A 72,089-nucleotide genomic window follows, 5' to 3' on the forward strand; every position below is an offset into this window, starting at 1 on the left:
TGGGGCAGATTCATAACGTGTATGAGGTCTCCATGATCCCTAACACATCTAGGACAGTCAGGTGAAGTAAGCAGGTCAATAGAATGCATACGCTTAAAGAGGAACTCCAGTGAAAATAATGTAATAAAAAAGTGCTTTTTTTACAATAATTATGTATAAATGATTTAGTCCGTGTTTGCTCATTGTAAAATCTTTTTTGAATCCCTGATTTATATTCTGACAATTATCACATGGTAACATTTTAACTGCTGGCAAGTGATGTAGCTGCTGCTTGCTGTTTTGGCAGTTGGAAACCGCTGTATACGGCTATTTCCCACAATGCAACAGGGTTCACAGACAGGAAACTGCCAAGAGTACATACGCAGAATTTCTTTGTGGGAGACGTTTCACCACAATATCAGCCATACAGCGCCCCCTGATGGTCTGGTTGTGAAAAGGAATAGATTTCTCATGTAAAAAGGGGGTATCAGCTACTGATTGGGATAAAGTTCAGTTCTTGGTCGGAGTTTCTTTTTAAGGTAGCCAGACATCTAACGATGATGGGCAGATTTGACCAAGAGACAAATTGCTCTCTAATCTTATTACAGAGAGCTCCATCAGCTGCCCCTACATCACAGGCCGACTCCATATCCATTTCATGCTGAAATCGATCTGGAATTGGCCTTGTGAAACCACATCTGCCACCTCGACGCTGTCCCCCAAATGTGCAATGTGCTCCCGCCCCCCAGGTGCCCAGTGCACTACACGTTACCTGTCCGTGGTCGCCGCTTGTCCTCCATTGGCTCGGGGCGCAGTCCTTGGTTCATACAGGCACCCCACATGGTTGCACCACGGGGCACATTAGGTGGGGGGGGGGTGTTGGGGGTTTTGTTGCTTGTCCCGATATTGCTCACGGTTACAACAACGCCCCCGATCGAGCAAGTCTGCCCTACATCTTGCAGCATGTCTGACTGAAATTGGTTGCAGCATTTATCAGGCATGCACTTGGCAGCACTGATTTTCATCTGATTCAATAATCAAATCAGATGGTCGATCGGCCGATTGAATTCGCCTGATGTATGGCCACCTTTTAGGTGTATAATGAGTCCTATGGATTATCTGCAGCTGTGATCATTTTTGAGTGATGTTTACTGACATGAGGGTGCTGTCTGAAGAGCTTCCATCCAGTCTTTCTCCGGTGTACTTAGAACTACAGTACGTATTTGCATAGAGTATACACTTGTCTTCATCCCAGAAGGTCAATTGTGAGAGTTTCACCTTATTTGGTATTGTTTGGTGTATATGTTACGGCCAGAAGCCGAAGTCTGGCCACTTCGGAATCTGGCCGGCCAAAACGCGACGTGGCCGCGCCCCTGCGGCCAATGTTAGAAATGAAATGATTCCCGTAAGATTCATGTATTTTCTGTCCGTCTCGCTACGGCCAAATGTATCAAAAGTGAGTTCATTTAATTAAATTCAGTGTTCTCCCCAGAATTTTTTTTCCAGCTGGGTGGTGTGCGAGGGGGGGGGGGGTTGGGGTGCTGATGCAGGGCCAGTGCAACTCTGCTTACAGAATAAAAGGAGGATGAGGAGGCAAGCCGATGTAGCTAAGTACACACAATGCAATTTTCTGACAGATTTACTGTCCGATTGACAATTTCAAACATGTCCAATCTGATTTCCGATTTTCTGTTCACTTCTATAGGAAATAGTGCGGAAATCAGATCGGACATGTTGGGAATAAGCGATCTGCCAGTAAATCTGTCAGAAAATTGCATTGTGTGTGTACCTAGCATTAGCATTGTTTCAGATTAAGGTGCCCAGGTACCTTTTTAAGCGGACTGGAACTCAGAACCTCCTCTCTGCTCTAAAAGACACAGCATAGAGCAACCTTTAAATAAAAGCATTTCTTTGTCACAGCTGATACAAATCCTAAAATAAATCTGCAGTTTCTACTTTCTGCTTTCTTGGCACTGTACACATGCTTCATTCTCAGCATGGCTCTGAGCGAGTATAGAGAGGGCATACATATGGCCAGTGCATGCGCTCCGTGAGACTAGATTAATACTAGGCAACTCATGTGCCACCTAAGTGTGTGATATAAAAGCCAACAAGTTGAGTATATTTTGAAGAGATTGTATGGGTAATCTTACCTTACGCCATTGAAGTGGTTAGATTGAACAGTCAGGATCGAATACTCTATGGCTAGCTTTAGGGTGGTTTAAAACCAGACCTGAAGGATGTTGTGTAAATATGAAGTGATCATAAACTCTGAACAACTATTGCTTTCTGTGGGAGACTTTTATGTTTTCTGTGAAAATAATGCTTAACCATTTTTTTCTCTTAGATGGACTGAACTGTGTCCAATGATTGAAGCACGGAAGAACCATGGACTAGTGTTCGTTAAGGATAAAATATTTGCCATCGGCGGACAGAATGGTTTAGGTATGTCCTCTCTTTATACGCTGAATGTGCTAGTAATGTGAGCTCTAATGTAACTACCACAACTAAAGATGTAACTCCTAGAACTGGACTTATAAATGTGGCAGATTCTGGGAAGGTAATTCATGGGACATGTGTTTAAAGGGAATGATATTTTTAATTTATTTTTTTTAAAAAGCCAGATACTTGCCTTAGGAGAGGGATGGCTCTGGATCCTATGCAGTGTGCCCCAACCCTGTCCTCAAGGCCCACCAACAGTACATGTTTTGTGGAAAACAGTAATCTGAACCACTAATTACCTCACCTGTGCATGTTTGTGGTTTCCCGGCAAAACGTACTGTTGGTGGGCCTTAAGGACCGGGTTGAAGAACTCTGCTACAGAGCCTTTCCTCTGCTCTCCTGGCTCTCTCGTTGTAACTGCAGCTCCTCCGTTTGAAACCCCTGTCGCAGGGGACTTCAGAAATCTTTGGGAGTTGAGTCCTCCCGAAGACAGGCGACTCCATACTGCATGTGCGTGAGAGAGGGCGCTGTCGTGTGCGCAGTACGGAGTGGCCCGTCTTCGGAAGCACTCTGGCTCCCAAAGACTTCCAAAGCCTCCCTTCAGAGGCGGAGAGAACAGTATTGGACCAAATTGGTTGAATACTGCTACCGGGGAGCCAGCGCTTGAACGGGAACCGGAGAAGAGAGAGAGAAGGCTCTATAGGAACTAGAGCCTTCCCTATCCTTAGTAGTGTTGTCCGGATCATGAACGATTCGGATCTTTGATCCGAATCTATTTTATGAGTCGATCATCCGAATCATCAAAATGAACGATTCGGATCGCAAAAGGGGCGGGGCCAGGAGCGACACGCCCCCTCTCAGCGGGCAGCGGGGTCCTGGAAGCAGGGATCGCTCTGTTGGATGGGAGGCAGCCTTGCAGGGAGACAGGTAGATGAGAGAGAGGGGACATGGGTGCCACTGCCAGATATGTGTAGAGCACACATACTGGCTGCAATGTGCTGCTCATTATAGGCTGTCTGTTCCGTAGTTGTGCACAGTGATCACATTGGAAACTTTTGGCTCAGCACAGCTCAGTAACTTTGCAGACACTGTGATTGAAAGGCAATATAATCCTCCTGCACTCGGCACTAAACAGCTGCACTTATCTTCTGGGAATGCTTTCTTTCACTGTGCGACCTTTTCTTTCAAAGTGTACAGATGAACATATAGGTGAAATACATGTAAAGCATATGATTGCAGCATGTGGGTATTACGTGCAAACATTTCTGCTCTCTGCTCGTCCCTCCTCCCTTCTCTGTCCACTCCCTGCCCTCTGTCCATCTTCTCCCCTTCTCTGTGTGTCCACCCCCCTCTCCTTCTCCTGTCCACAGACCTGTCCTGCTGTTCATTTCACCCCCCAAATGCTTCCGGTAGTAAAATGATCCGAGATTCGGATCAAAGATCCGGATCTCTTCAATGATCCGATTCGAATCATCCGGATCATTGAAAAGATCCGAACTTCCCATCTCTAATCCTTAGGTATCTTTTTTTTTATCATTTTCCAATGATTTTAAAAAGAAACCTCTTTGAAAGCCATGTCACAGATCCAGAAATGGTATCAAGGAGAGCCTTCAATGAATGTGCTAGAAATTATATTTTTCCCGACAGATATATAGTTTTATAGCCAAAAAATTGATTTTACATTAATGAGTAGGGTTCATATTGGCAGTACAAATGACATTAATTTGAATAAAAATGTTCCTCTGTGGATAAAAATCATAGCTTTTGTATTTCTGCTTCTTGGGCCTATAACCAAGTATAGGTACAAGAGCCTTGTTTACGTGTTCTCTGTAGGCACATAGAACAGGAAATCTATTTTCCTGAATTCAGTAACCTAAGTCTGAGCATGCTCTGTCCGTGCTCCAAGTCTTCATCCCCACTGGCTACCTCTATGTTATTGTGTAATGACCTGCAATAGGTCATGGAGAAGAGACAGCCAGTGGGGATGAAGACTGGGAGCATGGATGGAGCGGCGCCGGGACAGGCGTATTGCTATACTGACAACTTTGCAGAAGCGCCGGGAAACACAAGTTAGGGGGAAACCTGAGGGGGGCCTGGGGCAATTGTCCCCTTTGCCTCTATGGTAGCGCCGGCCCTGAAGACAGAGTTGCTAACCAGGCGCTCTTCCTCCCTCTCCCTCCAGCAGCCGGGACCTCTCTCACTTACTCGGTAAGCACACACATTAGCACTTTACATTTTTATTGCATAGCTTTTTATCCTTGACTTAGGACCAGGCATGGTCGGAATAGCCGATTTCCGTTTCCGGCACAATTCCGCATTCCGACATATAGAAATTCCGTTACCGTTCCATTCCGACGGTATACCGGGTCAGTTCAGTCGGAAAAAATTTAAAATCTCTCTCTCCTCCTCCTCCTCCTCCTCCTCCTCCTCCTCCTCTCCATCCATCCATCCATCTCATGCAGTAGGGAATTGCAGATTTTCAAAACAGCTTATATACCATAGCTGGGATTTGAACCCAGAACCTAGTGTGTAGTAGGTATCTGTCTTACCCTCTAGACCATGACCCACACTACATGCTAAAGCTGCCGGTAGCATAAACCATACTTCCATTATGATCAATTCGATAGAAAAAGTAGCATGATTAAGGATTTGTACTTTTTGAAAAGCATGCTTATTTATATACCATAGCTGGGATTTGAACCCAGAACCTAGTGTGTAGTAGGTATCTGTCTTACCCTCTAGACCATGACCCACACTACATGCTAAAGCTGCCGGTAGCATAAACCATACTTCCATTATGATCAATTCGATAGAAAAAGTAGCATGATTAAGGATTTGTACTTTTTGAAAAGCATGCTTATATACCATAGCTGGGATTTGAACCCAGGACCTAGTGTGTAGTAGGTATCTGTCTTACCCTCTAGACCATGAACCACACTGCATGGAAGTAGGTATCTGTCTTACCCACTAGTAAGGCTGAGGCTGGAGAGGCTGCAGCCTCAGGGCGCAGTGTAGGAGGGGGTGCACAATTCATTCAGCTGTCATTCCCAATTGTGTTTGAAGCAGAAAGAAATAAGAAAAGGTGATACATGGCAGCGACAGCAAGCCAGATAAGTAGAGATTAAGGTGTTGGGGGTGGGGGGGGGGGCCTGGGGCACCTCTTAGTGTAATAGCAATCAGTGTGTGACAGCTGGGGTGGGAGGGATGGGGGGGCGCACTTTGCTGTCTCAGCCTTGGGTGCTGAAGGACCTTGTCCCACCTCTGACCACACTACATGCTAAAGCCTGGCCCTGAGTGTGGTTGATGGTCTAGAGCAGTGGTCCTCAAACTAAGGCCCGCGGGCCGAATGTGGCCCCCTAAGGCTTTCTTACCGGCCCCCCACACAGAAAATGTATTGCTTATAAATGCAGTCAGCTACATCTTTAAATATTGGTGGTCCACATATGGAATAGCAGTGCAGCACCCCCCATCCACATGGAAGCCAGAAAGCAGAAATTTTGCTGGTTTCCAATCAAATTCCACATCAGGTGACACTGCTGTCCAATTGGCTTGCAGATTGTCACCTGGGTATGCTTCACTGTCTGGTCCGCAAAGACTTCTACATCATTTTATGTTTACTCCGGCCCACCAGCGGTCTGAAGTATGTTGACCCGGCCCTCAACCCAAAATGTTTGGGGACCCCTGGTCTAGAGGGTAAGACAGATACCTACTACACACTAGGTTCTGGGTTCAAATCCCAGCTATGGTATATAAATAAGCATGCTTTTCAAAAAGTACAAATCCTTAATCATGCTACTTTTTCTATCGAATTGATCATAATGGAAGTATGGTTTATGCTACCGGCAGCTTTAGCATGTAGTGTGGGTCATGGTCTAGAGGGTAAGACAGATACCTACTACACACTAGGTTCTGGGTTCAAATCCCAGCTATGGTATATAAATAAGCATGCTTTTCAAAAAGTACAAATCCTTAATCATGCTACTTTTTCTATCGAATTGATCATAATGGAAGTATGGTTTATGCTACCGGCAGCTTTAGCATGTAGTGTGGGTCATGGTCTAGAGGGTAAGACAGATACCTACTACACACTAGGTTCTGGGTTCAAATCCCAGCTATGGTATATAAGCTGTTTTGAAAATCTGAAATTCCCTACTGCATTGGATGGATGGATGGAAGGAGGAGGAGGAGGAGGAGGAGGGAGATTTTTTTATGTCATTCCAAAAATTCCGTCGGAATTAAAAAATTTCCGCGGAATTCCGTTTGAGAGGGATAGGAATTCCGATTTGACTACCGGAATCGGAATTGACCTAATTCCGGCCGGAATCACGGAATTTATAATTCCGCTGAATTTTCCGAGCATCCCTACTTAGGACTCATTCATTATGTATTTTTGAGATTGGTTGAACAGGTTTTGATTGTTTTGCACTTTAGGTAGCACGCAGCACTTTTTACATGCAGGTTTTGCAGTGATGATTTGTGTAATTATATGTTTTGAATTATGATGGTGAACCCCCCATTTTTTGGGGAATTGTGTATTTCGTAAAGGGATCTGTGCAATACTATAAAAAAAAATTTGTGCACCAGTCAGATGGTTGAATGTCCACTATTACACGGTAATCCCGGTTTCTGGAGAGATTTCCGATTATAATCGGTTTAAGAGGGTGGTTTTAAATGTTTTTAACTTTTTGATGTTTTTGGATAACTCCTACATAAACTGTTATATTTTTGCATCATACTTGGATGTGAAGTGTTTTGTTTATAGAATGTCTCTATAGTAGGCACCTTTCCTATGGATTTGCATAGAGTTGCAAACCATTACATCACTGTGTTGCCCAACCTCCGTAACACAACCCCAGTGTTACATGCTGTGAAGTCATCAATGTGCTGCCACTGACCTAGTGATTTGTTATCTACTTTCAGGTGGTCTGGACAGTGTGGAATACTACGATATAAAACTTAATGAATGGAAGATGGTGTCTCCTATGCCTTGGAAAGGGGTTACCGTGAAATGTGCAGCGGTGGGCTCAGTTATTTATGTTCTGGCGGGATTTCAAGGTGTGGGCCGTTTAGGACACATACTGGAATACAACACAGAGACAGACAAATGGATCGCCAATTCCAAAGTGCGAGCCTTTCCTGTGACGAGCTGCCTGATCTGTGTGGTGGACACATGTGGAGCAAATGAAGAGACGCTGGAAACATGAAGATCTCTGTGGTGTGGACTTCACCTCTCTGCTAATGGTTATCTACTCCTTGTCTCAATGCAAAACCTTTCTTGCTCTGTTCCTGGGACTGACCACAGAAGATGACAAAGTACAGAGGACGGGCGGAAAGGAGTAGCCCTGTTCGTATTGGGCTTTATGTAGCCTCGTGGGCCTTGTTATTTTTAATGTGCTCTTGCACTCCCAGGAGTGTAAAATTGTGGAGCAATGCACAGTTTGCTAGGAAAGGCAAACTTTTTATTCTGTGTAACTGTGGATTTAATGTTTACTATAGTGCACCTGCAGAACAGTTAAAGAGACTCAGAGATGAGTCTCACTACAGTTTTTTATTTTTTTTATTTTTTACTTACCCGGGGCTTCCTCCAGCCACATAAGCATGGCTGTATCACTTGCAGTCCTCATACGATGTGCCAATCATCCGCGGTGAGCCCCGGTAAGCGGCACAATGACTGCGGCGGACCCAGACTGAGTCTGACTGAGCCGCTTACCGAGGGTTGACTGCGGGAGAACGGCGGCGCTGAGGAGGACGGCGAGGGACACAGCCATGCTTATGGGGCTGGAGGAAGCCCTGGGTAAATAAAAAAAACTGCAGTGAGACTCATCTCTGAGTCTCTTTAAGATCATTCATACTGCATAGTACTGTTGTAAAAGATACATTTTGATATCCTTTATAAATAGGCTAACATTGATGATACATGCAAGGTGGCGGTCTTCAACCTTTGCAATACACATACCCAACATAGGAATGAGGACTTAAACAATCCAAACCAACAAAAAACAATCATGTTTGTGAAGCACCTGCAATAGACAAACTACTGTATATACTGTATGAATGACCAACTAACTTGCGTCAACCTAGGAAACGGATACATTAAAAACACTATACTTTCATTAAATCCTTTTGGGACCAACAAGGTCTGGCCCCTTATAGGATACATCCGGCAAAAATGTTGTATAAAAACACATACCTACGGCTATCAGCCCTGAAGGATCGTGTCCTCCTTTGCCCACTGAAATGCTTTGTATCTGCTCTATCAGCTCCATGTCCTGACCACGATGGTCGGGGCCTTTGAACCAGAAGTATTCAACCTCATGCCTGCGCAGTTTGAATCTGGGATTGGCCGTACACAAGCACAGTTAGTTTCCCCAATGTCCATGCGTGCATGCGCAGGTAATGTTTCTGTACAAACTGCACCTGCGTGCGGCCGATCCCAGATTCAAACTGCGCAGGTGTGAGGTTGAATACTTCCAGTTCACAGGTCCCAACCTCCGAATAGAGCAAAAATTGAGGCTTTTTTTGGAGGGGGCGGGGGGGGGGGGGGGGGGGGGGATGTGGCAAAGGAGGATACTATCCATCTCTGCTGGACAGGACTGACAGCTGTAGGTATGTGTTTTTATACAATATTTTTGCCAGATGTATACTTTAGGGACCAGGGTTTTTTTTTATTCATTTTTTTTTTTGCTTCAGGATCACTGTGATTGGCTCACAATGATCAGGGGGTTGGGAGCCAACTAAGTCAGCTTCTAACCAAGGTACGCAACTCAGCTGTGCTTCCAGGGACACACGATAGCGTCACATGCATGGGAGTCAGTGTCATTAAAACTACATCGCATTAGGCAGCCACAAGTGCGGCAAAGTTTTAAATGCAAGCGGTTCTTAATTGGTTAAAATAACTGGATGCATTGCGATAGTCCCACTACCCTAAAGTTATGGGACATCTAACAATCACCACAAGCCCAACAGTGGTTGTGTATATCCAATGTGTAGTAACGTTGTAGCCATTATATACTAGAAGAGATTACATGAATTAGAATGATGAAACACTGGTGTAAAACTGTATACAATTACACAGCATGCTCTGATGAAGAGGCAAATGAGCTCCTCAAAGATCTGCTCAAAGGTGCAATGGCCTGACTCATTTCATGGTCAATGATCATCTTCATTAGAGGACCAGACAAAGAACTTGTTTATAAGCAAGTGCATGTAATAAGGCAGCACACTGGAGGACAAAGAGGCCATAGCATAAGACCCTAGCGCTAAGTCACTGTACAAGAATGCCACTTATATGTGACTGAGAAGGTGTGATGGCTTATGTGTTCTAGACATCTCCTGCTTGGTGCTTAGTCTTTTAGGCTCAGTTTACACTACAACGCAAAGTAGACACTTTTGTCAGTTTTTGCCGGATCGCAATAAATCGTAAATACTGGCAGTCAGTGGATCCGATTTTGATAGCACCCGTTCACATTTGGCAGTGTGCAACGCAAAATTCTGACCTAAACCATTATTCCAGACAGTGGATGCGTTTCCCACAGAAGCCTGTGGTGGAAAGGCATCTGCTGCGGACTCCAACCAGATCACAATGCACCAGCTGAGTGGACAGTGCACTGGTTGGCTGATGTTTCATCTGTTTAGTGAAGACAGTTACTGACCATGACGCACGTCAGAATGTTGTGCTTTTCAGCTCATCTTTGTTGGACACTCATTTCCTTCATCTCAATATAATGTATAATTCTATACACTTGTTTTAGAAACCATGTCAGTTGCCTGGCAGCCCTGTTGATCTTCTGGCATGAATAGTCAAAGCAACTGGAACAAGCATATGGCTAATCTATGGCAGCCGAGTCAGAGTACCTGATCTGCAACATACTTCTTGAGGCCTTGTTCACATCTAAAATTGAAATCATTGATGCCATTATTTTTTTTTTTTTTTTTTGCGCCTCCCGCCGCTTACCTGCGTGCTGCGATTTTATTTTAGTTTTTTATAAAGCGCTTTTCTAAGCGCTTTTGCAGAGCGATCCTGTTTTTTTATTTCCTGATGTCAGCGAGACAGTGAACTCTTTCGCCCGGAAATGAATAAATACAATGTAAAAATAGGCAAAAACTCCCTAGGTGTGAACAAGACCGCAGGGTCTATGGCCACAAGTACTAGAGACACTTGATCAGTATGAATGCCAGGCAAGTGGTATTGTTTAACCCTCCTGGCGGTCTATTAAAAACCGCCAGGGGGCAGCGCAGCAGTTTTTTTTTTTTTTTTAAATCACGTAGCAAGGCTTGCTACATGATAGCCGCTGTGCAGCGGCATCCCCCTACCCGCTTCGATAGCCTCCGGCGATCTGCAATCAGGAAATCCCGTTCAAAGCCCTAGAGGGCTTTTCCCATCGCCATGGCGACGGTCGTGAAGACGTCATTGACGTCATCGGGAGTCCCGATCCACCCCTCAGCGCTGCCAGGCGCTGATAGGCCAGGTTGCACAAGGGGTCTGGGGAGAGGCGGCGGGTAGCGGCGAATCTGCATGGAGCGGAGGTGATCGGTGTGCACACGCAGCTAGCAAAGTGCTAGCTGTGTGTAGCAAAAAAAATAATTATGCAAATCGGCCCAGCAGGGCCTGAGAAATCCTCCTGCGCAGCTTACCCCGAACTATGTTCGGGTCTACCGCCAGGAAGGTTAAAGGGTAATAAATATGGGAAATAAATATGGCAGCCTCCCTCTCATTTTGGATTCCTTTTAATTCATGAAATTTTATTATTGTATTTATTGGTAAAACCTTTATTGCACATTGTGGATACAGTGAGGAGCTTTTTCAACCACTGTTGAGAATCTTGTGCGCATATTAGCTTTAATACATTCTGTAACTTTAGAGTAGTTGGCCTATCGCCATGTTCACAGTTATTTTAAAGTAGTTATTAATAACATTTGTTTTTAATTATCCATTGCTGACTATATTAACGGTTTATTGAAGTGCTTCACAAACACTATTTTTTCTTTCTTATTGCACTATCTGCTTTATCTGAGTGGAAGGCCACCTAGGCACATACAGCCAGCTCAGTCCAGTAACCCGTCTTCATGTTTGCAGCTGACAATGTGTATTGTTAGCTTCAGGCTGGTTTCACACCAGAAACCAGCGTCAGCAATGTGGTGCGTCGCGCCCGACACACAGCATTGCACCATCAAAAACGGCTTTCAGGCAACACCGTGCTATTGCTCCCATATCTGGCCGCCGGCCGAGCAGGAAGTAACGCGCTTGCCATCACTTCCTGCTTCGGGTATGCGGAAGTGCACGGAAGCGTGTTAAAATATGGTTCCGTGCATGCGCGCCTTGATGTTGCGTCTGATTTTTTTTTTTTTTTTCTACGCATCGCCATAGACTAACATGACTTATGTGCTGACGCAGATCGTCGCAGCATTAATGTAGTTTTGGACCTGCGTCAGGGATGCTGCAAAATCGTCTCTTCCGTTGTATCACGGCATATCGCAGTATGTACGGTATGTATGCACGTCAGTGGGGTGCGGTAAAAATACTGCAACCTCCTCGGTGTGAAAGGGCCCCAAAGATGCCCACACGAGGCGATGTATGCACAGATCCACTGAGACAGATCTCTCTCTGATTGAATCTGATCAGAGAGCAATCTGTTGGCCATACGCCACACACACCGGTTTCTGATGGCGCCGCAGCCTGCCTTGCCATCCCCCAAGTTTACAAATGTCCCCCCAGTGCCTGTGCTCCCAGTCCGCAGGTGTGATTCTTGGCTGTCACCACCTGGCGGGAAATCGATTCAAACATTGATCAGGTGGAGATGTTGCGGCACCCATTTTCTTCTGATTCAATACAATTATTGAATTGGAAAGTCGATCGCCCACAAAATTGCTTGATGTAGGGACACCTTAACTGAGCTGTGTATGCAAGAGAAGCAAATGGCCGCCGTTCTGTAGATACACACCTAGGAGTATTTACAACCAGACTTGCGTACCTGGGCTGCTTTCTTAAAGCAAAATTACAGGTAAAGTTTACCTCCTACTTCTATAGATTAGCCACAGTGTCCCAAGTTCTAAGAACAAACCTCGTTAAAAAAGTGCATGAAAAGTTCAATAGTTTTAGTTTAATTTTCCTCTGGGGCCCTATCAGTCACTGGGGTTGATTCACTAAATTGTGGTAATACTGCCGTGCACAGATGCTTTTAGTGTGATCATGGCTACGTTAACTAGCATTATTAATCGTAATGCTTGCTAGTAACGCGCATTACCGTAGCAACGTTGCGCTACTCGAGTACTGCAGGTCACACTAATAGGGTATTTTGTGGTACTTGTGGCCAGAAATAAGGGTAATACTGTTGTGCACGGCAGTATTATCACAATGTAGTGAATCAACCCCACTGAGCTGTACAGTGCTGAGCCACAGCATTGAGCTGTCCAGGGTGCTGTTTGTTCTTTTATCCCTAAATGTAATGGCCTGTTTCCACTAAAAGCATGCAAACTTTGTATGCATTTTTTACATGCGTGATTGCTATTTTTTACATTTTTTTTTCCCATTCCTATTGACATTAATGAAAATGCATGTAAAAAAGCGAAGGTGAAAAACTGTGACATTCAGAATCTTAACGCTGTAGATTTTTTTTCTACACAGATCTGCATACAGATTCTGCACACAATGGTAACAGACCCTTTGAGATATATTGCTATGTGAATTTGTGTGCAGAAAATGCTCATGAATTTGCATGTAGTGAAAACGGGCTGTATGAAATTAGACTTGATAGAGCTCCTGAACATGAAGGACAAAGATACAAGGCTGTGCAGTCTAAAAACTGCACGGTTATGCTTACTTGTTGAACAAGATATTACATTAGTATGCAAAACGGTATCTCCCAATACAGTAGCTGATTGGACATAGGGGGTGGAGATGAAGAATTTTCCACTAACTTTACTTTGGATCAAAGGCAGTTTGTATGACTATATAGTGAATAAGGAGTTCATTTTAATTGTGTATTTTGCCAGACTGTGGTTCCACTTCAAAAAAAGAGAAAGTTACTCACCACTCTGTCTGACCACTCCACAGCTGGTCAAGGTGTCATCGTATTCTGTAGTCACTTAGCGCTTATCATGAACAGTCATGAAGGTGTTTCTTTTCAAACTACTTTCTCAGGAGAAAGCCAGTGATTAAACCTAAGGGGGTGTTAATTTTGACTTTAAGTACTGTACTTTTGAAGTAAGTGCAATTGCTATTCTATTTTAATTTATGTTTTAAATAAATATTTGGTTTTACACTATATATGCGGATTTATTCCTTTTAAGGTAGTTTAAATGTTGATTATGAAACGTCAGAACGCATCTTATTTTGATTGGCCATTATTACCCTCTCCATATAGTATGAGGGCCAACAGATTTTGAATTCTACGAACAGATTGTGGAGGTAAGCTCTTATACTACATGCCTACTAAATGCAAATGGTAAAATGGGATGTGTGTACCAGGCTTTAAAGCGGATCCGAGATGAAAAACTAACTATAACAAGTAACTTTGCCATTGTGCCTCGACAAGATACTTTTCCACAAAGTAAACCTGTAATTTTTTTTTTTTTTTAAAAGCAAGTGTCACATACTTAGGTAGAGGGGAGCCTCTGGATCTCATGAGGCCAACAATCCATCGCTGGGACCCTCTGGAAGTCCATGGCCGTGCTACTGTATGTGAATGAGCCTGGGGACGCTGCTCAGGTGGCCTTGTGCCTGCACAGTAGCATGGAGTCGCTTGGGGGGGGGGGGGGGGGGGAGCCAAGCCCAAGAGGCTCCGTGCTACTGCTCAGAAGTGAGTGTCCTGCCTGTGCTCGTTCACAGATGGAAGTGCTGCCACACGCATCCCTCTACACAGCTCATGTCGAGGTTCCAGGGGTCTCCGTGCTGGATCTTTGGCCATCAGGGGGACAGGAAACTTCTGGATTACACAGAATTATTTGTACTTCTAAAGCACCAACATATTACGCAGCGCTCAGTTTAGATGTATCAATTTGGGGCACTTTTGCTACTTTTTAAAGGACAACTGAAGTAAGAGGGATATGGAAGCTGCCTTATTTATTTAAGCCATACCAGTTGCCTGGCTATCCTGCTGATCTTTTAGCCATAGACCCTGAACAAGCATGCAGCAGATCTGGTGTTTTTAACATTTATTGTCAGAACTGACAAGATTAGCTACATGCTTGTTTCTGGTGTTATTTAGTCACTACTGCAGCCAAAGAGACCAGTAGGACTGCCAGGCAACTGGTATTGTTTAAAAGGGAATCAATATGACAGCCTCCATATTCTGCTAACTTCAGTTGTCCTTTAAAGCGGATCTGAGATGAAAAACTAACTATAACAAGTAACTTGTCTATATATCTTATCTAAAGTTTAGATAGTTTACACAGCAAATCTAGCTGCAAACGGCTTCAATAGAATATGGTTATTTCTTCCTGTGATTCAATGACAGCAGCCATGTTGTTTGTAAACAGCATGCTTATCTGCATCTTCAGCACTCAGCCTGTAAAAAAAATCCTAATCCCCCCTCCTTCTCCCCTCTGCCTCTGAAATCTCTGGCTAGTAATACCTCCCCTTCCTCCTGCCCAGACTGAGCTCCCATGAGCCCTTGCTGCTGTCTGAAAATGCCAAGGCTCTGAAAATCTGTGGGTGAGGCTTGTTTAGTTTATAGGGAATTAGAGTATTAAAACAAAAACAAAAAAAGTATTTTTGGCTTGAGGAATGCCCTATAAACTATAGGAAAGGAACACAATTATGCAATGAGTAAAAGTTCATCTCGGATCCACTTTTAGTGGGGCACCAGTCATCGCCAGCTCTTCTCTGCCTCACACTAACCCTCCCCCTGGCCATCTGCCTCACACTAATCTTCCTTCTCTCCAAGATGCTATCAATAATTCAATCCTGATTGTACAATCTTACCACTTCTGTGTTATAGAAGGAACTAGCTAACTTATCCAATCAAAGCATATTCGCTTAGTTTAGCATTCTAAAACATAAATTTGGTAAGATTGTAGACCTTAAAGAGGCTCCGAGACGAGTAATGAGGTGTTTTTTTTTTTTTGTTTTTATTACTTACCCAGGGCTTTCTCCAGCCCCATAATCACGGATGCGTCCCTCGCCATCCTCCTGTGTTCTCCCGTTCAGCCGCGGTGACAGGCTCAGTGATGTCAGCCCAGGTCTACTATGCATGCACAGTCCGCGCAGAAGATCCAGACTGGCTTCGACCGGGGCTCACCGCGGCTGAATGAGAGACAGCAGGAGGATGGCGAGGGATGCATCCGTGCTTATGGGGCTGGAGGAAGCCCCGGGTAAGTAAAAAAAAAAAAAAAAAACACCTCATTACTCGTCTCTGAGTCTCTTTAAAGCCTCATACACACACGGTACAATTTTCCATTAGATCGACTAGTGATCTGATAAGAAGTTGCATTGTGTGTGTAGCTGTCTAAATTGTTTCTGATCGATTTTTAAAAATAATGTTGAATGGCAATACATACTGTATATGTAGTCTATGCACTGTGTACAGTTAGATCTGGTACATCATAGTGGATAGAACAGACTCCGTTATATCTGTAGTAGCACCTCCATCTTGCTCGTCATGCTAATGCCTTGCAAGTACACCCTCAGCATTGTGTCCACCCTTGTCTCTCCTGCCTGCATCAAATTTTCACAGTGGGTAGGAGAGGGGGGAAGATAGCTGCAGCCTGTCTTATCATGTCTGTTTGCTATATTTCTTAACCCAAATGACTGCCTGCTCAGCGGATCTGTCAGAAACAGTCTTATCAGTCTGCCGACAGCGCATACACACGTGCTACTGTCGGCAGAACATCCGCCCAGTGGGAGGGTCTGACGGACCTGTCATTTGAAGTATGGCGTGTGTACGCGCCTTTAGATTAGATCTCTTTTCACAGTGAGTGGGCTGGGAGCAGGACATGGGGGTGGAGTCAAGACATCAATCCTTTGCACCCATGGCTAGGAAAGAAAAAAAGCTAGGGCCTGATTTCAGCCAGGGGGTGAAGATTTCAATTCTATATGTGGTATACGAACCCTGGGGGTAATATCATAAAGTATGATTTTGTGATTTAAAGTGGATCTGAACTTTTGCACAGGACAGAAAAAAAAAAAAAAAGAAATGCACTCTGTATGTATTTAGAGAGTTTAGCCTGTCTAATTCCCCCTCATTTGTGTATAATGGCAGGTTGTAATCTGATCTCTCCCGTGTCACATGACTGCCTATGGCAGGTAAACCCATTTAAAAGCACTGGATGTTAACAATATGTCTGCTTCCATGAAGCAGGAAGTAGAAACTGCAGATTTTTTCTAAGATTTGTATCAGCTGTAACAAAGAAATATTTTTTTGTTTAAAGGTTATTAAGCTGTTGTGTATCTTTTAGATCAGAGAGGACTTCTGAGTTCAGGTCCACTTTAACCTCCCTGGCGGTTTATTTATTTTGCCAGGGAGGCTGAAATGGGGTTTTTTTTAAATTAAAAAAAAAATATTTCATGCAGCCAACTGAAAGTTGGCTGCATGAAAGCCCACTAGAGGGCGCTCCGGAAGCGTACTTTCGATCGCCTCCGGCAATCGAAAGTAACAAGATAGGCCGCAATGAGCGGCCTATCTTGTTTCGCTTTCCTCGTCGCCATGGCGACGAGCGGAGTGACGTCATGGACGTCAGTCGACGTCCTGACGTCAGAGCCGCCCGATCCAGCCCCTAGCGCCGGCCGGAACTGTTTGTTCCGGCTGCGCTGGGCTCGGGCGGCTGGGGGGACCCTCTTTCGCCGCTGCACGCGGCGGATCGCCGCGGAGCGGCGGCGATCGGGCAGCACACGCGGCTGGCAAAGTGCCGGCTGCGTGTGCTGCTTTTTACAGAATGCAAATCGGCCCAGCAGGGCCTGAGCGGCGACCTCCGGCGGCATACCCCGAGCTCAGCTCGGGATTACCGCCAAGGAGGTTAAAGAGAGCCCGAGGTGCGCTAAAAAAAAAAAGCAAATCAAAAAAAAAAAAGTAGGCCACCTGATCTGCAGGGCTGAGCGGATCAGGTAGCTGCAAAAACTGCCGCTCCTGTGGGCTGCAATGGCCCACTTTCACTTGCATGACTCCTGGGTCACGCCGCCGCACTAAGAGACTGTGTTGTCTCTCATAGCGTGCAGGGAGGCGTGGCCAGGGGAAGAGAGCTGCCTAATGGCAGCTCAGGAAACCTTGTAGGAATGCCCCTGGTGGGCATTTTAAAAAGGAAATTCCTCTCCCGTGTGTTTACCTTCGTGCTAGCAACAAATCTTGTTGCTAAACTCAGGGGGCCATAGCGCAGCGCTGGTGGGGGGGGGGGGAGACACAGAGGCATGCCATTAGGCAGAGAACATGGCTCTGTGTCCCATCTGCCCCCTGAAGATCCACCTCGGGTTCTCTTTAATGTATCTTGCAAATGTATTAGATTGAGGCTACTTACACACCAAGACGTTGCGTTTTAGGGGACATTATGGTCGTATAACGTGCCCCTAACGCAACGCATGGTGGTGCGGGAGAGGACGATAGAGTGAGCCGCGTTAGGCGGCTCTATCCGCATAAGGTCTCCCAGGGTGGTGCTGATTGGCCGGTGGGACCACGTGATGCGGAGCGAGACACTCCGCATCACGTGGTCCCGCTGGCCAATCAGTGGCCGCCAGTGCAGTGCATATTAAGTAGCCATGTGCGCGGCTACTGTAACGGCATCTCCCCGCCTCCTCTCCGCCCCTGAGCATGTGCAAACAGTCTAACGCACAGCATGCTGCACTTTCACTACAACGTGCAGCGTTACATGTAACGCAACGTGGGCAGTGTGAACAGCCCACTTGTGATACATTGCTGTGCGTTGGGGGAGCGTTACAGGCTGCTCTAACCTGCGCCTGTAACGTCCCTGTGTGGAAGCAGCCTTAAAGCAAACTGTCATTTATAATTTATGTTTTGCCTTAGGTTTGGACTAAACCTAACTCCCTCTACACACACTAGATGAAACTCGAGTGATTATTGCCTGTTAATAATCCAGTGTGTATACAGCAGCCCCCAACCTCGCTTGGCCAGTAAGTAGCCTGGCAAATCGCTCTGGATGAGAGCATTGTTCTCCCCACTTAGCTAGTTCCCACATAATATCACACCTGTGCAGCTCCATTGGCCCTCCACATAGCAACAGAACACGGCGCTAGCCTTTTGACTAGCGCTTTGTGTGTACGGTGTCAGCCCTGCAGTGTCACCCGCAGGATTCAAGCCCCACCAGGTGCTTGTAGGTAGGCTACACAAGAGGTAAGTATGGCATGTGCATGTTTGTTTAAAATTTAAATTTTCAGTTCAAGTTTTCTTTAATTACTTATACAGTAGAATATCATTATAGTGAATATCTGGCTATAATAAATTCAGTCCCAAGGTTCTTACCATGCGCCTGGATCAATATACAATGGCTATCATTCATAAAGCATTCCCGCATGCAGAAATGCTGAAAACATCTGACTTTACCGAGCACATAGCAAAATGTCTATTCTTAAAGGCTGTTTCCGCATGAAAAGCTGACATTTCCAAGCAGAGCGATAAATGACCGCCTTGTGCAGTGATTATCTTAACAAATGTTACTAAATGTCAATTCATAAAGATTAGAGCAAGCGGTATGAGGACGGGGAATACTGCTCCCTTGGAAGTAGTGATAAGCATGCGGATTACAGCTAAGTCAATGGAGACAGACCTCCCAAGCAGCAGCAGTGAGAGCAGCGCACGGAGGGACTCGGGCAGCTTCTGTTACGCCAGCCTACCGACAGCCTAGAGCCAGCCGAGTTCGGGAAATCACCACACTGCTATCGCAACTGTAAACATTTTTATGAATGAGCATACAGAAGGTCTAAAATACCGAATACAGTTTTTTCCCGCACTGATTTTCTTTACCAAACACACTTTTATGAATGATAGCCAAAGTATGACATATCCTGACTCATACCTCCAATCTTTTTTTTTTTAGATGAGAAAGAGGGACACTTAAGCCACACCCCTGATCACATCCAATCACACTCCTAGTCGCACATACCATAAAGATTTCATAAGAATAGGTTGTTTTATAATTCAAACCACACTGGTCCTTTCTATCCTGGTTGATTTTACTTCATATTAATATTTTAGTAATATATATAAATTTAAAGGATGGGAATAAAGTTTAGAGTCAAACACATTTTTAGTAAATATATATTTACATAGAAAGAGGGACAAAGTCCTGAAAGAGGGACAAATGAGGAGGAAAGAGGGACAGAGGGTCAGGGCTCCCAAAGAGGGACTGTCCTTCCAAAAGAGGGACAATTAAAGCTATGCTGACTTAGTTTATATTTATATACTAGTCATATATTTATATAGTTATATTAGTAAACGTCTAATATAGTAAACAACTTGGCCAGGTCCCTAGACATTCCCATGTGGTCTGTAATAGAGAATAGGAGGCGAATGGAAAGCACAACACATCCCGCCCATCCCTCACTGTCGTAATCTCCGGTTCCCCTGTAGCCCTGTGCTTATGCTACTGCTGGAGGCGCGGCTAGATGACGTTGCCGTAGAGCGCAGCGCTGTCTATGGTGGTGTATGTGTGCGGGTCGCAGTCATGCCTGTGTGTCGGTACTTCCTGGAGGGTCACTGCCGATTCGGAGACCGCTGCTGGAATGAACATCCGCGAGGAGGGCGGCAGCAGCAAGGCCGGTACCCGCAGCAGCAGCCCACTGGTGAGGTGGACTTGTGCTTGTCTCTGTTCGGCGCCATTTTTTTGTAGCCCTCACTCATCCTGTGTAACTTTCTGATACTTGCTGTTCCCCTGCCCTGTACCTGTCACTGTTGTCCCCATGCCCTGGTTGTATGCCACTTCCTGTTCTAATTACACTTCCTACACATCATCTACTGTTCTTGTATTCCTCACCTCTTTGTGATTTGCTCTTTTGCATACCGTATTAATGATTGCTAGGTGGCTGTGCATTGAGAGTAATGTTGCTATGCAGGTAGGGAACGAGCAGCATGCAGTTGTGCTATTAGAAAATTAGTTAAAAGGTGCAAAGTTGTGCAGACTTTCACACATGCTGCGGCATAACACCCAAATGACTGCCCAGTGTGCCCACTCAGCGGATCTGTCAGAAACAGTCTTATCAATCTGCCGACAGCGCGTACACACGTGCTACTGTCGGCAGAACATCCACCCAGTGGGAGTGTCTGACGGACCTGTCGTTTGAAGTATGGCGTGTGTACGCGCCTTTAGATTAGATCTCACGCACTCCCCCATTCCCTGCAGGTCTATGTAAAGAGGCAAATGGATGGGCACATCCAGTTTAAAAACATCAATTTATTCCAAAAATATTAAAATGCCATACATACATAGCAGATGGACAAACTGTGATGGAGAGCGTGTAAAACACGTTAAGGGTCGACAGCTGTTTTGCACCCACTTATGGGGCGCTTCATCAGGACCATACAGCCTCTCTGCTTGCTAAGGACCCCTTCCCAGCAGGAAGTATGTCACTGGATTGCCGTTGCCTTGCCCTGTGCATGTGTGCTGCACTGCAACCGTGATTGTTAGGTCAGACATAACTGTGTTGCCATGGACATGCATTACTGGGGCAGCACGGTGACGTAGTGGTTAGAACTCTCGCCTTGCAGCACTGGGTCCCTGGTTTGAATCCCAGCCAGGGCATTATCTGCATGGAGTTTGTATGTTCTCCTTGTCTGCGTGGGTTTCCTCCCACATTCCAAAAACATACAGATAAGTTAATTGGTTTCCCCCTAAAATTGGCCCTAGACTATGATACATACACTACAGTATGCATACATAGACATGACTATGGCCGGGATTAGATTGTGAGCCCCTCTGAGGGACTGTTAATTGACAAGACAATATACTCTGTACAGCGCTGCGGAAGATGTCAGTGCTATTTAAATACTAAATAATAATTACTGCATAATCCAGAAGGCACGAATCATGCGGCAATGCACTACAGATTTTGCGGTAGTGCTTTGCATCGATTTAGCTACTTCAGTCTCGTGTCACCATAGTGTGTAAGTCTCCATAGACTTATCTTGGGACAAGCTGCACTGGGGAGAGTACCGCAACGTGTGTGAAAGGAGCCTTATAGATCACAGTGGAAAGTACAGGGCATTTGCTAATGTGATGCAATTATATTGTAATGAGTTAACATTGATGTGTTAGCAGTGGGGTGCGATGGAACGCCATGCATGCATTTAGTGCAATACCACATAACCTGCACATTGCCAGTTGGTTAGAAGGGTGCTGTGTGTGTTGCATCTTATGCATAAGGCATAGTATGACTTTTCCCCTGCATCGTGTTGTGATTCGGTCTTTGCAGAATGTGCAACGCCCCATTGTGAATGTAGCCTTAGGACACATTCAAACTATGTGCCCTGCAATGTGCTATAACATAGGATATAATCGCACAGCACTGGAATGGTCCCACAATTAGCACATTGGTATCTGTGTGTTGCCTCCATGGTGTGTCGGGTTCCATCATAATAACACGAGCTAACCTGTGCACTATCGCAGAGTTCCCCAACCCTGCCCTCAAGGCCCACCAATAGTGCATGTTTTGCCAGAAACCACAAACATTCACAGGTGAGGTAATTAGTGTCAGCAGAGATGATTAACTAGCTGTGTGGATTTCCACAAAACATATACTGTTGGTGGGCCTTGAGGACAGGGTTGGGGAGCCAGTGTGCTGTGGAGCGGGATGTTCTGATGTGAACTTGGAATTGGCAGTCCAGGAGCTGGAAAATGCTGCTGGAGAATTGACTTGGATAGAAGACAAATGAGCTGGGAGGGGGTATTATTGTAAAATGCCATAATTTTGTGTGTTGTGCTGTGATGTATTTCCTGATTGGGTAACACATACTGTGCATATGTAGTTCAAACATGGCAAATAAGACAAGACAAGACACAGAACATTTATATTACGCTTTTCTCCTGGCGGCCTCAAAGCTCTTGAGATGCCTCCACTAGGATGCGCTCTATAGGCAGTGTTAGGGAGTCTTGCCCAAGGCCTCCTCACTGAATAGGTGCAGGCTTATTGAACAGAAACAGATGAGATTTGAACACTTGTCTCCTGTGTCAGAGGCAAAGCCCATTACACTATCCAGCTACAACAAATCTTGTTGTAGACCACCATACACAAGAAGCAGTTGGGCTAGAGCCCTGGATCTCGAACAACCTAGAATGAATCAGAGGGGCGTACAGTTTTCTTGCCCTGTGAAGTGGTGAGTACTACAAGTAGCTACTGGTAATCGAAATTTAAATTAGCCCTGCCCCACGGTATGTTAACCGCCACTCTGCCACAGGGCAGTGCTATCTACTTTAAATTTCGATTACCAGTAACTACGTACTTGTAGCTAATCGTAATCTAAACCCTAGGTTCTCAACGTGTGGTACGCATACCCCAGGGGGTACTTTTGGTGGCTCCAGGGGGTACTCGGGCTTGATATACTTAACCAAGAATAATACATTTAGAGTTTAAGAAAATTATAAATCTTATTTAAACACCAAATTAGTGTTTTAGTTAATTAAAAGCAATAGTAAATGCTTGGAAATGGTTTAGAAGCAATTATCATGTACTACATATATATACATATTTGTCAGGGGTACTTGTGATAATGTTAGCTATGCTAGGGGGTACTTGGTGAGTACCGGGTTTTAAAAGGGGTACCTACCAATAAAATGTTGAGAAACACTGATCTAAACCACTAGTGCTGAGCTGGTATTGTGGTTAGCTGAAGCTGTGCATCAGAAGTGGATTGGATCCTAGTGCTGATAGAAATACAAGCATTACAGATTCAGGTCAATGTGACAATAGGAAACAAATGTGAATAAGTGGTAGAGCAGCACAGCATGTGACTATGGCGCCAATTCATCAAGGCTGTTCGATAAACAAAAAACAAGTCGGGAAAATACTGCATTCAGTATTTTAGACTTTTGTGTGCTAATTCATCAATATTTCCACAGGTGAGGTAGAAGTTCGGTAATTTTCCAAAGCCCTGTTGTCGGTAACAGCAGAAGAGTGTAAGTTGCCTCTGTGTTGTTGCATCTGTTCTCCGTGCAGAGACAGCATTACAATTGTAAGAGGCATCCTGAAATTGCTTTAGATGTAAGTGTTTTGTGATACTGCCTCTGCTCACTCTGAATCTATTAGTCTCTATTAGTCTTTCTTAACATTTTATTTCTTTAAACATGCCCTACTTAGGATATTTCCCCTCTAGCTACTCTGCATCTTCAAACAAGAACGGAAGAGGTTAAACTGCCAAAGGGAGGCAGGGGAAGCATCTTTTGTTCTGTCTTTCTCTGCTCGCAGCCTGAGGGGTAGGAAAGCAGGACAATCCTTCATCAGGATGCACCTGATGAAGGATTGTCCGTAACATGTAGTGCTTCCGTTTCAAATACATGCATCTTTGCAGCCAGTGGTGTGCCGCCTCGTGATTTACTTGAGTGTAACTAGGAGACCGTGTGAGCAGTCCGGTCGAGGCTTGGCACCGGCAAAATCCAGGACAATCGATACCTGGCACTGCTACCGTGGAAACTCCAGTATTGGTAGGAAAGCAGGACCTGCCAGAGAAGGCTTCGGGTCCAATCAAAATCACTTGTAGGAGACAGGGGCTGTTCCTATTGGCTTCTGCTCCTGTCAGTCACCGCTGCTTTTGTGAGTTTAGTGAGTCCCGCGCTGATTCAGACACAGGAGAACTGCCAGTAATCATCCACGGCTTTACCGCACGCTGTAACCTTGATGAATTGACATTTGTTGAATTGTTTACCGCACAAGTCAGTAATTTACCTCACTGCTCGGAATTTCAGCTTTACATTCGGTACCAACCTTGATAAATTGATACTTTCCTAAGTGATCGGTAAAATCAGCTGTTTTCAGCATTACTGACTGCGGTAATGCTTGGTGAATTGACGCCTATATGCGGATGTATAAGCTTATGGAGTTCCAGTTCTGCAAAGTCGTGAAATAGCCCACTGTTGTCTTGCAAACAAATCCTAGTTCTGTCACTGTAGATATTGTTTTTATATTATAAAGATTTTTGTCATTTGGATGCAGGGGGCTCCAGATCCTGGGGTTCATCCAATCAACAGAGATATGTGCAGCCGTCTACAACATGGACCAGGGATAACAGGACAACATATGATGACAATTCTGCTGCTTCTAGATCGTGGGGATCGTCCAACCAGAGATATGTGCAACAGTCTAATTTCTCCAAGTCTACAACGTGGACCAAGGATAATAGAACATACGATGACAACAGAAGCAAGAATTACTCTTCAGGGCCTTCTGCAGGACATTTTTCTTCTCAGAATAGGTTTTCTGCTCTGCCCCAACAGGATTTTTCTAGGGATACACAATCAGACAAAGATGGAAATCTCTTGTAAGTATAAAAAAAAACATAAAATGGGAAGCTTGGTTATGTTTTACTTTGCTGCAGCTGGTAAGGGGTGCCTTGAGTCTGTGCAGGGAACAATGAACTGTCAAGACTTATGGCAGACTGGAACTCTTGCATAACATGCAATGAAAAGACTTTCCACATATGCTGGAGAAATTCACTTATCTGTGTTCTTTGTTTGTTTGGCAGATCAAAGTGACTAATTGGGTCTTAAGGTCCGTACACACGCCGGAGTGCTGGCAACGACTGGTCCGTCGTCACGCCCGCTGGGTGGGCGTTCCAGCGACAGTCTGGCGTGTGTACAGTCTGTCTGCAGACTGATACGGCTGTTTCTGAGCGATCCGCCCGGCGGATCACTCAGAAACGGCCGTATCAGTCCGCCGACACGCCGGCCTGTCGCTGGAACGCCCACCCAGCGGGAGGTGACGATGGACCCGTCGTTGCCTGCAGTCTGGCGTGTGTACGGTCCTTTAACAGCAACTGGGAATAGACTGCAGGAGAGCTATGCCAAGGCAGCTCTCCCTATATTAAATACTTAGGCTTAACCATTTCATTGCTCACTGCAAAAGTGAAACAAAGTAGAACTTTTTTTTTTAATTGTTTTTGTTTGAACTTTGTATGGGGGGGAATCTAAATAAATTGTAATGTAGATTTTTATTTATTTTTTCCTTGAAGATTACCATGCTGTGGCTTATTTTTGCAGAGAGGGCATATTCAGTTTAGTTCCACTTTAAGACCTCCTGAAGCAAATTGTCCTGCCTAGTGTCATAAAGCTCTCTCTCAGGTCATCAATAGTGGTGTCAGTGTGCTGGGGTGAACGAGTTTGTCACCCCCCCCCCCCCCCCCCCCCAATATTCACCCACAAGTTCATAGGTCAAACCATGCCAAAATAAATGTATCTATTCAGCAGAGGGAGTGTAGAAAGTTGGATGGGCCATGTATAGGAGAGTCACCTTTGTTTGACTGATATGCAGCCAATCAGTAGGCTGCTTTCCTACACACCACCCACCTCACAGAGACAGTCTAGCAGTAAAAAAAAATACATATAAAAAACACATTTCAAATTACACTTACTAAATGAAATAAGAATAAATTAATACCTCCTCCCATAGTTACCAAAATAAACACTTGTAAAAAAAAATAGTTATGTTAGGGACTCCGCTCTTCTACTATGTATGGCATGAGGGTAGATTACTGTACAGTTATATTTGCATATATGGTGTTGTAATTGGTGAAGGACGCAAAACTGCAAAAATGCACCTTTATTCCCAGATAAAATATTGTCACCATAAATTGTACTAGGGACATAATTTAAACGTAATAACCGGGACAAATGGGCAAATGAAATATGTGGGTTTTATTCACAGTGGTACGTTTTTATTTTAATACTATAACGGCCGAAAACTGAGAAATTAGATTTTAATTTTTTTTTCCTTATTATTCCTGTTAAAATGCATTTTGAATAAAATAACTCTTAGCAAAATGTACCACCCAAAGAAACCAAATTGGTGGCGAAAAAAACAAGGTATAGATCGTCTTGTTGTGACATGTAGTGATAAAGTTATTGGCGAATGAAAGGGAAGAGCACTGACAGGTGACAATTGCTCTGGTCCGTTAAGGTAAAAACCCTTGGGGTTGAAGTGGTGAAATCTGTCACAGTAGGATCAGATTTTTATAACAAAGTTGTGCTGCTTTCAAAGCGACTTTTGTTCCAGGGTAGTCCAAACCAGCAAACTACCCTAATATCAAAAAGCAAACCAATTTCTTTCTATAATCTGATTTGTATGTTTTTTTCCATCTTTCTTCTTTTTATGAACGGGAAGGTGGGTTTTGGATAAAATGTATTAACTATTTCTCCTCTTCACACAGAGATGACATAAAGCATGATTTGGATGCATGGGAGTCTTCTGGCCAGTGGATTTTCTCTGTTTGTTGTGTCAACAAAGTAAATCGAAATCTAATAGGTAATCCATAAATTAATAATAATTTACAGTATGTATCAAGTGGAAAAAAGAGAAGTACAGTTGCCAAATTTTGGACTACTGGGTAGAAAGTAAAAGTTGACATTGGCAATTATGGATCATGCAGTGTTCAGGATTATTCAGAACCATGTTTATTTCTTTTAGTAAACCAAAATCCTCTCCATATTCCTAATTGCCTCTCCGCCACCTCACATATGGAAGTTAAAGTCCATTTAAAGTAAAAAATGATAAACCATTGGATTGTGTATTCATATATAACACTTTGGATTTACTTTATAGCCATTCACTTAGTTAACTTTTACTTTAACAAAGTCCAGCAGTGGAGTATTCCCCCTCCAGCTCTGTCACACATCCAATTTTAATCTGCAGATGACTGGCCAGTTTTACTACAGAGCTTTCCCATACCCTGTTGAGGAGAAGTGGACTTGACAAGTCAACATTCATTTTTCATGTTTCTCTCCTCTCTTCACCCCCCTATTTTTATTTATTTTTTTATATATTGAGCTTTTTTATGCTAGCAATTTTTTTTTTAAAGTTGTTTCATTTCTGTCTGCGTTGGTCCTTTTCACACAAGTCATTGCTAGTTACATAGCCACGCCCAAGAGATGGCCTAGGGCTGCTGTGTAAAAGGAATTATTGGAAATGTAGTTCAAGCATAACTAATTGAAGGAAGCTAGTGACTGTTTAACCACTTGCCGACCGCCCACAGCCGATGGGCGGCAGCAAAGTGGACGCCGAAAGGACCGCAATACGCCCAAGGGCGTTGCGTCCTTTCGGCATGCCGGTGGAGCGATCGCGTCATTGATGACGCGTGCTTCCCCGGCAACTGGCTCCGCCCACCCGCGACGACAACCCCACGATTGCCGCTACAAAGTGTATAATACACTTTGTAATGTATACAAAGTGTATTATACAGGCTGCCTCCTGCCCTGGTGGTCCCAGTGCCCGAGGGACCACCAGGGCAGGCTGCAGCCACCCTAGCCTGCACCCAAGCACACTGATCTCCCCCCGCCCCCTGATCGCCCACAGCACCCCTCAGACCCCCCCCTTGCCCACCTCCCGGACCCATGTTTACACCTAATCACCCATCAATCACTCCCTGTCACTATCTGTTAACGCTATTTTTTTTTATTAGGTCCCTAACTGCACCCTGGGGACTCCTGATCACCTCCCCCCGTGTACTGTATGCATCTGTCCCCCCTGATCACCTATCAATCACCCCCTGTCACTGCCACCCATCAATCAGCCCCTAACCTGCCCCTTGCGGGCAATCTGATCACCCACCCACACCATCGGATCGCCCGCAAACCTGCCTTCAGATCACCTCCCAAGTGCATTGTTTACATCTGTTCTCTACCCTAAACACCCACTAATTACCCATCAATCACCCCCTATCACCACCTGTTACTGTTACCCATCAGATTAGACCCTAATCTGCCCCTTGCGGGCACCCAATCAACCGCCCACACGCTCAGATTGCCCTCAGACCCCCCCCCTTATCAATTCGCCAGTGCATTATTTACATCTGTTCTTCCCTGTAATAACCCACTGATCACCTGTCAATCACCTGTCAATAACCCATCAATCACCCCCTGTCACTGCCACCCATCAATCACCCCCTGTCACTGCCACCCATCAATCAGCCCCTAACCTGCCCCTTGCGGGCAATCTGATCACCCACCACACCATCAGATCGCCTGCAGCTCTGTCACCACCTGTCACTGCTACCCATCAGATTAGACCTCTATCTGCCCCTAGGGCACCCAATCACCCGCCCACACCCTCAGAACACCCTCAGACCCCAGCCCTGATCACCTCGCCAGTGCATTGCTTGCATCTATTCCCCCCACTAATCACACCTTGAGACACCCATCAATCACCTCCTGTCACCACCTGTCACCCCCTAGCACACCTACCCATCAGATAAGGCCCTAATTTGCCCCGTGTGGGCTCCTGATCACTCGGCCAAACCCTCAGATCCCCCTCAGACCCCCTTCCGATCACCTCCCCAGTGCATTGATTGCATCTATTTTCCCCTCTAACCACCCCCTGAGACACCCATCAATCACCTCCTGTCACCCCCCCCCAGCACTCCTATCCATCAGATCAGGCCCAATACAACCTGTCATCTAAGAGGCCACCCTGCTTATGACCAGTTCCACAAAATTCGCCCCCTCATAGACCACCTGTCATCAAAATTTGCAGATGCTTATACCCCTGAACAGTCATTTTGAGACATTTGGTTTCCAGACTACTCACGGTTTTGGGCCCGTAAAATGCCAGGGCAGTATAGGAACCCCACAAGTGACCCCTTTTTAGAAAAGACACCCCAAGGTATTCTGTTAGGTGTATGACGAGTTCATAGAAGATTTTATTTTTTGTCAAAAGTTAGCGGAAATTTATTTTTATTGTTTTTTCACAAAGTGTCATTTTTCACTAACTTGTGACAAAAAATAAAATCTTCTATGAACTCACCATACCCCTAACGGAATACCTTGGGGTGTCTTCTTTCTAAAATGGGGTCACTTGTGGGGTTCCTATACTGCCCTGACATGTTAGGGGCCCTAAACCGTGAGGAGTACCGGTAGTCTAGAAAACAAATGCCTCAAAATGACCTGTGAATAAGACGTTTGGCCCCTTAGCGCACCTAGGGCTTGATTCACAAAGCGGTGCTAACCTACTTAGCACGTCTAAAGTCTTTTTAGAGGCGCTAACCAGGGTGCTAAGTAGGTTAGCACCGGATTTCTCAATCAGATCGTGCGCTAACTTTGCGCGTGTAAAGTTTTACGCGCGCAAAGTTTTACGCGCGCTAAGTCCCATAGGCTTTAATGGGCACTTCGCGCGGTGCGCCCTGCGCTCTGTGCAGTACGCGCGTAAAGTTTTACGCGCATAAAGTTTTGCGCGCGTAAAGTTTTATGCGCGAAAAGTTTGTTTAGACGTGCTAAGGTGGTTTTCACAGGCGTGCTAACAGTTAGCACCGCTTTGTGAATCAAGCCCCTAGGCTGCAAAAAAGTCACACATGTCATATCGCCGTACTCAGGAGAAGTAGTATATTGTGTTTTGGGGTGTATTCTTACACATACCCATGCTGGGTGGGAGAAATCTCTCTGTAAATGGACAATTGTGTGTGTGTGTGTGTGTGTGTGTGTGTAAAAAAAATAAATAAATCAAAAATGTGTCATTTACAGAGATATTTCTCCCACCCAGCATGGGTATATGTAAAAATACACCCCAAAACACATTATACTACTTCTTCTGAGCACGGCAGTACCACATGTGTGGCACTTTTTTGCAGCCTAACTGCCCTAAGGGGTCCAAAATCCAATGAGTACCTTTAGGATTTCACAGGTCATTTTGCGACATTTGGTTTCAAGACTACTCCTCACGGTTTAGGGCCCTTAAAATGCCAGGGCAGTATAGGAACCCCACAAATGACCCCATTTTAGAAAGAAGACACCCCAAGGTATTCCGTTAGGAGTATGGTGAGTTCATAGATTTTATTTTTTGTCACAAGTTAGCGGAAAATAACACTTTGTGAAAAAATCAATAAAAATCAATTTCCGCTTACTTGTGACAAAAAAAATCTTCTATGAACTCACCATACTACTAACGGAATACCTTGGGGTGTCTTCTTTCTAAAATGGGGTCATTTGTGGGGTTCCTATACTGCCCTGGCATTTTAGGGGCCCTAACCCGTGAGAAGTAGTCTTGAAACCAAATGTCGCAAAATGACCTGTGAAATCCTAAAGGTACTCATTGGACTTTAAGCCCCTTAGCGCAGTTAGGGTGCAAAAAAGTGCCACACATGTGGTATCGCCGTACTCAGGAGAAGTAGTATAATGTGTTTTGGGGAGTATTTTTACACATACCCATGCTGGGTGGGAGAAATATCTCTGTAAATGGACAATTGTGTGTGGAAAAAAAAAATAAAAAAAAATTGTCATTTACAGAGATATTTCTCCCACCCAGCGTGGGTATGTGTCAAAATACACCCCAAAACACATTATACTACTTCTCCGGAGTACGGGCGATACCACGTGTGGCACTTTTTTGCAGCCTAACTGCACTAAGGGGCCCAAAGTCCAATGAGCACCTTTAGGCTTTACAGGGGTGCTTACAATTTAGCACCCCCCAAAATGCCAGGACAGTGAACACACCCCACAAATGACCCCATTTTGGAAAGTAGACACTTCAAGGTATTCAGAGAGGAGCATAGTGAGTCCGTGGCAGATTTCATTTTTTTTTTTTTTTTTTTTTGTCGCAAGTTAGAAGAAATTTGTCACAAAGTGTCATTTTCCGCTAACTTGTGACAAAAAATAAAATCTTCTATGAACTCACCATGCCTCTCAGTGAATACTTTGGGATGTCTTCTTTCCAAAATGGGGTCATTTGGGGGGTATTTATACTATCCTGGAATTTTAGCACCTCATGAAACATGACAGGTGGTCAGAAAAGTCAGAGATGCTTCAAAATGGGAAAATTCACTTTTGGCACCATAGTTTGTAAACGCTGTAAGTTTTACCCAAACCAATAAATATACACTGAATGGATTTTTTTTTTATCAAAGACATGTAGCACAATAAATTTGGACAGAAATGTATACAGAAATTTTTACTTTATTTGAAAAATGTCAGCACAGAAAGTAAAAAAAATAATTTTTTTGACACAATTCATGTCTTTTTTGATGACTATAGTAAAAACTAAAACTCGCAGCAGCAATCAAATAGCACCAAAAGAAAGCTGTATTAGTGACAAGAAAAGGAGGTAAAATTCATTTAGGTGGTAGGTTGTATGGCCGAGCAATAAACCGTGAAAGCTGCAGTGGTCTGAATGGAGAAAAAGGCTCTGGTCCTTAAGGGGTAGAAAGACTGTGGTCCTCAAGTGGTTAAAAACAGTTACAGGAGCCCTAGAGGAGCCTGAAGATGGTGAGTGACAAGAAGAGCAGCCAAGGGATATTTAGCCAAGCTGTTGATATGCAGCTTACCATTGGAAAGCTGCTTCAATCCTTCCTTCTCCCACAGAATTAGTGGCCAGTATTCACTTTTCTGAGACTGTACAGTACCCAGGCCTCCCATAAATTACACCAGACTGGTTCCAGGGCTATGGCCCAGTGCACACCAAAACCGCTAGCAGATCCGCAATACGCTAGCGGTTTTGGGAGCTGATTTTAGAGTGATTCTAGGTATGTTTAGAGAGGTTTTCTAAACATACCTAGCGGTTTTGCGTGCGTTTTTGTGTAGCAGATTACACATATTGTTACAGTAAAAGCTGTTACTGAACAGCTACTGTAACAAAAATGCCTGGCAAACAGCTCTGAACTAGCGTTTTTCAGAGCGGTTTGCGTTTTTCCTATACTTTACATTGAGGACGAAACGCTTCCGAGAACCGCAAACGCGCAGCAGGAGGCGCGTTTGCGGCTTGGCAAAAACCGCAAACCGCCGGTGTGCACCATCCCATTGCAATACATTAGACAAGCGTTTTTAGAGGCGGATGCGGCCGGCGGATCGCTCCAAAAACCGCTCGGTGTGCACTGGGCCTGTCAGAGTACCTGAACTGACTGGTGACATGAGACAAGCATGGGTACATATAGTCTCAGCTGAGAAAATCCTAGTTGTGTGTACAAGGGTTTGCTACATACACACACTAGAGTAGGTGTGGCTGATAAAGACTGCCTCAGGCATGAGTCTAGCAGGACTTGTGTACTGGAGAGTTGGGGCCCATTCACACTGAAGAGCTTTCCGAACAATTTCCACAACACTTTGAAAAGCACTAGTGTAATGTATAGTATATGGCAGTGCTCTCACTGCAGAGCTCGCCGGAAACATGCAGCACCTTTCTGCAATTTTAGAGCAATTGTGGTTCAAATGTTCAGACAGTGAATCGTGATCGCTCAAAAATCATAATCAGTGAAAAGAACATTTGCGATTTTGCCAGCGTTTTGCAATCCCCAGTGTGAATGGGCCCTTACAGTCTGACTGCACAGAAGTTTTGCACCCTGGACTCTTAATTATTATATAGTGAGAAAACAGGAATTTCTATGTAGATTGTATATACACGTTTACTGTATTTCACCATGTCAAATGTCACTTCAGGTACCCTTTAACACTTAGTGCCTCCAGTCACACCTAAAACAGTTTGCGTACTTCAGCCACGTTTTGTTTTTGGTTTAATTGTTATGTTTTAATCTATTACAGGTTTTGCAGACATTTCACCTGAAGAACTGCGTCTGGAATACTATACAGCTCAGAGTACTGGAAAACTCAATGACTACGTAAATCAGCAACTTTGTTTCCAATATTTTGACAAGAACTCATAATATTTCCCTGTAGTTTCAACTGTTGGAGCCCTTAACCCCTTTTACTATGCTTGAAATCTGCATTAATCACTTCACATTCTGAGAACTGTGTGTATGTCCTCTGAGACTTCCTGTACCACTCAGGGGCATAGATATATGCCTACCTTGCAACTAAGTTCATCGCCCTGGGGTATCTTGAGAGGACAAACTAGCACTCCCATGTGTCCTCCTCCCCAACCCCCCCCCCCCCCCTTCCCCACCTCCACATCTTTCCCACGCAGTGACCGGTAGACAAAAATGATGCTAAGGTGAGTAGTATCCCTTCTCTCAGCTATTCCAGCCATCCCATCCGCATGTGCCGGGTCCCAGCAGGATGGCATCAATAAGCTGAAGCCAACTGTACACAGCACACAGCTGAAGGGGCTGGCTGGAATGCAGACATGGAGGCACCTATGAGATACTACTTACCCCAGTATGCCGGCTCTCCGCGTGGGGGTGAAGGGAGGGGCATTACTAGACCACAAAAGAAAACTAGAGCAGGGAGGAGGGAGCACCAGACCACTAGAATAAACTTCGGGGGAGGGAAGTATTAGATCAGCAGGTAAAACAAAAATGGCCACTTTATAGGCGCTGCTGGAAGGTGGCGGTATATACAAAAGCAGTAAAAGAGGGACTCTTTAATTGGGTTAACTAAAAGGAAGACTTGGGGAATGGGGATGTGATAGGTGTACTTAGTAATGGGGAGACAGTGGTAACAAAACATGGGGCTAGTACATTGAAAATACTGTTTAACCACTCCTACTTGTGTGACCATGCTCTCTACATGATCACATGCCCAATTTCCATCCCGATTACCTTTTTCTACCCCATTTTACCATGAATAACTTGACTTCATATATAGAGTTACAGATTGCCCAGCAAGCTCATGGTGCTCAAGAACTCACAGGAGTGTGTAAGGAGCTTAAAAGGACCAAAAAGCTATGTAGAACAAACATTTGCCTAAAACAGAAGGTTTTTGCAATTATTCAGATTGGAGTAAGCATATGGTGTCGCCCACAATGCATCACTGCTGAATGTGCAAATCATCCTTTGTTGTCCCTGTAAGCTAAACACACTTCCAGAACCACTGAAATGCAATGATGTGTCAGCTTGTTAATTGTACAGAGCCACACTAATCCAACATGCATACAGAATTTTTTGGATTGGTTGATCCTCATCAGTGCATTGCATGAATTAATAAGGCTTTATGTGGTAGGACTTGAAACATCCAGAGTTACCCAGAAAGCTTATGGTGCATCAGAACTCCTACCTGAATAATCGCAGATACCTTCTGTTTTAAAGTGAACGTGAGGTGAAAATAAACTGGTGAAACTACTACTACTAAAAAATGACCCTTTTTTATATCACTTGGTTTTATTTTATACTTAAAGATTTACAAAGTAGATTGAATGTTTTGTTACCTCAGCTCAGTGACTGCCTATTAAGTGTTTTAGAGTAAAAATACATAACCTTGTCCTATCTCCTCCTGCTCTCAGAAGCTGTATTCTGCCAGGAAAACTTTTATGGCTGCAATTTTCTTATCAGTGATATGTACTATATTACTGACAAGACAGAAGCTGTCACTTCCATGTGTAGAAATTAACTTTCAGTCAGCAAAATAATGCAAGTAAAACTGGTGAATAATATGTTTTGTACTGTACATAGACGTTTATCTCATCATGTCACATGTCGCCTCGGGTACACTTAAAGTTGACCTGAGATGGTACACTGTTCCTTAGTTATACTTGCCTGAGACTTCCTCCAGCCCCATGAGGTCCTTGGCCTCTCGCACTGTCCTCTCCGGTCCCACCGTTCACTAGATATCCTTGCCGGTAATCTGGCCAGGCGCCATCAGTCATAGGCCTCTGCGCTCCCGTGCCTGGGAGCGTGATGGGGGTGCGCAGGAGAGCACAGCCGGCCAGATTGCCACCAGAGACAACGGCGAGGGAGGCTACGATCCTCATGGGGGCTGGAGGAAGCCCCAGGTAAGTATAAACGCATTGGGGCCATTTCAGGTTCCCTTTTAAGAAGGCACATTTCTGTTTTGCATACCGTTTATAGTAAGCAGGGCTGTGGAGTCAGTACAAAAATCTTCCAACTCCGACTCCTCAGTTTACGAAACTACGACTCCAGGTACCCAAAATGCCTCCGACCCCTCGACTCCTTAGTCTAATACTCACCAGGGCTGTGAATTTTGTCCAAAAATCATCAGACTCCGACTCCTTAGTTTATGAAATCACGACTCTGATTCCGACTCCAGGTAGCCAAAATTACTCCGACTCCACAGCCCTGATAGTAAGAGTGCTTTTTGGTCCTTTTTAGCTCCTTATGCACTCCAGGGATTTCTGGTTCACCATGAGCTTGCTGGGCAATCTTTAACTCTGGGTATTTTAAGTCCTACCTCATAGAGCCATATATCTATGCCATGAACTGATGAGGACCTACCAGTCTGAAATAGTCTGCATCATGGGTGCCCACACTTTTTCGGGCGAGCTTCTTTAAAGTTTGCCAAGTCCAGGAGATCTACCAACATTTAGGTAGCTAGGTAAAGATGCCTTCAGTATATAGGTAGTTAGGTATAGGTGCCTTCAGTATAGATAGCTAGGTATAGTGGCTTTCAGTATAGGTAGCCAGGTATAGTATAGTTAGGTGTAGGTGCTTTCAGTATAGATAGCCAGGTATAGATAGCTAGGTGTAGGGGGCCTTCTGTATAGTAGGCCAGGTATAGCATAGTTAGGTGCCTTCAGTATAGCTATAGCTAGGTGTAGGGGGCCTTCTGTATAGTAGGCCAGGTATAGCATAGTTAGGTGCCTTCAGTATAGCTATAGCTAGGTGTAGGGGGCCTTCTGTATAATAGGCCAGGTATAGCATAGTTAGGTGCCTTCAGTATAGCTATAGCTAGGTGTAGGGGGCCTTCTGTATAGTAGGCCAGGTATAACATAGTTAGGTGCCTTCAGCATAGATATAGCTAGGTGTAGGGGGCTTTCTGTATAGTAGGCCAGGTATAGCATAGTTAGGTGCTTTCATTATAGCTATAGCTAGGTGTAGGGGGCCTTCTGTATAGTAGGCCAGGTATAGCGTAGTTAGGTGCCTTCAGTATAGATATTGCTAGGAGTAGGGGGCCTTCTGTATAGTAGGCCAGGTATAACATAGTTAGGTGCCTTCAGCATAGATATAGCTAGGTGTAGGGGGCTTTCTGTATAGTAGGCCAGGTATAGCATAGTTAGGTGCTTTCATTATAGCTATAGCTAGGTGTAGGGGACCTTCTGTATAGTAGGCCAGGTATAGCGTAGTTAGGTGCCTTCAGTATAGATATTGCTAGGAGTAGGGGGCCTTCTGTATAGTAGGCCAGGTATAGCATAGTTAGGTGCCTTCAGTATAGCTATAGCTAGGAGTAGGGGGTCTTCTGTATAGTAGGCCAGGTATAGCATAGTTAGGTGCCTTCAGTATAGCTATAGCTAGGAGTAGGGGGTCTTCTGTATAGTAGGCCAGGTATAGCATAGTTAGGTGCCTTCAGTATAGATATTGCTAGGAGTAGGGGCCTGGGCCACTTACCTCCCTCCAGTTCCAGCGGCGGTCTCCCCTCCTTCAGCAGCGCTGGCTGGAGTGCAGATGGATGAACGCTCCGGCGGACGAAGGTGGCGGTGGGCAGCATGCGTGGATGTACTGTGCCCCGGCGCCACCCCCAGCTATGATGTTGCGGCTTCCTCCTCTAGCTGCACCTTCTGATTCACCAGAGGCCAGCAGCAGAATCCAATAGCTGCCAGCCACAAAATTTAATGTGACCTACCAAATAGGCGGTCACGATCTACTGGTTGGGCACCCCCCGGTCTGTATGAAGACAAATTTCTGATTTGCATATATACTTGCATGAGCTCCCTGGCGCCAGCCTACTGACCAACTGATGCGCTAGTCTAATTTAGAGGACCCAGCAGGAAACCTCATAGAGAAATTCAGCTAATGTGATTGGGTGGACGGCACTCTCAAACTGCTAGGTTTCCAATAGGTTGTAGTAAACACATTTGACCAATCACAAATTTGTGCTGTAAGTGGGCAACGCCCTGACACCTAACTGCTGAATAGTACCAGTACAACTGTCACCTTCTTCTTGTTTACCTGCATATGTGTTTTAAGGTAACCTCTGGAAATCTGTCTGAAGAATGGGACTAGTTCCCTGCAGTGATATTGTTTGGCAAATAATATAAATGTATGTGAATGTCGGTGTGCTTGTAGCTGTCGTGCTTTAAGCTTGCATCCTTATGTCGTTCTCATTTTGGCAGATGAATTCAATACAGCAACTGGTCAACCAATGGAAAAAAAGGATTGCTGATATTCGGAACATGAATCCTTTATCCCAGGCTGCTCTGGTAAGTCAGCATAACCATGGCAAGTGCATTCACATACAAAGCAGGAAGAGTGCAGCTAGAGTTGTGGCTTTTGGTCACTGCTTTTGTCTGCAATTGAATGCTCTACACATAGTGTATGTGTGGTTTTATACTACTTATTCAAAATGCCATATTCAATCCCCTAACATCCATAAAAGGATGTTGGTAACTTGTCCTCATCCACTTTCTGGGTGCCTAGTGCACATACAGCTGCTTTACAATGTTGCTTTCTCTAGCCTCTAGGTGGCACTGCATCATTAATGAAAGAGGAGGCCTCTCCATTTCGTTAGAGAAGTCCTGTACTTTCTACTGTTTATTAAACTAAGTGGAAGGCAGGAGCAGGAATACAAAATAGATACCTATGCTTTCTAATATTATATATGAAGGTTAATACATTGCCAAACACTTTGTGCTTGAGGCCCTTACCTAATGGGAAGCAAGCATTTTGAAACATGCTGCACAGGAGCAGGCCCTAAGTACTCCAGAAGAGTACCATAGCTAGATGGCCCCAGTGCATAGTAGTATATAGTACTGGCAGTCATTACTAATAGTGCCCGTGCTCCTGCCTCTCATCAACTTGCACTAATCACATCTCACCAGGCGTTTTGCCTCGTGAGCATGTAAAAAGTTACTTAAAGGGCAACTGAAGTGAGAGGTATATGGAGGCTGCCATATTTATTCCCTGTACTCTCTCCAGCAGCATTTGTAAAACTACCCAGGATAAAATCCTTTGAGTCTTTTCACAATTGTTGCATTGTTAATCCCTCCTTATGACAGCTGTGACTGAATGTTTACACTCTCCACTTACAGGTACTTTGACTATTATTGGCTCTTAATCTAGCAAGCTGTCTTTTTTTCCATATTTTATGCCTGTTTTGTTCCTTAGATTGATGACCTCACTAAGCCTCCCTCTGGGCCTGTACCCACATTTGGAGGACAACCGGCTGCTTCTGGATTTGGCAGTTCAGGTGGGTTCCCATAGTTTTAATGTCAAATTCAGTTTACTCTGCTTATTATAATACAGTTATTACTGATGTGTCAAATGGGAAATAAATTAAACAGTTTGTCTGGACTTCATTGACCAGCCGAGTGAGTCGAATGTTTGTAGGAAGCAGTAAAATCACCTTCAGCCTTGTTTATGAATCCAGTTAGAACATACAACCCATTAGGCTTTATCCAGCACCAACACATGATTAATGATGACAATTATTGGTTTATATAGTGCCACCATCTTCAGCTGTTCAAGTAAGCATAGTACACACAAGTTACATGGACAAACAATGGTAACTTCAGACAATACACAACTAATGCCAGGTGTATATAGATGAGTCTTTAAATACGCCAATAGGAAGAAACAATTAGGAATAGCTAGCCCTGTCCATATGAACTTACACTCTCAGGGCACAGTAGGTGAACACAAGAGGTTACAGGAGTTGGCAAGCTCTATAGCAATTGTAATTGCATGCTTTCCTGAATAGTGTATGTGGAAAAGGTGATTAGTCAAGAACTCCCAAGTCAGAATATATACTTGCCTGAATAGGTGAGGTTTTAGGTTCTTTAGGGAGGGGGTACCAGAAGAGTGGAGAGGCACTCAGGAGCAGTTCTAGACTTTTTGCTGCCTGAAGGAAAACAGAGGACAGAATGGCATGTGGTAAGAAGGTTGGGCTAGCAAAGTTCAGTGCATGTGTTTGTTGGCAGGGCCCTTAATTAAATAAACTCACAGCAGGAAAGCTCTGTGCTCCATCAGCCAGGCAGAAGCAGCAGAGCAGAGGGAGAGACTGAAAAAGATCAGCTGAGTGTAGAGCTGATGCTGCCCCTACAACCTACTGCCCCGAATCATGTGATTCCGGCTGTTTCATGGTACGGCCGCCCCTGGAGGCACAGGACTAATCCTTTATGCAGAAGTGGAAAGAAGAGGTTCGCGTTACGATTATAAAATCATTAGCAGAGAGCAAGATGGTATGTAGAAATTAGTGTAGAAATGTGTAGAGAGAGTTTTGTAGGCAAGACTTAGTTGATGTGATGGAGATTGCACAGCTTCACTATGGGAGCCTATGGATGCTAAATATCGCCTCACACACCCAATCCAGCTCTTTCAAAGTCTTTTTCCTTTATAATACTAAGTGTACCAGACCTGAACAAAGTGCAAAAATCGATACTTACCCGCGGCTTCCTCCAGCAGCATTCTAGGTTTTCTGCGCATGCACGGACCTTCCGCGCACGCGCAGTAGATCCGGACTGATGCGACTGAGCCTATTACCGGGGCTGATTGGCAGACCGCGGGAGGATGGCGTGGGACTAGCACTTGCTTATGATGCTGGAGGAAGCCGCGGGCAAGTATCGCTTTTTGCAGTTTGTTAAGCTCTGGTTTACTTTAAAGGGACTCCGAGCAGTGCAAAAGCTATGGAAAGATGCATATCATTTTAAAGCTCTCTTTCTCCTCTTTCCAATGAGCTATAATTTGCCACCCTACGCATTTTAGTTTTCACTATTTTCGCGATTGAAATTGCTGCGATTTCGATCGCGAAAATAGAGAAAACTAAAAGACGTAGGGCGACGATTTAGGGGTCGTCAGAAAGAGGAGAAAGAGAGCTTTAAAATGATATGCATCTTTCCATAGTTACATTGTATTACACAGGGAGACTTTTTCTCAAAGTCAGCAGCTCCATTCAGCAGAAAAAGTCGCCCTGTGTAATACAATGTAACTATGGAAAGATGGATATCATTTTAAAGCTCTTTCTCCTCTTTCTGATGACCCCTAAATCGTCGCCCTACGCCTTTTAGTTTTCTCTATTTTCGTGATTGAAATCGCAGCCGCGGCAATTTCAATCGCGAAAATAGCAAAAACTAAAAGGCGTACGGCGGCGATTTATATATCATTGGAAAGAGGAGAAAGAGAGCTTTAAAATGATGTGCATCTTTCCACAGTTTCTGCACTGCTCGGAGTCCCTTTAAAGGGTATACATTCTAACACCACTTCTTGAAGTGAAGAAAAAATGAAAATGATAGCCAATAATTTGTAGTATTGTTTGTGTGTGTAAGTAATCTATACTTACACATGTGGGCCACTGTATATGGCCACCCTACTGTGCGGGTGGGGAGAACAAACCAGACCCCACTCGCGTTAAAAAGTTGCTGTCCAGGTAAAATGGAAAAACCCTCCAAGGGTGGATAACATGGATATTGAAGAAACAAATGTGCCAAAATACCATAAATTCATTCAGCATAGTTTAAAAATGGGAGGTAGTGGTGGACTTGCTTCCCCAAAGAAACTATTTTAAAAGGTTGTTGTAGAAGTTATTTTTCATTCAAACATAAAAATGTTATAACACTGTTAACCTTTTTAAACAATTTTTTTTTAATTATTATTTTATGGTATTTTGGCGCCTGTGTTTATCCGATTATGTTTTAGAGCTCATGGATGCTGCAGTGGTGGCTATACTATGAAGCTTTCACTACAAACCAGCCTTGGCTAAATTTCTCATTTTACTTTGTAGAAACATGGCTATATATAGTATCACGGCTGCTTTGAAGTTACCGGTGTTTGTGTATTTTATTTCTACAATATAGTCAGATTCAAACGTCTTTGTTTGAATCTTACCATGTTAGCAGGCTGTAGGTGTGCTTTCAAGGCAATGCTTTGTAAACCAATATCTTTAATGTAAGATTTAACACTAATCTTCTACTACAGGCCCTGCCATCCAAGATACAGCCTCATCTGCCGTCAGTTTCAGCTTCAAGCCAGATTCTCAGACAGCTGCACCAATGGCCGGGCCTCTCCCTACTTTCCCCACTGCTCCAGGATTTGGTAACCAGCCTACAACCGGTTTTGGCAATCCAGCATCAGCAGCTGCTTCATTTACATTTGCTGTAACAGCAGCATCAGATGTATCATCGTCTGGTTTCGGCACATCAAAGGCAGCAACATCTGCAGCTGCTTTTTCCTTTGCACCAACAAAGGCATCAGGCTTCGGAGCATCCGATACTTCAGGATTTGGTCTAGCTGCAACTTCTTCTCAGCCTATGAGTGCATCTTCTACTGGGACATCTTTGTTTGGAGCAACAGCACTGCCACCTTCTGGCTTTGGTGGAAATGCAAGTGCTGTCCCAGGCTTTGGAGTTGCCCCTAGTTCTTCCATCTTTGGAGGGTCTGATAGTAGTTCAGGAACCTCAGGCTTTGGGGCAAAGCCATCTGCAGTTTCCGACCTATTCAAAGCTGGGGCTGCTGCCTCTGCTGCCAGTACACCATTTGGACAGGCACCAGGATCCTCTATGAGCCTTGCAGCAAGTGTATCCAGCTCTTCCACCGCGGATGGCAACCCATTGTATACATCACGATCAGCACTCTCCGCTGAAGAACTTTCACAGTTTGAATCCAAGAAATTCACATTGGGGAAGGTTCCATTGCTTCCTCCACCAGTAGATCTTCTAGTTGTTTAATATTTTTGTTGTTTCTTTTAACTGTATGTTTTGTGAATACATATAAAGGACTTGTATGCCTTCAGATCTTTTCTGCAATTTAATTTTAATAATTTTTATATTAAAAACCTATTTTTTCTGGAAATGGAGATGCATTTTTTGCCTGAACTGAAGGGAGTCTCTTCATTTGCTAGTGTCACTGTAAACCAGCAGCTAGAAATCAGTTTAAAGTACAACTGAAGTGAGAAGAATATGGAGGCTGGCATATTTAGTTAGTTTTAAACCTACTTTTGATTCTGCTGCTCTCTTTGGCATTAGTAGTGTTTGAATCGCACACACCTGAAACAAGCGTGCTGCTAATACAGTCAGACATTGATGAGAGCAGTTGATCTGCATGCTTGTCCAAAGTCTATGGCTAAAAGACGTGAATGACAATGGTGGTCTGGGGGAAAGTGTGGGAAGCCTTTAAGATCCAGAGGCTACCTACCTCCAGTGATGAGCTCATGAGTAGTGAGCTACTCGAATCCGTGATCAAAATGAGGCTTGATTGCTTCAGGTGTGCGGCTGAGAGAGAGGGGGTTACTTACCCATAAGTCTGCGGTCCTCTATGCGTTCCAAACGTCTTGCACGCGTCCTACTGGACTTGTTGCTAGACTCACTATGCATTCTTCGTCCTTTAAGCCGGAAGGAGGAAGTGCGCATAGTGCGTCTTGCAATGCGTCCAATAGGACGCATGCAAGATGTTTGGAACACATAGAGGACCGAGTATTTATGGGTAAGTAACCCCCTCTATCCCAGCCGCACATCTGAAGCAATCAAGCCTCATTTTAATCAAGGATTCGAGTAGCTCACTACTCATGAGCTCATCACTGGAGGTAGGTAGCCTCTGGATCCTAAAGGCTTCCCACACTTTCCCCCAGACCACCATTTTCATTCACTACCTACCTCTTAGATAAGTATCCATTTTTGACCTGAGGTTCACCTTGGGCACATTTTGACCTACCTATGTTGCCTCCTCTCACCGATTTCACTGCTTTCCATCTTCCTGATACTTGGAAAGGGGAATGGCAGTGTATTGGTGAGAGGTGGCGACATAGATGAGTTAACCCTCTCACTCTCCTCTTGGGACAGTTTCACTTTTTTACGAAACTGTTCTCACTCAAACTTAAGTGTAAAAAAAAAAACAAAAAAAAAACTTCTGGGCACCAAATTGCATAAGGACGTCACCTTTAATTAATCCTCCCGACACCTTCAAAACATACATGCTCATATATGTGCTGCCTCTGAAGAAGCAGGTCATCCTGCGAAACGGCTGTTAGGCTGAATTTTCTGCATGTATGTTTTGAAGGTGTCGGGAGGATTAATTAAAGGTGACGTCCTTATGCAATTTGGTGCCCAGAAGTTCTTCTTTTCTTTTTTTTTTCCAATTGATATATCACCTACTGGAGGCACAATTTGTTTCATGCACCTGCATCCCCTGACCTGCCAGGATCTTATCTAGTGCCGATTTTTCTCTTTGCTTGTGTACCAATCAAACTTAAGTGTGCCCATTAACGGTACAATTTTTTCATCAGATGCGATCTTTCGCAACACTTTTTACAATCGAATTGTACACAAAACTGCGCAGTGTGTGGTGAAAATCGATGTAAAACAAATCTTTGGTTGATTGGAACAGAAAATGTTATTGATCAGAAAATTGGATTTTACGATCCTATCTGAAAATAGAAAATGCCCTAATTGACCTGTTTATATGAACAATTGAGATTACCTACAATATAAGAACAATTGGATTACTTACAATCGTAGCAAGTGCATCGAAAGATTGCATCTGATGAAAAAAATTGTACCGTGAATGGGCACATTTACTGATATACTGAGCTGAGTTTGGTCTCCATAACACTGTGTGCTTGCCTGTAGGTAGAAACAGAAAGATCAGCTCATCAGCTGCTTCCCTACAACGTCCAATCAGCAGGCAGGGCGGGAAGGTATTTGCCTAGTTGCCTAGGCTGTTTTGCTAAGCGGCGGTGGGGAAAAGGTGCAGACGCAGAGCTGTTAATGTCTGTACTGTGTCCTGAGTCGGTGGTCTGTTGGAAATTCTAAAGCATTTGGCAAACCTTTCTCACATACTGTATTTCTCCTGAGAAAGCTGTCTGCCAAGGAGTTGACCCCCCAGGTCACTTGGTTTTCTGCTATTTTGTTGGAGATACAAAAGCTTATCTGGTGTGTTCAATGCTCAGTCATATGATGAACTGGCTGTCCTGCTTGTCATGTGCTTTTCAGTACTATTGAGTTAGCGGTAATTACACACGGCATGCCCAGTTCTGAGATGTGTACATGTCAGCCTTGTGGTGGAAGTTCTCAATGTCTCTTTTCAGACTGTAAGTTGTTTCGCAGGCATTACATAATGTAACATGTTCAAAGCAAAGGCATTGTTCCCTTGTACAGCCTTCATGTCTACAGTCCTGATGAAAGCTAATGCTTGGAGAGACCACATCAATGTGCATTATGCTATTTTTCCAGGCTATATAGCTCTGAGTCATTTCTGACTGACATGCTGACAGAGATGTGCAGTGATGATGCATCGTGGCCACACCAACCATCCATTCACCTGTGGGGGATTTAAAAACACAAAAGTACTTTCCTGCATGATAGGTTTAAACTTGTATGGTGTGTGACCGAACAATTTATAATCCTGTCCTGCTACGAAACAGACAAAAATGCCGCAGGAAATTTGGGCGCACCATTCGCCGCCATAGGCCGTAATGTGAATTGCGGTTGTAGTGGGAGTCAGACAGTAATTAGGGCACCGTCAAAAGACTGAGCCCAAATTTCTATAAAGAGGCATAATTTGGCTGCCAGATATTACGTCTTACCCTGAGTCTATGGCGGCCTGGTTGGGAATAGTAATGTTGCTGGGCTATCGCAGGGGCAGGGTGAGCCATTTTTTGGCTTTACCCTGCGTCCAAATGTCATGCATCTAGCAGCCAGCCCATGCTTTGGTTTGCTCTAGTTTTTTTTGTGCTGCCTTAGGCCTCTTTTCCATGAGCAGCTGAAGATGGTGAATTGTCAGCTTTTCCTGTCCTCCGGCTGGGCGCTTGATAGCGCTCAGCACAGGTGGTGGACAGAAGCACGCGCATGCACGCACACAATGGAGTTTCATCTGAGCATGTGGCGTCCGCCAATAAGAAATTATTTTTTTTGGGGGGGAGGGTTACCACCAGGTAACACAGCCACGCATCAAAAATGACACATGCAGTGTTGGCAAACACTGCCATTGGGCTGCATGCAATTTCTGCAGAATGGCACTTGTGGCCAGCAGCATGAACTGCCATGCCAACAAATGCACAGTTAGCCACCATGAAAGAGGCCTTATGTTTAAAGCCTAGGAACAATTAGAAAAACATTTACAGTATAAAATGTAAATCCTGCTGTTATCTACAGTATATGTTTTTTATATCTAGGTTAGCATGGGTGTCACTTTTTCTTTAAGAAAAAATCCTGGAGATGGCGTTTAACAATGTAGATTCTACATTGTTAAAGGCCATCTCCAGGATTTTTACTTAAAGAAAAAGAAATAAAGATAGATAGAGATATAGATAGTTATGCTGAGCATACACGGTCCAATCCGGCGGCTCGATTAGACGTCGGATCAACTCCCGCCGTGTCCCCGCCGCCGTCCGGATCAATTCCCCTCATCCCCACGGGCGCTTTTTTATCTTCCGCTCGACTCCCCGCTATTGTCTGCCCGCGGGGATCGAGCAGGGTCATCGGACCTGTCGGAAACTATCAATCGAGCTGCTGATGGCGGTAAACGAACAGTGTATCATCAGCATTAGATATACTGTAGATACTAGTTCTACTTACATAACAGATGTATTGCACAGTCCACGTTATGATTCCTGTGAATTTTTTATAAAGGAAAAGCAGAGAATCCTATTCTAGACAGTTTCCATCTTGGTTATTTTTGAATGAAGATAATCCTGACATTTCCTCACTCACACTTTTTTTTTTTTTTCTCCTCTTGCTAATTGTGTATTTGTTACCGGCCCTCCTCCCAGTCTTATGTCATTAGAATGAGGGGGAAATAAAGGGAAGAGGAGGAATCTATTATTGATAAAAAGACCCCCAGCATGCAACTGTTTTGCCAGCCGATGGCAGTTAACGGGCCGGTACTCCTAAAGTATGTGATCACTCCAAACCATAACAGCAGATAAAGCTTTGAATGCAGGATTAGCATCTTTATCACTTAATACACTCAAACCAGTTGCAGATAAAGTTGGATTTTTATGGTGACAATCCCAGTTTAATTGCTTAACGTTCGCTCTACGCCAATTGGCGCGAGCGGAGTGGCAGCCCCAGGACCACTCCCCGACAATTGGCGTGAAGCCCTAGGGGCGGAGATTGCAGGGGATCACGCGCCGATGTGTGCGCATGCCCACTTCAGTCTCCCAGCGGCGATTGCCGCTAGGAGACTGTTAGACTGCAAAACCGCCGTCTATTTACATGGTACAGCACTGCGATCTATGGCAAAGCTGTGTGACACAGCTGTTCCCCTGAGTGGCAGGGAAGCGATTCGCTGTCATAGGCTGAAGCCTATGACAGTGACAGCTGATTGGCTGGCAGGGGGAGGGAGGGAGATTCAGGGAAAGATAATTTAAAAAAAAAAAAAAAAAAGGGGGGGGAAATTTTAATATAAAATTAAACAAATCTTTGTGAAAAACCCATTGGGAGAGTGATCAGAGACCACCAACAGAAAGCTCTGTTGGTGGGCAGAAAAGGGGGGGGGGGAATCGCTTGTGTGCTGAGTTGTACGGCCCTACAGCGAACCCTTAAAGCTTCAGTGGCCTATTTTGTAAAAAATGGCCTGGTCACTAGGGGGGTTTAAGACCGCGGTCCTCAAGTGGTTAAAGAACTACTGTAGTGAGAGAGCTATGAAGGCTGCTATATATATATATATATATATATTTCCTTTTAAGCAGTACCAGTTTCCTGGCTATCCTGGTGATCCTCTGCCTCTAATAATTTTAGTATCCCTAACACTGGTACTGCCTACTGAGGGTGCTCTAGTGGCTGCCTCGGAAGCGCTTTGAGTCAGACAGGAGAAAAGCGTTATACAAATACTGAAATTATTATTATTATCAGATCTGACAAGATTAGCTGCATGCTTGTTTCTGGTACTATTAGATCAGCAGGGCTTTTTAAGCAACTGGTATTGTTGAAAAGCAAATAAATATGGCAGCCATCATAATCTTCTCACTTCAGTTGTCCATTAACCTCCCTGGCGGTTTATTAAAATCCGCCAGGGGGCCACAAATACGTTTTTTGTTTTTTTTGTCTCGCTACATGATAGCCGTTGCTCAGCGGCATCCCCCCAGCCCCATTCATGGAGATCCCGTTCATGGCGACGGGGCAGGATAATGTCATCGACGTCGTGACGTCAAAGGGGAATCCGATCCACCCCACAGCGCTGCCTGGCACTGATTGGCCAGGCAGCGCACGGGGTCTGGGGGGGGGGGGGGTAGCTGCGGCGCGGCGGATCAGCGGGTAGCGGCGGCGATCGGAGGTTACACGCAGCTAGCAAAATGCTAGCTGCGTGTAACAAAAAAAAAATTATGCAAATCGGCCCAGCGGGGCCTGAGCGGTGCCTCCCGGCTGCATTTCCCGACCTCAGCTTGGGCTTACCGCCAGGGAGGTTAACCAACCTCCCTACCTAATAGAACACTGCGCCGCCTACCCTCCAGCTTGCTTCTCCCATAGTTTCATCTGAAAGGTCTTCATATTTGGGGGTCTCATGTCTCAACCATCTAGTTGAACACAGCATTAGCACACACATGCTAGGTGAGTAAGGCTGTAGACACACTACAATCGCTTTCTGACCTTCAGCGCTTTCTGAGCTGCTTTTTTTTATTTTTATTTTTTTAAGTCCCCCATTGACTTGCATTAAAATCACAGTAAAATTTTTGAGATCGCAATTTTAATGCAAATCAATGGGAGCGTTTTTTTTCAAAACCGCTCAGAAAGCGCTCATAGTGTGTCTACAGCCTATGGCCTGGTTCACACAAGAGTTTTTTCTTAGCTCTTGTGTTTTTTAAAAGCTCTTGGTAATGTAATGTTGTGTGTATTCTAACTTGAGTGATGTAATTTTCTTGAAAAAAAAAAAAAAGTAATCTCCCATAGTACTGCAATACACAGGGCAATAGAATATTAAATGGAGTGAGTCCTTTAGGGCTCGTTTCCACTATCGCGAATCCGCATGCATCTTGCGTATGCGGATTCGCATAGACAATATAAGTGAATGGGCCTGTTTCCACTTATGCGTCTGCGGGAGCGTTTTATTGTGCAGAGAAAATCTGCACGGAACACCCTGCAGAATTCGCCTGCGTGTGGAATGCATGCGAATCGCACACAATGTAATTAATAGGGAAATCGCATGCGTTTTCCCCATGCGTTTTTTGACGCGAATTCACATAGGTACCAATGTAAATTCACACAGGCAGTGACATGGTTAACATCGCATATACCCTCACCTATGCGAATTCGCGGCACAAAACGCATGCGGGATCGCATCCGCATGCGATTTCATCAGCGGTGGAATACAGGCGATTCCGCACCGCAATAGTGGAAACGAGCCCTTACCCCTTGGAACTGCCTCAGGCTGCTCCTGCCTCTGTCTGCTGTATAACTCCAGAGCTCTTGTGGAGTCAGTTACCTTGATGGGTCAGAGCTGAGTTTGATTGATCAGTGCATAAACATCTGAAGTATCTGCTTGTAAATGTTTTGAATAGGTCTAACTGCATAGATTGGTGGGAATTATTTAAAGGGAACCTTAACCCCCCCAAATAAAAAAATTAGTTTCACTTTCCTGGGGCCCCTACCTGCCCCCTGCAGCCATATTGTGCCCCCGATGTCACTTCCGGATCCTCTGGTCCCCCGCCACCAGCTAGTTTAGTTTTTGCTGACTCTGAGTCGGTGGGCTGCCACGCGTATCATTGCATGCGTTACTGCGGTTACAGGACGCAATTGCAGGTGTCAACACGTACGCGTTGCACCTGCAGCGTGGTGGCCCACCAACTCAGAATCAGCAAAAACGAAACTAGCTGCTGGTGGGATCCAGGAGTGACGTCGAAGGTATAATATAACTGCAGGGGGCTGGTAGAAGCCCCAGGTAAGTGAAAGTCATCATTTTTTTTTTTTTTTTAATTGGGTTAAGGTTCCCTTTAACCACTTGAAGACTGCAGTGCTAAACCCCCCTAAAGACCAGGCCATTTTTTACAATTCAGACCACTGCAGTTATAACTGTTTATTGCTCGGTTATACAACTTACCACCCAAACAAATTTTACGTCCTTTTCTTCGCACTAACACAGCTTTCTTTTGGTGCTATTTGATTGCTGCTACGATTTTTAGTTTTTATTATATTCATCAAAAAATACAGGAATTTTGTCAAAAAAATGGTTTTTTTAATTTTCTGTGCTGACATTTTTCAAATAAAGTAAAATTTCTGTATACATGCAGCGCGAAAAATGTGGACAAACATGTTTTTGATTAAAAAAAAAACCATTCAGTGTATATTTATTGGTTTGGGTAAAAGTTATAGCATTTACAAACTATGGTGCAAAAAGTGAAATTTCCCATTTTCAAGCATCTATGACTTTTCTGACCCCCTGTCATGTTTCATGAGGGGCTAGAATTCCAGGATAGTATAAATACCCCCCAAATGACCCCATTTTGGAAAGAAGACATCCCAAAGTATTCACTGAGAGGCATAGTGAGTTCATAGAAGATTTAATTTTTTGTCACAAGTTAGCGGAAAATGATACTTTGTGACAAAAAAAATAAATAATAAAAAGTTTCCATTTCTGCTAACTTGTGACAAAAAAAAATGAAATCTGCCACAGACTCACCATGCCCCTCTCTGAATACTTTGGGATGTCTACTTTCCAAAATTGGGTCATTTGTGGGGTGTGTTTACTGTCCTGGCATTTTGGGGGGTGCTAAATTGTAAGCACCCCTGTAAAGCCTAAAGGTGCTCATAGGACTTTGGGCCCCTTAGCGCACCTAGGCTGCAAAAAAGTGTCACACATGTGGTATCGCCGTACTCAGGAGAAATAGTATAATGTGTTTTGGGGTGTATTTTTACACATACCCATGCTGGGTGGGAGAAATACCTCTGTAAATGAGATTTTTTAGATTTTTTTACACACAACTGTCCATTTACAAAGATATTTCTCCCACCCAGCATAGGTATGTGTAAAAATACACCCCAAAACACATTATACTACTTCTCCCGAGTACAGCGATACCACATGTGTGGCACTTTTTTGCACCCTAACTGCGCTAAGGGGCCCAAAGTCCAATGAGTACCTTTAGGATTTCACAGGTCATTTTGAGACATTTGGTTTCAAGACTACTCCTCACGGTTTAGGACCCCTAAAAAGCAAGGGCAGTATAGGAACACCACAAATGACCCCATTATAGAAAGAAGACACCCCAAGGTATTCCGTTAGGAGTATGGTGAGTTCATAGAAGATTTTATTTTTTGTCACAAGTTAGCGGAAAATGACACTTTGTGAAAAAAACAATAAAAATCAATTTCCGCTAACTTGTGACCAAAAAATCAAAGCTTCTATGAACTCACCATACTCCTAACGGAATACCTTGGGGTGTCTTCTTTCTATAATGGGGTCATTTGTGGTGTTCCTATACCGCCCTGGCATTTTAGGCGCCCTAAACCGTAAGGAGTAGTCTTTAAACCTAATTTCTCAAAATGACCTGTGAAATCCTAAAGGTACTCATTGGACTGTGGGCCCCTTAGCGCACTTAGGGCAAAAAAGTGCCACACATGTGGTATCCCCATACTAAGGAGAAGTAGTATAATGTGTTATGCGGTGTATTTTTACACATACCCATGCTGGGTGGGAGGAATATCTCTGTAAATGGACAATTGTGTGTAAAAAAATGGAAAAAGTTGTCATTTACAGAGACATTTCTCCCACCCAGCATGGGTATGTGTGAAAAGACACCCCAAAACACATTATACTACTTCTCCTGAGTACGGGGATACCACATGTGTGACACCTTTTTGCAGCCTAGCTGTGCAAAGGGGCCCAAAGTCCAATGAGTACCTTTAGGATTTCACAGGTCATTTTGAGAAATTTGGTTTCAAGACTACTCCTCACGGTTTAGGGCCCCTAAAATGCCAGGGAAGTATAGGAACCCCACAAGTGATCCCATTTTGGAAAGAAGACACCCCAAGGTATTCAATGAGGAGTATGGTGAGTTCATAGAATATTTTATTTTTTTACACAAGTTAGCGGAAATTGATTTTTTAGGTTTTTTCCTCACAAAGTGTCATTTTCCACTAACTTGTGACAAAAAATAAAATCTTCTATGAACTCACCATACCCCTCATGGAATACCTTGGGGTGTCTTCTTTCCAAAGTAGGGTCACTTGTGGGGTTCCTATACTGCCTTGGCATTTTAGGGGCCCTAAACTGTGAGGAGTAGTCTGGAAACCAAATAATTAAAATTGACCTGTGAAATTCTAAAGGTACTCATTGGACTTTGGGCCCCTTTGCACAGCTAGGCTGCAAAAAAGTGTCACACGTGTGGTATCGCTGTACTCAGGAATAGTAGTATAATGTGTTTTGGGGTGTATTTTCACACATAACGAATCCTGTGTGTGAGAAATATCTCTGTAAATGACAATTTTTTCCATTTTTTTTACACTAAATTGTCATTTACAGAGATATTTCTGCCACCCAGCATGGGTATGTGTGGAAAGACACCCCAAAACACATTATACTACTACTCATGAGAATGGCAATACCACATATGTGACACTTTTTTGCAGGCTAGCTGCGCAAACTTGCCCAAAGTCCAATGAGCACCTTTAGGCTTTACAGGGGTGCTCACAATTTAGGCCCCCACCAAACAATTCCAGGACAGTAAAACACCCCAGAAATGACCCCATTTTGGAAAGAAGAGACCCCAAGGTATTCCACGAGGGGCATACTGAGTTCATATAAAATTTTATTTTTTGTCATAAGTTAGCGGAAAATGACACTTTGTGGGAAAAAAAATAAAAAAATCCATTTCTACTAACTTATGACAAAAAATAAAATCTTCTATGAACTCACCATGCCCCTCAGCGAATACCTTGGGGTGTCTTCTTTCCAAAATGGGGTCACTTGTGGGGGTCTGTCCTGGCATTTTAGCGTCTCCACAATCATTACATGTATGGCCAGTATTAGGAGTTTCTGCTATACTCCTTATATTGGGCATACGGGTGATGCACTTTTTTCTCCATAAAAGGAAAAATGAACGGCAAAGATTCTCACATTCGCATTGATCAATGTGGATGAAAAAAATATCTGCCGAAATATGTGAAAAAAGAGGGGTTCATGGCGTTTGCCAGGACATAGGAGCACCTTTTGTAAACTTTATTAAACCTTTTTAACCAAACAATAACATTTGGAACTTTTGCTTACCTGTGTTTTTTGTTTGTTTGTTTTTTTTAACTTACCTTCCGAGGACAAACTTCTCCTTCCCCATGGGACAGTGTGCAAAGCGCAAATCGCACAGAGATGTAGCAAAGTACACTATGCGCTTTGTCCCAAGTGAAAGGAGAGGTTTCTGGCAGCCCTGTGTATTTGGGTCTCTCAAAAGCAGATGTCTGGTTTCACACACAGGAGTCGCGCAGTAGCGTAGGTATGCACTAGCTTTAAGTCAACCACTTCCGGCGTAAGGGGGGACCGCAAAGTGGGACTTTCGCTAGGCAATTTGCTGCAACCATCACTCCAGTGTATTTGGGTCTCTCAAAAGCAGATGTCTGGTTTCACACACAGGAGCCGCGCAGTAGCGTAGGTATGCACTAGCTTTAAGTCAACCACTTCCGGCGTAAGGGGGGACCGCAAAGTGGGACTTTCGCCAGGCAATTTGCTGCAACCATCACTCCAGTGTATTTGGGTCTCTCAAAAGCAGATGTCTGGTTTCACACACAGGAGCCGCGCAGTAGCGTAGGTATGCACTAGCTTTAAGTCAACCACTTCCGGCGTAAGGGGGGACCGCAAAGTGGGACTTTCGCTAGGCAATATGCTGCAACACATCGCTCCAGTGTGAAAGAGCCTTGAGAGACTACTACCATGTCTCACGTTCCCTACTCCAATAGCAAATGTGTTCGTGGAACTTTTCAAAACACTCCCCTATGCATAGGGCAGGCTGGTCAGGACAGTAGGGACAATAAAAAGTGGTGTCACGCCTCATTCCATCCCTCTTACAGACACGACAATGTTTTCTTGGGGTGCGTTGACCTGGGGTACTCGGAAAGACATAAGCATAGTGTCTTTCATGTAGCCGGCTAACTACATTAGGGGGATTGGCCACGGCCCCTCCTGGATACAGGAGTTCCGAAATGATCTCTTCCTGAAATTTAAGGAAGGATCCTGTTCTCCCAGCCTTACTGTAGAGAACAAAGCTGTTGTACATTGCCAATTGAATCAAGTAAATAGCCACTTTCTTATACCAGCGGCTGGTCCTTCGGGAAACTAAATAGGGAGCCAACATCTGGTCATTGAAGTCCACCCCTCCCATGTTTAAATTATAGTCGTGGACGGCGAGGGGTTTCTCAACAACCTCAGTTGCTCGCTGAATTTGGACTGTCGTGTCTCCGTGAATGGTCGACAGAAGGTAAACGTCCCTCTTGTCCTTCCATTTCACTGCAAGAAGGTCGTCATTACACAAGGCAGCCCTCTCCCCCCGTGCAAGTCGGGTAGCAGTGAGATATTGAGGGAAGCCCCGGCGACTAGGCCGCACGGTGCCACAGCAGGGAATTCCGAGTATCTTCAAATGCTGATAGAGGGCCGCACTTGTGTAGTAGTTGTCCACATAGAGATGGTACCCCTTGTGGAATAAGGGTGACACCAAGTCCCACACAATCTTGCCACTGCACCCCAGGTAGTCAGGGCATCCGACCGGCTCCAATTTTGTGTCTTTTCCCTCATAGACCCTAAAGCGATATGTATAGCCTGTGGCCCTTTCACAGAGCTTATACAGCTTGACCCCATACCGGGCGCGCTTGGTTGGGATGTACTGCTTAATGCCAAGGCGCCCGGTAAAATGTACGAGGGACTCGTCTATACAGATGTTCTGTTCAGGGGTGTAAGCATCTGCAAATTTGGATGACAGGTGGTCAATGAGGGGCCGAAATTTGTGGAGCCGGTCATAGTCAGCGTGGCCTCTTTCATGACAGGTTGTATCATCATTAAAGTGCAGGAAGCGCAGGATGTCCTCAAAACGTGACCTGGACAGGGCAGCAGAGTACATGGGCATGTGATGTATTGGGTGCGTAGACCAATAGGACCGCAATACATTTTTTTTAGTTAGACCCATGTTAAGGAGAAGGCCCAAAAAGATTTTAATTTCGAAAACTGTGACCTGTTTCCACCGAAAAGGCTGGGCATGGGAGCTGTTCGGATTGGCGGTGATAAATTGTGTGGCCTTACGGTTGGTCTCTGCCACGACTAAGTCGTAGAGATCTTCGGTGAAGATCAGATGAAAAGCGTCTAGGGCCGATCCTAGATGATCTGTCTCCACCTGGACTCCAGACTGGGCGGTGAAAGGGGGCACTACGGGTGCGGCGGAATTAGGGAACTTCCAATGAGGGTTTGCCAGCACCTCTGGGAGCCTAGGGGTACTACGGGCCCGTGTTTCTGGTGGCTGCGACTGGGGTCTTACTGCATGTACCACCGAACCAGTTTCAACTGCCATGCTGGTGCTCGCCACTTCACCAGGGTCTACGGCAGTACTGGTTTCAAGTCCAGGATGTGCTGCGCTGTTGGTGCATGCCTCACCATCAAAATCTGGATCAGCGCTAGCACCACTCTGCTGCCCTTGAGGTTGATCCTGCGCAACCTGTGGTCCACTGACATCGGTACGCCTGGCGCTAGCAGGGACCACAACCTCGTCATCAGAACTATCGGTTAAAGAGTCACTGTCCTCTACAGGTTCATATTCTGAGCCGGATGATTCGTCGGATGAGAAGTCCCAATCACTCTCACCCGACTCGGCCATAATACTGTAGGCCTCTTGCAGGGAATACATCTTTTTTGCCATTTTGGGCTGCTAAATTTAGGGGGTATTCCTCTGAGACTACTCAGGAAAAAAAATGCACCTGTCTAGCAAATGGGAGTATTTGTTAAGTAAACAGCTGCGATCGCTCAGTTTTGAGCGTCGCAGCTATGGTGTTGTTTTTTTGCAGTGATCAGAAAACAAAAATTTGTTTCACTTGGGGCGGGCTGAACGCAAGTGCGGCAGAACGATCAGGCCTGATCGGGCAAACACTGCGTTTTTAGTGGAGCCTACTCTAAGGTGACCCTAACGTACTTATATAGATCTGACTGCGATCAGTACTGTTCACTTACAGATACTATATAGTACCAATGCTGATTAGCGACAGTGATGACGCTAATCAGCGACTCATTAGTGATTGCGGTGTAGTGGGCTGGGTGCTAACTACCTAACAAAAGGGGCCTAGCTAACTCACTGGCCAAAAAACTGCACAGGCAATAGATGTCACTCAGATCTCGATCAAAGCTGTGACAGGCGACCAGATTTCAATCACAGCGCCGCTGTCAGATGCCAACCAATGTAAACAGCAATCGAAATCACAGGCAATCACAGATAATCAAAAACCAATCACTAATCAATCAGCTGTCAAAAATCAGTGCACAGACAATAGATGTCACTCAGACCTCAATCAGAGCTGTGACAGGCGACCAGATATCAATCACAGCGCCGCTATCAGATGCCAACCAATGTAAACAGCAATTTAAATCACAGGCAATCACAGATGATCAAAAACCAATCATTAATCAATCAGCTGTCAAAAATCAGTGCACAGACAATAGATGTCACTCAGATCTCACTCAGACCTCGATCAGAGCTGTGACAGGCGACCAGATATCAATCACAGCGCCGCTGTCAGATGCCAACCACTGTAAACAGCAATTGAAATCACAGGCAATCACAGATGATCAAAAACCAATCACTAATCAATAAATCAATCAGATGTCAAAAATCAGTGCACAGACAATAGATGTCACTCAGATCTCACTCAGACCTCAATCAGAGCTGTGACAGGCGACCAGATATCAATCACAGTGCAGCTGTCAGATGCCAACCAATGTAAACAGCAATTGAAAACACAGGGCAATCACAGATGATCAATAACCAATCACAATGCAATCAATCAATCAGATGTCAAAATCCTGTTCACAGGCAATAGATGTCACTCACATGCCACTCAGACCTCGATCAGAGCTGTGACAGGCGACCAGATGACACTCAGACCTCAGTCAGACGCCTTGGCAGGGCAGTGAGGGGGGCTGTGGGGGGTGATCAGCGGCGATCGCAGGTGGGATCAAGCAGGATCAGTGTGGCTATGTGATCAGCAGGGCTGCCGTCCTCTCTCCTGGTGGTCCCGGAACGCTGTGACCAGGAGAGGAGGAGGCAGCCAGTATAATACACGTTGTTTACATAACAACGTGTATTATACGCTTTGCATTGGCCGGATTTAAAGATCGCAGCCCGCCGGCGCTGCTAATTGGCCGGCGGGCTGATCACACGTGGGGGCCGCAAGGGATGCTGGGCGATGTGCGCGCGCATGCGCGCGCGATCGCCCGCATTTCTGATAGAAAGGACCTTCCGCCAATCGGCGTTAGGCGGTCCTGGGGCTGCCGCCGCGGCCACGCCCACTGGCGTGACGCGGGCGGCAGGTGGTTAAAGTACGTGCACACGTGCAACCTAATGCACGTCCAACCGCCCAACATGATGAACCACACGACTTGTTGTTTACACAACCAGTATGTACGCACATGCTGACCGACTAAACAGCCAACTCATTTAACCATTTGAGGACCACAGGTTTATACCCCCCAGTGATTAGGCCATTTTTTTACAATTCTGCACACTGCAGCTTTAACAGTTCATTACTCGGCCATATAACTTAACAGCCAAAGGAATCTTGCCTCATTTTCTGCCCACCAACAGAGATTTCTGTTGGTGGGGTCTGATTGCTGCTACAATTTTGATTTATTATTTTTAATTAATTTTGTTTGTTTTTGTTTTGTTTTTTTAATTAAAATCGGCTTTTTTTTTAATGCCCTCTCTCCCATCCACCTTCCCTCCCGAGATCCAATCAGCGTGATCATCTCTCATAGGCATTAGCCTATGAGAGGGATCAGATTGTGAGCCACTCCAGGGGACAGCTAAGTGACAGGGCTGTCCCCAGTACAGCGCTGCAATCTAGCAATGAAAAAAACGGTGGTTTCTTTTACTAACAGCCTGCCAGCTCCGATTGTGGCTGACATGCTGTTTTTTGGAGCGGAGCTCTGTAAATCAGCGGGAATGAGTGCCGCCTACAGGACCTGATGCCAATTGCCATTAGGCTGTAATATTGCTGCCACCCTACCACCGCTAATTGGCGTTAGGTGGTCGGGAGGGAGTTAAATACCATGTTCGCAGCATATCTGCATTCAAAAAACAAGTTGTTCAAACGACTTGTACAAACACGGCCAACCTGCCCGATAGTCAGTTGATCCGCCGGATCTGTCAAACCGCCTCGTCTAATCGTTTTCCACGTGTACACACACCCAACCTATCATCCAACAGACACGTTTGGACAACAGTTGGGCGGAAAAGTTGCACGTGTGTGTACGAGCTTTTAGACTAGACTACAGCGTACAATGGAAGGGCTGGCGATATTGAAGAGATAAGGCCTCATCAAAATGGCTATTCAAACTGTTCTAAATAGGCTTGTTTTTTCATCCCTTCCTTTGTCCAACAAAGCGTTCTCTGTTTCTAAAGAGAAACAACATTGTAAGGGAAATTCCCATCATGTGGGTATTTAATCAGTTTGGTGAATGTTGTATAAGAAATCAAGATGAAACTGGCTTTCTGAAAATACACCTACAATGCTGACCCCATCACAGGGTATAATAGACCTCAGCAGAATCTAATGTCTCCTTATTGTATCTAATAAACCAGCAGATCTGTGTCCTTTTCACACAGCCCAGAAAGTTCATGTTAGCTAATATGTCTCATGCTTTGCTGATGAACAGGGCTAAGTTATTAAAGTCCATCCCAAGGAAGACTTTTATTTCTGTTTTGAATAATGTGTAAAGGGTAACGTTGAGTCTAGTGGTAATAAAGAAAATGACATGCCTGCAAAATATTGCAGTATAATCTATTATACAGTAGAATCCCTTTATAGTAAACTAAAAGGGACCGGAAAAAGTGTTTTACTATATCAGAATGGTCATACTCGAACATAAAGTATACCGTAGTACTGGATCTTAATTCAGTCAATAATTGGGAGTCATTTTTTTCTTTTCAATGCTTCAACAAGCGAGACAGACAGTGTCTAAGCAAAATCAAAATACACAGAGCTCAATATGCAGGGATTTGCATGCAATAATCACACAACAGCTTGCATAGGAAGCATAGGTTTCACTGGTTGATGATGCAGCCTCAATGATACTGTATCGTTGCAGCCATGCACAAGCAGGGATTCTCTAAGTTTGATGCCCCCATCTGTATCCCGTGATTTTGTATGGAGCTATTAGGGCTTTAATTGCTTTTTATTCAAGTAAACAACTGGCAGCCAATGCAGTGAACATCTATGAGTTCTACAAGTAAATTGTTGTTCAACCACCAGATTTCTTACAGGCTGAAAGTGTTTGTGGGATATGGCTGCATCCTGGAGAAAGTGCTGAGAGTGACATTAGTGCTGCCGGTAGTTCCTGTTCCTCTGCATTACAGAGAAGTGAGACAGCTACTGGTATGTCAGAGGAACAAATTCTGCCGCTCAGTTTTCACACTATTGCTGGTTTAGGGACGTTGCATTATAGAGATGGTGTTTTCAAATTAACCACTCTGTGACCACCTAAAGCCGATTGGCAGCCGCAGAGGGGCTCCCCCAGGACCGCCTAACGCTGATTGGCAGCCACAGATTAGCTCCCCCAGGACCGCCTAATGCAGATTGGCGTCAAGTCCTGGGGGCAGAGATTATCAGGGAACAAATGCGCGCATGCGCGATTGTTCCCTGCTGACACGCAGAGCTCCGTAGTCAGCTTGCCAGCCTGTGATCGACTAACAAGAGAAAAAGGAAACAGTTTACATCAGTACATCACTGCGATCTAGCGCAGTGCTGTACAAGGGACACTTAGCTGTCCCTCCGAGCGTCTTACAGTCAAATCCTCTCATAGGCTGAGGCCTATGAGAGGAGGGGAAGTGATTAGATCACCCCCTATGGCCAATTTAGGTGGGGAGGGGGAGTGAAGTACTATCAATAAAAAAGGCAGCAGCAATCAGAGAACACCACAAGAAGGGCCTACTAGTGACAAGAAAAGGGGGTAAGATCCATTTGTGTACTAAGTTGTGTGGCCAAGCAATTAACTGTTAAAGCCGCAGTGTGCTGAATTGCAAATAATCGCCTGGTCACTAGGTGGGTGTAAGCCTACGGTCCTCAAGTGGTTAAGCCTGGAATTCTAGGAATATACTGTATAGGCTACTGTTGCTGACTTCCATGCAAAAAAAAAAAGGTAGTTGTTTGACTGTCACTAGAGATGGTCAGTAAGATCAGGACCGGCCCTTCCATGAAGTCACCTGAATATTGTGTTTCAGACAGCAAAATCAAGGTGGTGGCGTTGGCGATCATCTAATTAGCAGAGCAGCCGCAGTAGAGCAGATATCACTTATTCCGAACACCACATTTCAGCACCATTTTAGTATTGAACAAGTGGAGAAGGTCAGGGAGAAGTTGGGTCCTCCTCTGCACTGGAGCCTATCATCTTTCAGAAACATCCCTCCGATGTAACATAACATGAATTTGGAGCCTATGGATGGACGCTTCTGAGCAGTGATAAGCTGCAGTGCAGAAGAGGAGAGGACCCGGCAAGGGATCAGGTATGGTAGTTGTGCATCTGTTTGCAGCCTCTCTGCTATTTAGATTGGGCAGGAGGCAGGCCCTTTTAGCCCTCAGCACCTCCTACAAATGGGGAATGGGGAACAGAATCTACCCTCACTTTGGGGGTGGGAGGGGGGGGGGGATACTAGCCATACTTCTTGGGGGTAAGAGGGGGTTGTTTGATCCAAACAGTTTAGAAACAGTCCTGAGTGAGATACAAATAATTCCAGTTTGCATGCAGATTTTTTATCCCATGCGATTCCGTCCGACCCCCAGTGGCATAACTAGAGGAGTGCAGGCATGGCTTGTGCCCCTGTGCTGCACCGCCACTGCATGCCTCTGCTGTCTCTTGGTCCTCCTATCCACCACAGCCAGCACCCACACTTCCCAGTGTCAGCCACCCCAACAGGCATCCAAACCTCCCACCCCAGCCAGCACCCAGACCTCCCAGTACCACCCACCTCAGCCAGCACTCAGACCACCCACCCACCCCAGCTAGCACCCATACTTCCCAGTCCCACCCGCCCCAACAGGCACCCAGCTAGCCCACCTACCCCACACTCAAGCCAGAACCCAACACTCCCATCCACCTGACTGTGGTAGGATTAGATTGTGAGCTCCAATGAGGACAGTCAGTGACATGACTATGTACTCTGTAAAGTGCTGCAGAAGATGTCAGCACTATACAAATGTATAATAATATGGTAGGACAGTAGACTATGAGTATGGTAGCATTAGATTGTGAGCTTCTCTGTGGACAGACGGTAACAAGGGGAGGAAGAGCTCACTGGGTGCTGGTGAAGGATGGGCGGTCAATGGGTGCTGGTGGATGGTGGAAGTGGTCAGTGTGTGCCTATCAGAGGGTGGGAGAGGTCAGTGTGTGCTAGTGGTGGGTGGTGCTGGAGGTCAGTGTTGGAGGGTGGGAGAGGTCAGTGGGTGCTGGCAGAGGGTGGGATAGGTCAGTGGGTGCTGGCAAAGGGTGGAATAGGTCAGTGGATGCTAGTGGATGATGGGAGAGGTAAGGCTCTAACTACCTCCACCCCTTCAGGTGTTTCCAACACACTTGTTTCCAGGTGTGGCTGCCCCAGAGCCACCACAGAGCAGAGCAAACACACAATACTATCAGTACTACTCCGGTGGGGCCACGGTGACAGCAGCAGTAATTGTCACGGAGGGTGGTGTTCTCTATGCAGTTGGCTGATGGTGTAATGGTTAAGGGCTCTGTCTCTGACACAGGAGACCAGGGTTCGAATCTCGGCTCTGCCTGTTCAGTAAGCCAGCACTAATTCAGTAGGAGACCTTTGGCAAGTCTCCCTTACACTGCTACTGCCAATAGAGCGCGCCCTAGTGGCTGCTGCTCTGCTCTGGCGCTTTGAGTCCGCAAGGAGAAAAGCGCAATATAAATGTTATTTGTCTTGTCTTGTCTTGTCTTATACCCCTGAAACACTGGTTGCATACTCCTTCCATGCTGCACCCAGTGAGGTTCCGGTTATTCTAACTCTATGTCCACTTGGATAGTGGAGATTGCACATCAGCACCCAGCCAGCTAACTCGGGTTGCAAGGTTAATGCTGCTGATGGGCATTATGGGGTTAATGTATGACTTGCATTACTTTGCACATGCTCAGTAGCATTTGTATGCTATTCTGTCGGGTATGCTAAAATGTTGGAACATCGGCTCCTGCCTTCCACAGTGCCACAGGCAGCTATGATTACTGCAGGCACATGAGGGACAGAGGCGGGCCTGGCAAGGGGATGGAGTGCTGGATGAGTGACAGCCAGGCAAAGCGAGCAGCAATGCACGGAGGCACATGAGGGACGGAGACGGGGTCGGCCAGGTGAGTTAGTGATAGTCAGAAGCCCAGAGCAGCTATTAACAACCTCGCTGGCTGCTGTTTAATCTCGTCAATCTGTCACCCCTCTCTATTTTTCACCCGAAGGTACGCCATTGCTGCTGGTATGTTTATGTACATTTAGCTCCACATGATCTCATGATCATTCCCCTTTCTGCAGCGGGGCGCTGCATGCACTGAATGCAGTATTGAGGCGTGGCTGGTGATGTGTCAAGGACAAGTCTTAGCGTCCCTTTTTCCTGGCCCCAAAACTTAGGAGATATGTTCTAGTGTCTTCCTCTACCCAAACACAAACTGGAATCAGATTCTGACTATTAGAGAAACTGAACACTGGATTATCTCTTGTAACAATGTAAAGAAAAAGAATGATCCAATTCACCACCTGTTGTTGTATAGTTACAAAAATGTCTATCCATTTCTCTGTTATTATAAAACCATTTAAAAACACGAACAATAGACCTCCACAAACTGACGGTGTAACACAAAAGTATATATCATAGACCATTTCCATGGTTCAGTCAGAGCCATTTGCATGTAGAACCCGAGTTCAAAAAACAATTAGTATCATAAAGTGCATTCAAAGAGATGTTGTCCACAATATACAAAAAAGCACCAGAGCAAAAATATAAAAAGTTGTAACACTTCTATAATAAAGTATAAACTAGTAATATAAGAGAGAAATAACCAATCTAAAGTGCATCAGCATCTCGACTTTAGAAATAATGAACGGATTTACAATTTTCTGAGTTTACAAATTGCATTCCACATGGAAATACAGCCAAAAAAAAAAACAAATACAGGAGATGCTAATTTGCTCTTCTTCAAGCAGAATGCAGTTTAAACTTGGAAAAGTAGCAACTCATTGATCATTTCCACTAGTTTCCTGCCTCCTGTTTCACACAAGCCTGTGCATTGTATTTAGAGATAGGAGTGAGCCAGAGGTCTAACCACCCTCCAGATTTCAATTTGCATTCTTCACTTTCCTTTAGTTCTATTGAGGCGTGAAGAATATAGTAGTTACATAGTTATTTGGGTTGAAAAAAGACATCCATCCATCGAGTTCAACCAGAGAACAAAGTACAACACCAGCCTGCTCCCTCACATATCGCGAAAAACCCTTACAAGGCATGGTCCAATAAGCCCCAAAAGGGTAAAAATTCCTTCCCGACTCCAGATGGCAATCAGATAAAATCCCTGGATCAACACCACTGGGAAGAGTGTTGACGCATTTGGCATATTTGGATTTGTAACCTTGTTCTGAATTCTACCGATCAGATCCTGAATTTTCATACATGTGTTGGTGAAACCCCCTGCCACGGTGCACGTGTACGAAAATTCAGGTTTTGATCAGCAGAATTCAGAACAGAGTTTCCGAATTCGAATACGCCAAATACATCAACACTTACAAATGTTGTAAGATAAAAGAAGTATATTTACATGCCTGCCATGAGGCTGTTTTATTTGATCAGTCTACCTCTCATTGGGTTGTTTTCACTAAACTGCGTTAAACGGCATAACATGTAAAGTCTTACCGCAGGATTATTCATATTTTTGAGTATTTATATAATGCTGTCATCTTCCGCAGCACTTTACAGAGTATACAGAGTCATGTCACTAACTGTCCTTCAAAGGAGTTCACAATCTAATCCCTACCATAGTCATATGTCCATCATAGTCTAGGGCCAACTTAGGGAGAAGCCAGTTAACTTGTCTGTATGTTTTTAGGATGTGGGAGGAAATTGGAGTGCCCAGAGGAAACCCACGCAGACACGGGGTGAACATAGAAAACTCTGTGCAGATAGGGCATTGGCTGGGATTCAAACCAGGGAGCCAGCACTGCTAGGCGAGAGTGCTATCCACTACCCCACCATGCATGATAAATAAAGCATAATATAATGTAATGTAAGGTAATATATAATGTAATGCAATACAATACTCTCTACTCATCGTGTAGAAAGAATTTATGCTAGTTATTCTGCTTAAAGCAGTTTAGTGAACACACCCCATTATCACAAGTACACTGTAACAATGTATTTTTGAAACATTTCATATAACTGTCCTCTAATGACTCAGAAAAACAACAACACATATATAAGTAGATAAATACTTGCTTTACTTACATAACATATGTATTGCACTGTCCACATTTTAGTGATTTTTCTACAGTAAAAAGAGAAAATCCTTCTTACCATTTCCCATTTTAACTGTGGCTATTTTGAAACCAATCCTGATGTCATTTCCTCCCTTTTAGGGGACAGCCACACTATAAGCACTTTTCTGAGCGCTTTGTGATTGATTAGTGAGCATTCTTATTGATTACCAGATAAAAATAAAGAATTGATTTTTGATTTTATGCCCGACAGTTACTCTTTAAGAGGCTTATTCATTATTAGCCTCAAAAATGGCTGTTGATTTCTTCTCTGCTGTCTGCAGCTCTTCTTAGTCCCCTTTTCAATGGGAAGCTGAAGGTGGTGAATTCACCTCCTGTTAGGTGCTCTGGTACACTGGCTAGGCACTTGCATGGACCAAGCATAGGCATTGGAAAAGCAGACACCCTATGGAGGAACATCTGAGTGGGTGTTTCTTCAGCCAGGTAACACCACCACATATCGAACAATGACACGTGCAGTGTCACCACCACTCTTCTGTCTGAGTTTGCAGCGGCAAGGCAGTCACGCCCGACCACCACGCAGCTCAGCCCTCTGTGGAAAACAGGCCTTGGGTCAAACTTTAGAATAATCATCAAGGACTGAAGATGGCCCTGCAAAATGTGATCCAGGCCAAAGGCTTCAACCTCATTACTTTACTCACTGAATCTTGCCCATTATGTGGTGCATATTGGACAAGGTGGGTAGGGAGTGCCAGGTATTTCCCACAATAAAGTAATTGCTGTAAACAAGTATCACCCACAAATAGCCTAATTCGTGGTAAAAAAAACAAAACAAAAAACAAGCTATAGATCATTTAGGTGTGATAAGCAATGATAAAGTTATGGCCAAATGAATGGGAGGAGTGCTGGCAGGTGAATATGTGTCTTGGCGGTAAGAGTAAAATAGCCTGTGGGGTTAAGTGATTAAAGAGGAACTTAACTGAATGTAACTTATAGTGACCCTGAAGCAAGCTATAAAAAAAAGTTAGATACCTATTTCGGGGGAAAGCTCTGGATCCCATAGAACAGGGGTCAGGAACCTTTTTGGCTGAGAGAGCCATAAACGCCACATATTTTAGTATTTTCCTGAGAGCCACACAATATGTTTCAAATTGGGACAGTGTGCATGCGCAGCAGAGGGCTCACGTCCCTGTTGCCATGGTGATGGGTACACAGTTGATGCTCCAGGCAGTGGAAGTGTCAGACACGCCTTCAGCTTCTTTTTGGTTTCAGCAACATCAGCAATTTCCCAGAGAGCCAGACAGGAAAAATACCGACTAACAGCTTGTACAATTAGCTAGCTTACTTGGGGGTTGATTCACTTTGTAGGACGATATCCCCACACTTTGGCCCAATAGGCTGCCTATCAAGTGATAGGCAGCCTATTGGGCCAATCAAAGTGCAGGGATCTCGTCCTACAAAGTCACTGGACCTGACAGGGTCCAGAGTGGGACAATTGGAGCAGCTGTTAGTTTTGAGGGGAGTGTGAGTGAGTTAGTAGTGCATGCTACAGCAGTAGTGTGCCTAATTTGAAACATTTTCTTGCGGTGCCAAACTAAGCTGCACTGCTTGAACAGTGTATCATAGTGAGTCAACCCCTACTGATTTGTCTGTGAGCCAGGTGCAGCCATCAAAAAAACACATCTGGTTCCCGAGCCATAGGTTCCCTACCCCTGCCATAGAACCTTCCTAGTTCTCTCGCCATGTCCTTGTTCCACTGCTGTCCCCTCAGTAAAGTTATTTGGCGTGCAGGTGGAATACATCATCTGCCCTCCTTGGGCAGGTTTCGGTAGTACTCAGTCCTCTGAGCATAGAAGTATTCGGGTACCTGAAGCCCACCCAAGAAGAGCCAAAGACACAGCCGGGGCAAATTTCAAACGAGGGACGGCTATGAAATGTCAGGATGGAGAGAGGACCTGGAAGGCCCATAGGTAAGTATAAGTCTAACATTTCAGGTTTCCTTTAATGATTAAAAATGGCTTCTATTTCACAATATTCATTTATAGAATTGTTTCATTAATGATTTTTCATTCTAAAATCTTTCCATTCGAATTTACATTCTGAAATGTATCTGAAATGATCACAGGTGGTGACATCTTTACTGCTGGCAAGATGCATCACTGCAGAATGTTGGTTTGTTGTGTATTCTGAAGTGAGCAGAAACAACACCTGGTCACCCAGAATGCAGAAAGCTGCAAAACTAAATAGCCTAGGCTAAACATCTCTGGGAGGGCAGAGTAACATACCAATATACAGCAATATATTCATATAGAAATTGTTTCTAATGCCGAATGAACTTAAAATTGGGTATCCTGAATAATGTATTACATTCTACCAAGGTAAATGTTGTTGTGGTGCCTCTTTAAATGCCTTATTACACACTGAGCAGGGTAGAACTGTGCCTGCAGTGCTGGCCACAAAGAGTTAACTTTTTCTTAACAGTAGTAACACCACGTGTATCTTTATAATATGCAATAAAGGTGTATTTTGCAAAGAAATGAAAAGTTCAATTCTTTTAGAAAAGGGAGGAGTTAAGTGGGGTCAGGTGATCTGCTCTATGCTGGGGAACAAACTCCCATGGAACCAACCCAGAACAAACCACCAGGTCTTTTAAATAACAAACGCTGCAAAAAGTACAAACGTGCAATATTTTGTCATGTGACAATTAATTCATTTACAGTTTATTATATAATAAATATTCTCCAAATGTTTGTTTTTCTTATACAGTATGTGTTGAGCTTTTCCTCCCCACCTGATACAAGTGCTGAATCACTGTGAACACAAGCCAGTCTGTCCACATCTGCTGTGCAAGCAGGAGCACTACTTCCTATTTTACTGTCATATGAAACATGTCTTCATGGTTTGCATCAAGTGATTAGTGAATGAATATACTTCTCATGGCACATGATCCAGTCCAAGTAAAGCATCCAGTTTGTAGCCTGGCAGAGTTTTACGTACAGTGCTTAATCTAGTTTCCACAGTTAAAATATGTTCTCTAAACAATGACTGCGCCGCCTAAGGCCTGAGACCCACTACCAGTGCTTTTCTTAAGGTGGTCATACATCAGGCGACTTGGCAGCTGACCAACCATCTGATTCAATTATGATAATCGAATTTGATGAAAATCGTTGCCGCCAAGTGCATGCCCGACTGACAATGCGACTAATTTCGGACCCAAAATTGGTCACTTAGTCAATCGCGCTACAAGATGTAAGGGCGACTTGCGGGGTATTGGCGCGCAATTTTGGAACAATCAACAAATGCGCCGAAACACCCGGCGCTGTCCCTCCCTAATGTAAATGTCCCCCCCAGTGCAAAGTGCAATTGATACTTTACCTGTCCGTGGCTTCCGCTTGTCCTCCTCTGCTTCCGAGATTCCTCCTTTCTGCTTACACGTGCGCCCCATGTGGTTGCCGAGTACGGGGCACGTGTGTGACGTCAGACATCACCCACCGGGCCACGTTAATAGGCAACCACGTGGTGCTCGTGTATGGAGAATCCTGGAATCAGCAGAGGACAAGCGGAGGCCGCGGACAGGTAACATATTACTTGCACTGGGCTTCGGGGAAGCAAGGTGGCGGATGTAGCGTCACAAGGCCAATTCTGGATTGATTTCAGCATGAAATTGATCTGGAATCGGCCTGTGGTGTATGGGCAGCTGACAGATCTCTCTCTTCTCAGATTCGATTAAGAGAGAGATTTTTCTCTTGCTCGAATCTGCCATCATGGCTACCTTTAGCGCTTTTGATTTGTAAAGCGCTTGCCAATGTAATGCTATGGGGATTCTAAAGGGGCCCATACACCTAACGATTTTCCCGCCGATATACAGCCGTTTCGATCACAGTGATCGAAACAGCTGTGAAATCGCCACGCACACCGCTGACAGAACGATTGATTTCCGTCCGAAATCGATCGTTCTCGTCGATTCCCGTCGACCCATCCGTGTGGAAGATTTTTCTCGGTCGCCGGCGGGTCAGGAGTGCGTCGTTAGCGGCGTTCCAATGCCCGATGACCAACGCAATACAGCGGTAATACATTACCTGCTCCAGCCGGCGCGAGTCCCCTGGTCTTCTTCTCCGCTTCGGGCTTCGGGCTCCAGAGCTACACAGAACTTCCTGTCCCGGCAGGAAGTTTAAACAGTAGAGCGCCCTCTACTGTTTAAACTTCCCCTGGACAGGAAGTTCAGTAGCCGGAGCGGAAAAGAAGACAGCGGGGAATTGCGCTGGCCGGAGCAGGTAATGTATGCAGGGGGGGGGGGGCCCACAGCAGCGGCAGCTCCACAGATTGTGATCGGTTTCAGGCTAAAATCAATTCACAATCTGTTTGCAGTAAAGGTGGCCATACGATCTCTCTCTGATTAGAGAGGGATCTATCTGTTGGTCGAATCTGATGGCAAATCGACCAGTGTATGGCCACCTTTAAACAATCTCATCCCTCAAGTGGGATCACACCCATAGCATTATACAGTATTAGCAAGAGCTTTTCAAATCACAAAAGCTAAAAAAAAAAAGCACTGTTAGTGAATTCCAGGCCTTATAGAATTCACCCTCCGCCCCACTGCCTGAAATCGCCTAAGGCCTGGAACCCACCAGCAGTGCTTGTGATTTGTAAAACTCTTGCTCAAGCAATGCTATGGGGCATTTTTATAAAATCACATCCCTCTCGTGAGATCACACTGATAGCATCACATTAGCAATAGCAAGAGCTTTTCAAATTACAAGCGCTCAGAAAAGCCCTTCTAGTGGGTCCCTGGCCAAAGTTCAATGTTCTCCGCCTTGGCTTCTATCCTTAATCCCTCTCATCCAGAACATCTCCTGATCCCAATCCTGACACTTCCACTTAGGCCCGGGTCACAATCCAATTGGCACAAAGCAAAGCTCACCTTCTTAGGTCCGCTCCACTCAGTTTTACCATTGGGTTTGCGTCTGGGGGGCTGATGCATTGCACCATAGGTGGCAGCAAGTTCAAACTACGATTATGTTTTTTTTTACAATGGGAAGCGAATCCATTTTTAACAATAGGATTCGCTTCCTGTGCTGCAGAGGGATTGCAAAAATGTACCCAACTGGTATGTTTTTGTAGCAAGTGGGAATCGAGTGTAATGCAGCATTTTGAAGTAAAGTCTATGCTAATGCCAGAAGCCACTATAGTCATAGGGCTTAATGCAGCGCAGAAAACTGCAGCTACAGACTGCAATCCTTTTCGCACATGTAGGAGGTAAAAAAATAACAACCCCTTTAACCTATTTACCTGGGAGGGAGTGGATATCAGCAGCCCCAATTATTACCAAATGGGTCCTCCTCTTGGCCACTGGAGGTGGGTAAGAATAAGAAACCGTTGTCTAGTGCCTTGTTTAGTAACCCCAATGTTATGGATCATGTGAGCTGGTATTTCTCCAGGGGTGGAACCCCATACTTCTGTGGTCTGAAGTCCCTGGATAATACCAGCCTGCAAGGGGAACAGAAGGCTAATAAGGCTGGCTATAATTTTGTAATATTTTTTTTTCTACATTTGTGTTTTATAAAAAGAAAAAAACATTGTGCAGATATTTTATAAACATCTCTTTTTAATTATTATTAATTATTTACTTGTTTTTTTCAAAAAAGAAATGAAGATGGTAATCATTGTGGAGGTGTTTTATAAAAATGGTGTGAGGACACACGGCTCCCCATCTCTCCTAAAATCTGGGCACATCCTTACTCATCCTACTTCCTAAACCTTTGCTGAGTGGCCTTCAGAGGTGGATGGTACCCTCGGCAGCCTCCCTGTGCACTGTGAGGACAAATCATGGCAACAGAAAATGTGCAGGTTTGGCAGAAAAGCTTATCCTCTTTACCCCTGGGTGAGCAAGATGGCCATAGCAAGCAAGGCAACATACCAAATCAGACACAGGATCAGTCACAAGCCAGATAGCATTGTGAGGAGATGCTGGGAGCAACATACCCTCTAACAGCACATACTCAACAACAGGGTATAAGCACCAACAGACACTGGATGGATGTTACCCAACGGGTGTCATGGCCTGATCCCTCAGGCAACATCGCTGGGTCAAGACTGTACAGATATGTAGTTAGCCTGCAGGCTAACAATGTGTTCTGTTTCAAGGTAGGCGGTGGAGGGCCAACAGAGTGGCACAGGTGTGGTCTTGAATTGGTCAGCCAAGCAGACTGCTGACCAGGTGGCCATAGGGAGTTGGGGGACGGCTGTACACATGCTAGATTATTGTCAGAGGTGGTCATTATCAGCCACCTCGGCCAAGTTTCATCTAGAGTGTGTATGGACCTGTGGTCATTACTGCACAAAATATTTCTGCGCAGGAAAGATAGATTGGTGGAGAAGAGGGCAGCAGACCACCCGCAGAAACCTCAGCAGTGGAGGAAAGCAGATACAATATATCCTTTGTCAAGTAAGATGTTAAAAAAGTCAGAGATAGAACGAATGAATCATTCAGAGCGTACAGTGAGTGAGCTGGAAGATGCTGTCAGACCCCTGAAAACCCCCTGTAATAGCATCATGAGTTTCACTCATTTAAATAAGATTATCTGGAAAATAGATCAACTAAATGTAACTTGTGTTTTGCTGGCTTGCCTGAAAAAAGTGAAGGTCTGAATCCAGTATTATTCCTATAAAGCTGGCTTGAAGATTCAGTACCTAACATGTCACTGTCACACACAGTACCTTCTCCAGTGAGAGAGCTTATAGAGTACCTGGTTGATCCCTAAAACCGACACACCTTCTCAGTCACTGGTGGCTAAGCTCATAAAGTGAACCTGAATCGAGTAAAATTATTTAAAATAAACACATGATGTATCTGCAAATTAATATTACATACTTACCTCGCTATCAGTTCTTCTTAGAAGCTCACCATTTTTTTCTAACAATGATTTCTCCCAGTTCTGATAAGATTTTGTCAGAACTGAAACATATCAGTTGCTGTCAGTTACATATCAGTTGCTGTCAGTTATAACTGAAAGGACAACTGATGTGCAACATAATGTCCATGTTTCCCTATGGCTCAAGTGGGCAATATTACAGTTTGACTGTGTTCTGATCCAGAAGCTGTTACGTGGTCATCACCATTTTTAAAGAAAACCTGAACTGAAAATTAAAAGTCAAAATAAGCATACACAAGTCATACTTACCTTCCATGTTGTCTACTCCTCAGTGTCTTTCTCCTGTCCCGCGTCCTGTTTGTTCACTGTGATCAAGGGAATTTTCCGACCTCCAATTTGAAAATGGTCATTTCCCATAACAGCTTTCTGGTCAGCACACAGTTAAACTGTAACATCGCCCACTTGAGCCATAGGGAAACATGGACATTGCCTGGTACATCAGTTTTCCTCTCAGCTATAACTGAAAGCAACTGATATTTTATTGACAGCAACTGATATATTTCAGATCTGACAAAATATTGTCAGAACTGGAAGGGATTATTGTCAGAAGAAAATGATGAGCTTCTGAGAGGAACTGATGGCACTGATGGTAACTATGTAATGTTTGTTTGAAGTTACCTCATGTGTTTATTTTCAATATTTTTACTCAGTACAGGTTCTCTTTAAGAAGGGGGACTGAGAATTCCATGGATCACAATGGACAAACAGGAAGCAGGAGAGGAGAAAAAGATTGAGTAGACTGCGCAGGAGGTAGATATGACGGGTGTATGTTTATTTTGACTTTTAAGTTTCAGCTTTAAATTATCGTGATAAAGTGTTAATCCTAAGGAGTAAGGACTGCTAGGCAACCCTCTGACCTGATCTATAATGGCACCAAGATCTCCATCAGGACTTTTCCACTAACATTCAAGAACAGAGAGATACCTTTCTGCAAATTAAAATGCATCTTAGGGCCCTTTCACATTATGATCTGTGTATCCAGCACAGTTACACACGTAAGGTCTTACGCACGATGAGTAGAGTGTAATGAATTGCATGAGTGTTGAATTGCGAACAGCCAAAATACAGGTTGCACCAACCAAGAAAGTTGATGTGCTTGCAGGTCCAAGTTCCCTCCCTTCCGGGGATTGCAGCAAACTGGAAATCCAGAAGATGACCCAGCACCGTCAGAAGTAATGTATTAAATGTATTAAAAAAAAAAAAACTCATGCCAGCTTTTAAAAATAATATTTCTTATGGCTCCTAGTGTCACATTTGCTTTCCAGT

General features: G+C 44.6%; 2 protein-coding genes across 2 annotated transcripts in view; both read left to right on the plus strand.

The window, feature by feature from the left end:
- The window catches only part of KLHL7 (kelch like family member 7), a 54,712-nt gene extending 45,785 nt beyond the window's left edge, over positions 1-8,927 (plus strand). Inside the window, exons 10-11 of the mRNA XM_068238648.1 lie at positions 2,327-2,424; positions 7,342-8,927. Coding sequence (XP_068094749.1) covers positions 2,327-2,424; positions 7,342-7,625 — 382 coding nt within the window. The 3' untranslated portion in view covers positions 7,626-8,927. The remainder of the gene's footprint in view (positions 1-2,326; positions 2,425-7,341) is intronic.
- Positions 8,928-19,966: 11,039 nt separating this feature from the next.
- Positions 19,967-42,050, plus strand: NUP42 (nucleoporin 42). Its single transcript, XM_068236005.1, has 7 exons — positions 19,967-20,146; positions 24,506-24,830; positions 26,715-26,809; positions 33,022-33,098; positions 37,442-37,528; positions 38,433-38,514; positions 41,238-42,050. Exons 1-7 carry the CDS (start codon positions 20,029-20,031, stop codon positions 41,984-41,986), a joined length of 1,533 nt encoding a protein of 510 aa, XP_068092106.1. The 5' UTR covers positions 19,967-20,028; the 3' UTR covers positions 41,987-42,050.
- The last annotated feature ends 30,039 nt before the right edge of the window (positions 42,051-72,089 follow it).

The sequence above is a fragment of the Hyperolius riggenbachi genome, chromosome 5 (assembly GCF_040937935.1).
Source record: "Hyperolius riggenbachi isolate aHypRig1 chromosome 5, aHypRig1.pri, whole genome shotgun sequence".
NCBI classification, from domain to species: Eukaryota; Metazoa; Chordata; class Amphibia; order Anura; family Hyperoliidae; genus Hyperolius; species Hyperolius riggenbachi.

Excerpts from the sequence above, each read along its gene's own strand:
- NUP42 (XM_068236005.1), top strand. The coding sequence starts at position 20,029 with ATGCCTGTGTGTCGGTACTTCCTGGAGGGTCACTGCCGATTCGGAGAC. Across the intron at positions 24,831-26,714 it reads GACAAAGATGGAAATCTCTT|AGATGACATAAAGCATGATT; the intron begins GTAAGTATAAAA and ends CTCTTCACACAG. Across the intron at positions 37,529-38,432 it reads CTTTATCCCAGGCTGCTCTG|ATTGATGACCTCACTAAGCC; the intron begins GTAAGTCAGCAT and ends TTTGTTCCTTAG.